This window comes from Acinonyx jubatus, chromosome A1, assembly GCF_027475565.1.
Source record: "Acinonyx jubatus isolate Ajub_Pintada_27869175 chromosome A1, VMU_Ajub_asm_v1.0, whole genome shotgun sequence".
Taxonomy (NCBI): Eukaryota; Metazoa; Chordata; class Mammalia; order Carnivora; family Felidae; genus Acinonyx; species Acinonyx jubatus.
Genome location: NC_069380.1, coordinates 54,336,012 through 54,408,100, shown reverse-complemented (window position 1 = coordinate 54,408,100; position 72,089 = coordinate 54,336,012). Strand labels below are relative to the sequence as shown.

General features: G+C 34.7%; 1 pseudogene; it reads right to left on the bottom strand.

Moving 5' to 3' along the window:
• Nucleotides 1-38,900: 38,900 nt before the first annotated feature.
• Nucleotides 38,901-71,521, bottom strand: LOC113600831 (E3 ubiquitin-protein ligase RNF167-like; annotated as a pseudogene).
• Between the last annotated feature and the right edge of the window lie 568 nt (nucleotides 71,522-72,089).

Sequence of the window (72,089 nt, the reverse complement as noted above, 5' to 3'; positions counted from 1 at the left end):
GAGAGAGAGAGAACACAAACAAGGGAGGGGCAGAGAGAGGAGAGAGAGAGAGAATACCAAGCAGGTTCAGTGCTGTCAGCACAGCGCCCGATGTGGAGCTCAATCCCATGAACCATGAGACCATGACCTGAGCCAAGATCAGAATCAGGGACTTAACCAACTGTGCCACCCAGGCACGGCTATAGTTTTACATTTTTCAAACTTTTTTGTTTTTAAGTTAATTTGATTTTATTTATTTATTTTTTTTAATTTTTTTTTTCAATGTTTATTTATTTTTGGGACAGAGAGAGACAGAGCATGAACGGGGGAGGGGCAGAGAGAGGGAGACACAGAATCAGAAACAGGCTCCAGGCTCTGAGCCATCAGCCCAGAGCCTGACGCGGGGCTCGAACTCACGGACCGCGAGATCGTGACCTGGCTGAAGTCGGACGCTTAACCGACTGCGCCACCCAGGCGCCCCAATTTGATTTTATTTTGATAACAGTGTGAAATAGGATCATTTCCCCCAAATAGGTCCTCTCATACAATTTTATGAATAAAAAATCATTTACCTACAGATTGATAACACTATTACACACAATTTCATTTGTCAAAGAAAAATTATACTGTATAATATAAGTTAAACAGGCAAGAGAGACTTAAAGAGGGAGACTTTATTTAGAAAAGAAGGCAAAGCAATAAAGGAGAGAAACTGAATCCAACCTCCACTGAAACAAAAGGCAGAAGTTTTTAAGCACCGAAGTGAGTTAGTGGAAAAGAACTGGAAGACATTAGGGGAGAAATTGGTCAATGTAATTAGGCCAATGTGTTTGCTAATTGGTGCTTACTGAAATAAGGCTCCTATCCACCCACAACGACTGAGAGACAGGGGCTCCATCTCTCTTGATGACCACATTTCATAGGGATACCTCCCAGGTCCTCAAGAAAGGCATTTCTGGGTTATAAGTTTAAAAAAAAAAAAAAAACACATCTCAAGGAGCAGAGAAAGAATTTAAAAATTTTCTGATGTAAATGTTCTGAGAAAAGGGAGATCAGGATCCTAGATTCAAGAAGAAACCTGTAGAAAGTATAGTCAAGCTGAGGAGAATGTTGCAGCTGTCTTGGTGACATTATAAATTAAATCTCTTTCTGGACTCTATTCTGTCACATTAATAAAAGTGTTTATTTCTGAATCACTTCTCATTAATTACTATTGCTGCTGATACTTTACCATCCAGACATCAAAAACTCCTTTTTGTTTCCTTCTTCTTATCAAACTCTTCTTTTTGACAATTTTCTTGTTGAAACGAGGTTAATTCCAGTTTGTAAAGTTCTTTGAAAGATTGTGTTGAGTGCTGCATTGAGTATAAAAGACACTGATGCTCCCTTTATACAAATTCCATTCTTCTCTTATTCCATGCTAACACCCACCATTTTTCCCAATACAATAATATACTCTGTTAAAGAGAAAAGGCAAAACATTTGTCAGTGTCAGATAAATGCTGGCCAGTGATTAGTAAGTGAAATTCCACTGAAGTATCTGGGATAATTTTGTTTTGTCAGTCTGGGTTCTACTGCTTCCTTATCATTACTTCATTTTTTTTTCCTTGCCAGGAAGGCAGGGGAGAAGTTGATGTTGGAATGAACATCAGCAGTCAGAGTGGAACCACCCAAAGATTCACACCACTACATCTACTCACATTTTGTTCCCAGCTGTTAACCTAAAAATTATTTATGCTCCACTCAAAACCAAACCCTTCCATATGTACCCTGGATTCTAACCTCTTTCATCTGCATAAGGACATCAATGAAAAAACACTCTTTTTCATACATAGGTTTATGAATTTATATATATATATTCATATATTCATATACCTATTATATATATATAATAGGTATATATATATGTAAATATATATATAAAATAGGTATATGTGTAAATATATATATAAAATAGGTATATATGTATATTCATATATTCATATGAATAATATATATATTCATATATTCATATACCTATTATATATGTGTATATATATATAATAGGTATATATATATGTAATATATATATATAAAATAGGTATATATGTATGTAAATAGGTATATATATGTATATATATAATAGGTATATATATATGTAAATATGTATATGTGTGTGTATATATATATATATATATATATAATAGGTATAAGTATAGGTATAGGTATAGGTATAGGTATAGGTATAGGTATAGGTATAGGTATATTTTCCCCAACTATGGCTATAAGTATTTGATTCCCCTTGAGCAAAACACATGTCAAAAAGAATAAAATAATTATGTAATTTTATTAGCATCAATACTTTCCCCATTCCTGCCTAACTCAACACCAATCTTTCAACTTCACCACATTATAAAGACTGTGTAACTTACCAAAATACCAATTAATCAATGCCACTAAAACTAAAGTCAATTCTCTTAATTTTTTGCATGATATCTCAAGAATACTTGATACAGTCCTTAAATCTATTCATTTCTTTTTCAGGTCATTTTATTCTCTTAGTTTTCCTTTTAATTCAGTAGATACTCCTTGAAAAAGATTTGTTTTGGTTTCTCCTCTTCTGTACAACCTTATATTGTTACACTGTTTCAGAGCTCCATTCTTTTTTTTATTTTTATTTTTTAAGATTTATTTATTTTTGAGACAGAGAGAGAGAGAGAGAGAGAGCATGAAAAGGGAGGGTCAGAGAAAGAGGGAGACACAGAATCTGAAACAGTCTCCAGGCTCTGAGCTGTCAGCACAGAGCCGACGCAGGGCTCGAACCCACGGACCCCGAGATCATGACCTGAGCCGAAGTCGGACACTTAACTGACTGAGCCACCCAGGCGCCCCTCAGAGCTCCATTCTTAATCCTTGCTTCTACCTGCATGTATTTCTTGTAGATAAGTTTCTGTACTAAGACTTTAAATGACATCTGAATAATCATGACCTCCACATTTTATCTCTACTATAGACAGTCCCAGACTTGTATATGTATCTCCTTGCTTGAGTTTTGTCTAACGAGTGTCAGAGTGAATTCCTGACCTACCCTGACACTACCCAGCATCCTATCCCAGTTGATGGCAACTCTGTCCTTCAAATTGATTACACAATAATTTGGAGTCATTGAGATTTCTAACTTACATTTACAGAGCTACAACCAGCCCTCAAAAGGATTCTGTTTATCTTCAAAATATGCTTCTGCTGAGATTAATGCCAGAGAAAGATAGAAGGAAACTGGGATACTGATCTTTTCATGGAACAGCTTCACAAATAATTATAGGCTCTGTCCAGAATTTTTGAATGAATAAACTCTGATTTTGTTATGTTACTGTGAACACATATATATCATAAGTCATCAAATTTAATCTTAAGTGAAATAGAGAATTGTTTTCTGTACAATATTTAGTGTATCCTTCCATGAACATCTTATATATCTCACTGTGTCCTTTAGTGATACATTCATACTTCTCTTTATTATATTCTAGTATAATTCCTATAAAATTATCCCTGGAAAATTCATAGGTGTTGCTGTAATTACTAATACATATACTTTTTCTTCTTTTATTTTTTGTTAGATTTTTAAAAAGTTGTTAATAGTATACTAGTAGTGTCTGAGTGGTTACGCATTAGCTTGACCTTTCAGCATAATATTTAATAGAAGTCATGATAGTAATGTTTATATCATGTAACTTAAAAAATATTAAGTCTGTTACAAATCATGATGTTTTCCATATTAAGACTTTATCAAATAAGGTCTCTTTTGCTAACTAGTTTTATGTTTTATTTTCTTTAATTATTTTTTTCTGTATTTTAAGATAATCTTAATTTATCTTCTTTAACCGATGATATGATAAATGTACATTCCTAGCATTCTGTGAGTGTCTTTTGTTCTCAATTAGACCTTAACATAGAAGACTCAGGGAGAACTTGTATATACTTATGTTATCTTGGGTTGAAGTTCTTTTTTACTCAACCATATTGTCTTGTAAGTCTAGTGTATAAACACTCTGCTGTCTGCCTACTCGTGTAATCTACCTTTCCCTTAAGAGTGGAACAGTGTAGGGTCACCTGGGTAGCTCGGTTGGTTAAGCATCCAACTCTTGATTTCAGTTGAGGTCGTGATCTCACAGTTGTGAGATTGAGCCCCACGTCAGGCTGAACTTGGAGGCAGCTTAAAATTTTCTCTCTCTCTGCTCCTCTCTCCTGCTCACTCTTTTTCTCTTTCTAAAAGAGAAAGAAGGAAAACAGGGGAAGGAAGGAAGGAAGGAAGGAAGGAAGGAAGGAAGGAAGGAAGGAAGGAAGGAAGGAAGGAAGGAAGGAAGCAGGGAAGGAAGGAATGGTGGAGGGTGACTTGGAGCTAGAACTTTATCCCATCCCAACTCACTAAGTGGAAACACTATCGTCTGTGAACACATCTCCTCATTGAAAACTGCTAAGAATTTAGAAAATTGTGAACAGATTAGGGATTTTGTCTGATTTCCTTGTTATAAAAATATCGATATGATTATAACCACATTTTGAAGATTGCTGATTCTAGACTGGTGTTAATGATAGACAAATTTAAATTGCAACTTTAGACTGTTCTTATTTTCTAAGCCACATTTATGGAATTAGCTTGCACAGTATTCCATTATCTGTCTCATCCTTACTATGTCATGCTGGATCCATCATTCCAACATGTTTCATGCCAGTTACCAAATATATCAGACCTCCTGTCTTACCTAAGTCTGAATATAAAAGTAACAGTGTGTGTTTGAATGTATGTTTGTCACATGACTAAAGAAATATGTTTTGTTTTCACTACAAGATCCCAGTAGAATTTTAACAAATTGAAAATTTAAGATTTTGCTCTCAAGCAATTTAATAAATTAGTCTTTAATATTTATATTGTGCATTATTTAAAAAGCCTTGCACTTTCCACTCTTTAGCTGTAATAAATTTGATTTTACTTCAATGAGAAATTCAAGGATTTCCTAACATAACCTTGCTAAATTGTTTTCTCATTGGTGCATGGTACCTCTTATAAGGCTAGTGGTTGTAAACATTTAAAAGGCATGGACATTTCAAATGTGAATAGGTCACTTAGTAATTTGCAATTCTTCACTTTCAGTATCTTTTCCTTAAACTAACACTTCCTATATTGAACACTACTGTAATACAACAGACCATTCATTTGTCAGGCATCCCAACCACTCTGATGAAAGACAGAATGTTAGGATATCTAAATTCCAATTAAATGCACTGCTGCACTCTAATCCTGCATTCAAGAAACTGGGAACAAGAGCCACATGCTGTGACCTAAATGATGCTTTGATTGATAATGCATGGCCTTTCCTCTAATTTTTAAACATGTAACTGAAAGGGAAAGATACTGTAATCATAATCAATTTGTGCTTGAGAAATGAACCATATTTAGAAGGCAAATATTACTTAAGCAGATTTTTTCAGGGAGGGAATTTGTGTATTCAGAATTTTTCATATTATATGAAGATAATGTAGCAATCAGTTTTTGCTTTAAGCTGTGTGTTTAAAGTCTTTTGTAAAAGTTCTGTTTCCATCAATGAAAAATGAGGTAGCTGAACCCAGTTTGCTTCTTTTGTTACTGGAGACTGCAAATGAATTACCACAGGAAAAACAATGCTAAATCATTGATTCAAAGTGAGAATAATTAAATGAGACTTAGTGAGTGAGAAGTGATATGAAAAAGAAAGAAACTTTTAAAGAATATTTTATTTAATGACAGATTATTAATTTGAAATATAATTAAAATATTAAAATGCAATTAGTTTTGAACATCAATTCCTAATATTTATATTACAAAGGAAAATAAAGAATAGAATACTTCCAATAGTTTTAGATAATAATTTGGCAAATTTCATCACAATAACTTTGGAAAGTTGTTTTGAGTTATTTTTAAAACTTTTTAAATAAACTATTTTGATTATCTCATTTGAAAACCACTAATGGACACAAATATTAAAATTTAGTCACGTGCAATTTGAGATGATCTCCACAAAAACATACAGCTCATGTTTCATGGTAACAGATGAAATTGTTTCATTAACTCTTCTTGATGAATGCTAGCTCAGAATTAGACTGTGTGCTCTGCCTAATCAGTCAACCCCCTACTTTCCCTCTCCATTGCTTCCTGTTCTAACCTTCCTTGTAGTTATGAAAATATCCACACCCAGGAATAATGAATCTGAAAATAGGGAGTGTTTCTATATTACATTTAGCAATAGAAAATATTTCAGTGAATTCTTCCCGAGTAATGTATCCAAGTGAATTTTGTATGTGTGTGGTTTAATTTTCTTTTTTTTTTTTTTTTTGCCTTATTCTAGCAACAATTCCAAATAGCAATTTGTTGTTTGAAGAAAATGAAAAGTAGGCTGGGGGTTCCATTACATACATTGTAGTAAACCCAATATATTATAACATATTATCAATGCAATACAGTTATAACAAGTTATCACTATTCAGTTGAACTCCACACATTTATTTACCAACAACATTTTGCTAGATGATCAGTTTCCAAATTGTTTTTCTTGGTGACTAGCTAAATTGACATGTTGTTAACACACTTGTTTCCTCACTCCCTTTTAACTATTTCATATATTGAGGGGAGTTTTTAAAAGTTTGACTAATTCTTTACAACAAGAAATTTGGAAATTGTTTTCATTCTATTGTAAAATAGTTTTATAAAATTTTCATATTATATAAAGAACTTATGGGAGCATTATGGACAGCAAAAAGTAAAGAAATGTTGACTACAACTGTCCAGATATTTAGTTCCAGCTGTGTAATAATTTTGGCCAAATGATCTTAATATTCTCAAAATTCTGTTGTTTTATGGGCTCTGCTTTTAAAGTTTTCATATTTACAGTGTGTGACTTTCAAAGTTTCATCCATGTTTTCCTTTTTTGAAGATACATTCAAATATTGTGATGGCTCAGTACATGCAAATCATTGTTTCTCTTTGTAAAGAAAGAGTGTGTAGAATGTGTACTTGCAAATATTTCAATTGAGAATTAATATGCTAAATTATATTGGAATATAATCACACTGTGAATTAATGAAATAGTAGAGAAATGTGAAAAATTACTTGCATTTTCCAAAATGGAATTCCCAAGACGTTTTTCAGAAATATTTGGATTAAAAATGAGAACTTGGCTCACCAAATGTGATTAGATAGAGATGTTTTCAAAATTTACAATAGTCACTTTCATTGGAGTTATAAATCTTAAAAGTGACTGATGTCAACTAAGTAGCTTTACCTCTTTAATTTAGCCATAGATTTTCAAGGAAACATTTTCATTTTTAGGTGTTTCTTTATTGATGGAATTTATATTTTGCCCATAATATAGGGAGTATGGCTTTCTTACATTATTCTAAATAAAAATTTTTTGATGAATTAAAAATAATTTTATTTTTTTATCTTTTTAAAAAAAATTTATTTAAACATCAGTTAATTAGTGTACAGTGTAATATAGAAATGTCTCTTATAAGCATCCTGTATTGGTGGGAAATACATCATGCTTAGAAATCTTAATAATTTATTAATGTGAAAACTTTGTTGTGACAAAACCCTAGTTTTGACCCCAACTTTGACTTTATTTAATGTACATGTAACATCATTAGGTCACATAAACCTATTGAGCCTTTTTTGGTGAGATAAAAAATTTTGTTGTTTTTATTTCACTTGATTTTTGTAAGAATCAAATAATGCCAATACAAATGATTTGTTTTTCCTTACTCAAAACTAAAACTCAATTTGATCAGTATAAATATCCTTAGTATGTTTGAGTATTTCAACTAGGAATTCAGACATTCACCCACACACACACATACACACATTTCTTTGAACTATGACTATTTTCAAACATTGTAGGTTTCATCCTAGTTACAAGCATCAAACAGAGAGATAATTGGAAACTAGCAGTTCCTGCTAAATATGATTCCCTTTGAAAAAGGGCAGTGACCTTTTTTTCTGTACTCATCGTGAAGATTCCCTGGTATTGGTCTGTGTGTTTGGGGGTCAGGGGTAGGGAACGTAGGGAAGACTTTCTTAAATATGCTTAACACATACCATTTTATATTTGATCTCTAAATTCTTTTGCTCATGTGTTTATTTATATTTTTTTATATTTACACCCAGTCTTCTATTAATGAATGTTTCTGGTTCGAGAATTGCTCATTCCAGAGAGAGCTTCCACTATGTGCTACACGATGTGAACCCAACACCACCATGGGAGAGGCCTGGGCACTGAACCTCCTCCTCCATCTCATAACCTCTCTCCACTTGAGTTAATTACCCCCAAGAATTCAGTCTTATTTTTCCTATACTCAAGTCTCTGCCAGGCTACCTCAAATATCAGAAACATTTTAATAGTTTCACACTTAGCAGTAATCTAAAATTCTTCTCTTTTAGGAATTTGCTTTCATAGGAGGCACATTTATCAGTACCTTCCCTGCAACTTTGAGATGGAAACAACCAGATAGTGAAGGGGTGGGGCAGAATTTACAATGCAAAAACACCCCTGCAGCATGTGTTTTTGAAGAGAATTTAAATAAATTGTCAGCTACCTATTTTTTTCTCCTTGGAATTATTTAGAACTTTTAAACAACAGAATTATGGAAGACTGTTGCCCGCTTTTTTTCCCCAAAAGGCATATAAATAAGTTAGAAAATAATCAGCAAGATTAAAAAATAGATGTATGGTGCATTAAAGAAAAATAAGAAAAGCCAGAGGTAGTGTTAATATGCAAATACAACAGTCATAAAACATTCTACACATTTGCTAAAATGAACCACAAATTTGGTTGTAAAATTCTTGACTGCCAAAGCCAAGATCTGTATAGAGATTTAGAATGTCCCTATGGGCTAACAACAAACAGTTCCTCAAGAGAAGCACAGCTCTCCTGATACTAAGACAGAAATAAATGTCTCCTGTGGGTCCCATAATGGAAGGATCTTAGAAGTGGTAGAGATATTAGTGTGCAGCAAGTCTAAGAGCCTATTCAGTTCCCGGATTCATTCTGCTTCGGTCTTTCTAAAACATCATATCTCTATTTGAATGAGTTCATTGGCAGAAAGCTCAGCACTAATAAGGTATTTCATTATTTAGCAGACAATTTCTACTTTTTAAAAATGTATTTCTTTTGTTTAGCCTCCTTCTATGTATAATGCTTTAGTCATAATTTTAATCTCTGGAGCAGAGTAGAACAAGAATACTCTATATTCTGTTTTTAAATAATTTAAGAATAGCTGCCACTGCTCCCTTATTCATGCATACATTCATTAAAAATATGGATTGTGTTTCTAAAATTTACTGGTGGATATAACTGTGAACACTGATAAACAAGGCTCTTACTTCCACTAGGTTTTACAAAAGAAAAAAAATATATATTTTACATACCTCTTCCTTGGGCTGAATATCATGAGTTTACCTTTTGAGAGGTACTCTTCATCCTTTGTTTCCATGCTCTGTGCCTTGGTAGCTGACTTGATTGGAATATCTAAATGGATCCTTTGCCTTTGGGATTCTGGATGGTTGGGGTTCAGACAGTGGCAAACAATAGGAAGAGAGGACTGAAGTCAGTTATTCATTTCTTCAGTGAACTCCCTATGAGAACACCATCGACTGGCTTCATCCATCAACCAAAGGTCATAGCTTCTGCAAGGCAGCTTTATTTCCAGTGTTTCATTACCTATCCTTGACTAGGATGCCCCACTCTTCCCGCCTCAATGGTACTCAATTTCCCTTGTAGTTTTCCCATAGGTAATAGTTTGAATAGTTTTTTAAAAGATCTGTGTAACTCTCCAAAAATTATTAATTTATTTGTTTGTTTCACCCTATGACTGTAACAAGGACAATTTATAATAACTGCAATAATGTCTAATATGTAGTAAAGGCATCTAGTAAGTTCTGAATAAAGAATTTAGGGGGAAAAAAGAAAAACCTGAAATTTAAGTGTACAGATTTCATCATATTCTAGGTCTCTCCCTGCTCCTTTTTCCCCTTCCCCTTCTCCTTTTCCTCCTTCTCCTCCTCCTCTTTTTCTTCCTCCCTTTCACTCGCTTTCTCTCCACACACACATAACCACATACATGTGTGTATTACATTGAGAATCTTTGTGATTTTTAGTTAGGATCCTGGTATTTGTGATTTATGTGAATTAATAAGCAATAAACTATGTGCTTCTTCATTCAACCAATTTTTCTTATCAATATTAATGCATTATAGAGAAAAATTTAACAGCTCAAAATTAAATTAACAGAAACAATTCATATAGTCATAAATACAATCATCATTAAATCCTGGTATCAGTTTTTCTGGGGATAATTTAATTTGTCAAGGACATGCTTAAAATGTGATGTCTAAAGTTGTGTAATATATATCTACTCAAAATGCAGTAGTTGTTTCATTGTCTTTAGATGGGTGTAGTAATTAATTGTCTAAAATACTTATTTTGGTGCACCTGGGTGGCTCAGTCAGCTGAGTGTCCACCCTCAGCCCAGGTTATGATCACTTGGTTCAAGAGTTCAAGCCCTGCATCAGGCTTTGCACTGATAGTGGGGAACCTACCTCAGATACTCTGTCTCTCTGTCTCTGTCTCTGTCTCTGTCTCTCTCCCTCTGCCCCCAAAGATAAATAAACATTGAAATTTTTTTAAATAAATAAAATAGGGGTGCCTGGGTGGCCCAGTTGGTTAAGCGTCCCACTTCATCTCAGGTCGTGATCTCATTGTTCATGGGTTCAGGCCCCACGTTGGGCTCTGTACTGACAGCTCAGACCCTGGAGCCTGCCTTAGATTCTATCTCTCTTCCTCTGCTCCTCCCCTGCTTGTGCTCTCTCTCTCAAAAGTAAATAAATAAACATTAAAAATTAATTAAATAAAATTAAAAAATAAATAAAATGCTTATTTTGATTTATTTACATATGGATGGCAAAACATAAGAATAGGAAAAGTTACTGATGGAGCTAATTCAGTTTTTCTCCTCAAATGTTCACATTACATTTTAGTTACCCAATCTTAATAGGTAAGTGATTGTAACAAATATCCAGCGAGTCAATTTCTTGATATGAATCCTTTCATAATAGAATATCCATATTTGATGAAAACACACTTGATGTCTTTTGATGAATGAAATTATATTATAAAATACATCTAATGGAAATACTTCTATGCCCTATAAGAGTGAATACCTGATTTATCATGATGCATACTATATGCATAATGCATACACGGAGTTTGGAACATACTAAGTGTTCAATAAATATTTTGTAACTTATTGATTAAAGAAGGATATGTTTGTTAAATGATTGCCATGTGTTATGGAGGTTATTAAAAACACGAACTGTTCCTTGAAATAAATGGAGATTTACTGGTGTACCATATTTTTACTTGCCACCTCATTAATTTGGAAACATACAACACATGGACAAAGGGATTAGTATTGTGTGTTCCTTTGAGTAAGTAGTTAAGAGTGCAAAACAAAAGAAAATTATACTCTCAAACTGATATTTTATTTGAAGAGAAAAATAAAAGAGAATATCAGTATTGTTTTCTTTAATGAAATCAGAGGTAAATTCAGAATTATGGATGTAAACTTATCAAAAACTTGGAAAGTTTTACCAAATTCAAAAACATTTAGTTGTGGTTATCCTCTGTTTACCCAGAGAAAATTTTTTTATCATCTAGTTCACAACAGAAGTGAATAACTGGACAACCAACAGCCCCCTCTGCAGTTTCCTAAGATGGTTGGTTTTATCACCAAATATGAAGGAGGGCATAGTCGTGTTCTTATAAAATAAAGCAGGCTACGTCTTTAAAGAATGGCAACTGGCATCATTGAGAGATGGAACCATAGTCTAGTGGTCTGCCAAATCTTCATGAAACATGCTCAAGGGCCACAACTGCTTGCACTTAATGTGATTTTGTTTTTCAAAATCTGGCCCACTTGTGTTCTTCCTTGTTTTTAATCCAGTTGGGTGTGGATTTTCTCTTATTTGTAATTGGAAACATTGTAATTTATATGTGTGATACTTTATTATAAATTTTAATTTAAAAAAGTTAAAGCATTTTTTAAACTATTATCTTCACATGATCACTTCTAAGTGAGGTTAATTCTACCCAAAATCATAGCTTCTAAAAAAGGGGAATGACTTGTGTTAAGGATAAGTAGGGTCTGTATAACTCTATCAGCCAAACCCATGTTGATAATAAATCATATGTCTTAGTAAATACTGCTTTCTTAAATGTTAGGCATTTACTAGTATGGCTGCAGTTTGACAATGGTCTTCAGTTTAGAAGCAGGCATAGATTTTGTCCCTTTGCATTTGGTACTTTAGGCATGTCCCTGTCACTCAGATAAATAGCTTCATATTTTGTTCAAATTTAACTTGTCTTGAAGTGTAGGGACAAAGTAATATAATTAACTATTTCTCTGAAGAAATGTAAGCATGAGTTTTAGGTAGAGAATTTTTAATATGAGTTGCTTATGAGAGACTTGGCGTGTCAGGATTCTCTTGAGTCTAATCTGCTAAAATTCTCACCTTCATGTCTCAACTGGCACCAACTTCACATTTCATGATGCTTTTCTTCATCTGGATGAGCCCAATATGGCCTAGCTCCATATACCAGTTGAAAAAGTGTGTTAAGTACTAATAATACATGAGTGCTTGACTCTATTTAGTAGTTCTTGAAAACTGTTCATGCTCTAAAACCCATCCACATAAATCAATATGTAATATGTGTTCCAAGAACTGTGTGGAAGAAGGAGGAGTTATTTTGGGAGCAGGAGGGCCAAGTTTAAAAAATCTATTATGACAGTTCATAAGCTCAACCCTGTTACACAGGAAACTACTTCTGAAGTGGGTGAAAGTATATTTTACAACTTTGGATAGAACTAAAAATTTAAGAATCTAAAGACAGTTACTTTATGAACACCTGTTTTATGACATAGATTTGGCTTTGGATGAGAGGTGCATGAATGTAGGGGATATAAGTTCACTCGTGAAGAGTAGTTTATGTAGGTATTTGGAAAGAGTTGAGCTCCTTCTTCATTGTAGTGACCACTTCACTAAAAGGTCAAAAGCCAGAGGAGATACTGACTCTCTTTCTATGAGGTAAGCCAGTGTTTTGAGACCAATATCACCCTATAGTATCCTTGTCATAAAGCTAACTATATAATTTAACTTGCTGAAATATTAAATAAATTAAAAAGTCATAATCATAGCAGACACTTATTTCCAGTTTTAATATAGGATTTACCTATGGTTTTCTCTCTCACGTTTGGTCTTACTATGAGAGTGTAGAGCAAGTCTATTTGACAGACACTCTCAAACTTCCTTCTTAAAGGCAATCTTATTACAGAGAGCTTTAATAAGCAACACAGCCTATTCATAGAAAAATATTTAATTTCCTTAACAAATATAACTTACTCTCCAGAATCAGAGCCCTAATTTTTTTTTCTGGAGGTCACTAAGTAAATTATGATTTTTCTTTGTTTCCTTTTTCCGTTTTTCCCTTTGGGACACCAGATTCTTATGGTAATATTTGAGAAGAAAAATTTGAGAACTTTTGTAGGAAATATATTCTTACAAATAGAAAAATAATAGCATATAGTACAATTAGCTGATAGAGTCCTTAAGATTACTGAACAAACGGGGGCACCTGGGTGGCTCAGTTGGTTAAGCATCTGACTTCAGCTCAGGTCATGATCTCACGGTTTGTGAGTTCGAGCCTCACGTTGGGCTCTGTGTTGACAGTTCAGAGCCTGGAGCCTGCTTTGGATTCTGTGTTTCCCTCTCTCTCTGCTCCTCCCCCACTCACACTCTGTCTCTCTCTCTCTCTTAAGAATAAATAAAGATTAAAAACTTTAAATTAAAAAATAAAAAGAAGACTGAACAAACCTATTTCAAGTTGTTTTCAGGAATTATTCCAAGAGCCGTGTGACAGAGTTTTGTCACAAAGGTATTATAATCAGAAAGCCTCTAGATGATACTAATCACACCAAGTGCCACACTAAGAAGCTAAGATATATAAGGTGGCCAGTTCCTAGTTAAGAACTTAAGTGCTTTTTTCAGGCCTGACCATAGGCAATTACGAAGGATTCACCTGAGAGTCCTATGAAAAAGCTGCATGCTCCACACCAGGCCTTGTGCACAGCCCCAGCCCTGAGGCCTATCAAACTGCCAATCTTTTGTCTGCCCTCCCTCAACAGATAGAGTACCCACATGACTGCGCTGATCCACCTGACCCTCAACCCCTGACTACTCCTTAGGGGAAAATGGAAAAGAGGGTGTCATTGTTTTCTCCAGTTTTAGACTGTTGTTTATATCATCTCAGTAAGTGGTTAGCTCAACTGCCATTTTTAGTTTATGGATTCAGTTGGCTACTCTGACACCTGAGAGCTCAGCTTACTCTCTCCCTGCAGAGCTGACCTCCTGACAATGTGGAAATCACCAGAAAAAGGAGGCTATTAGTGCAGAATGTGCATTACTAGTTATGCTCTGTTATCAGCACATTGACTGGCCCAGATCTAGCCTCTCAGCACTCATGAAACAGATGTCTGCCCGTTGAGACATCACTAATGCTGACACTGAAGCTCCCAAAACATGAACGCTGCCAGGGAGTTGAAAGAAAAGCAGTAGCAGACGCCTGGCTTCTACATAATGTTCACTTTCCAAGTCTTATGACTACATCTGATTGGCCAAGCCTCAGATGCCCCAGAATCCTAACTCCAAAAGAGACTTGGAAATGTAGCTTTTACCTGTCCGGCCTTTAAATTACGGAGAGAAACACTAGTAAAGGAATCGAATAGATATGACAAAAACTATACAACACAGTCCAAATGGCAACAGCATCCTCACAAAAACATTTTTTCACAATGAAATTTCAAAATAATATCACCTGACTAAAAAAAATGAAATGATTTCTAAAGTAATGAAATAGCACTCAGCATTTCAACTCTGAGTAATTATTCCTCACATAATTCAGTCAAAATCCCTTCTACACATACAGTGTACTATACTTAAAAAGTAGAAAGTAAAAACCCACAGTACGACATACACTGCACAGCATACTAACACAATTAGAGGATAGCACTTGCTATGACAGTCTTTCAACTTTTACTTCATTTTTGAGAATACTTTCATTCAAGTTAAAAATCCAAGCTGAAAAAAAAGTTATTACTTATTTCTTTATTTTTGAGAGAGAGAGAGAAAGAGAAAGAGAAAGGAGAGACAGAGAGAGAACAAGCCAGGGAGAGGCAGAGAGAGAGAGAGAAAGAGAATTCCAAGCAGGCTTCGTGCTGCCCGTGCAGAGCCTGATGCAGGGCTCAATCTCACAGACTGTGAGATCATGACCTGAGCCAAAATCAAGAGTGGGACTCTTAACCAACTGAGCCACCCAGGCACCCCAAAACTGTTGCTTTAAAAATGTTCTACTCTAATTTAGTCTATGTTCCTTTGTTCCTTTGGGTGAGAATTCAATCGTAGTTTGTATCATTTTCCTTCATGTGGTGTATTTTCCTTGCTGTGCTCACAATTGCTTTGAAAAAGTTTTCTTTATATTTCCTTTATAACTGTGATGTGTTCAAATGTGTGTTTTCTATAGATTTATCATACTTGAGGTTCACTACAATTCTTGGACCTGAGGACTGATTTTGCAAAAAGTTTCCAAAACACACATATGCCCCCACAAAACACATTAGCTAATACAATGTTTCTTTCCTTTCCTTCTAGAATTTTAATTACATTTAGGCTTAATATAATTCCACATAGAAGTTCTGCTTATTTTTATACAATTCTTTTTTCTGGCTCTGTGGGATTCTATTAATGTACCTATCTTCAGGTTGGCTAATACATATGTACCTGTCTTCAAGGTCAAGGATCTTTTTATTGCCAGAGAGTAGATAATAAATTTTTAATCTCAATTTATATATATATATATATTTCAATTTAAGTTTTTCCATTTAGTTCTTTTGTAGAATTTACATATTTCCCTTGAAATTCTCCACTTTTCACTTGTTATATCTATCTTCAATTGAAGCATTTAAAAATATTTTTAACAATTATTAAAGTATTTTTATTTCTAATTCCAATATAAATATTGTTATTTGGTCCACTTCCATTGACCATCTTTCTCTTTTTATCATGGGTCATATTTCCTATTTTTTTTAAATTGTATTTTTTTAATCTTGCATTTTTAAATGTTTTTATTTATTTTTGAGAGAGATAGAGAGACAGAGCATGAGTGGGGAGGGGCAGAGAGAGAGGGAGACACAGAATCTAAAGCAGGCTCTTGGCTCTGAGCTGTAGGCACAGAGCCTGATGTGGGGCTCGAACCCAGGAACTGCAAGATCATGACCTGAGCCGAAGTCGGACACTTAACCCAACTGAGCCATCCAAGAGCCCCACAATCTTGCACATTTTTATGATGTGTAGGTAAAAATTCTGAATTCTGTTATTTTTGTTGAAAAGTGTTACTTTTGGGGGGTCAGTTGCTAAATTTTTGGTACATCCCCTTGATGCTGTGAGGTCTTTCTTTTGGGTGTTGTCCAATAGTATAACCATTTTGATTTTGCCCTTGGGCTTAGGATGTGTCATTGACTCTGGGTCTGGAGTTCTCTCTTATTGAGCAAGAGAGCAGATGCAGGATTCAGAGAGGCTACTGTCTGGGAGGAGACAAGAGCCCCGAGTAAGGGTCCTTGCTGTTTTTATTAGGATCCGAAGGCTTACAAGCATGATGGATGTGTACAAAGAGACAATGAAATTGTAAACAATAACTCACAGGTGTGAGGAAAAGGGGGTTTTGAAGATATGCAGTTTTAGGGGTTTGGGTCAATACAAAACAAAATCCTGGAGCCGGTGGGAAAGTTGTTTACAGCAGACATAAGGTACCACCTCTGTTTACCTAAACTGGCCTAGAGGACAAGAAAGACAGAGCATGCTACCTCAGGGTCAACAAGGCACCTTCTTTTGCTAGTTAGCTCCCCTCTGGGCATCTTCACCCTACTTCCATCTAAAGTCCTGTTTTCCTACTTTTGCCCTTCCTTCCCATGAAAGCAGCTTTCTGCTATTATACTAAGTTGGGGAGTGTTTCCACCCTGAATACCTAATCTTGTTTACCTCATTTTGGATGCTTCCATCCTGAGACTTCCTATTCCTATACCTTTGTCCTATACTGGGGACCTTTGCCCTGTTTACCTAATCTTGTTTACCAAATCTTTTTACCATACTTGGGTATGTTCATCCTGTGGCTTTCTAATTCTTTATACCTTGTTAACCCACCAGTGAAAGCTCAGGGAATTCCTAAGCATATCCCCCACAAAGATGCACCTCTGAGCTCTGTGATGTGTTTCTCTTAAATTTAGATTATCTAGAGTTTCAATAGTAAGTCCAAAGTGTTCATCAAAACCCGCTAAATTGGCAGTAATTGATATCCAAACTCTCTTTCACAAGCTTTGGGCAGCTATTAAATTTATACATATCACTTTTAGGCTTCAAGTGTTGATTTCTGCTATATTTCTTAGAGTCTCACTTTGTGAATGCATAACTTAAAAATTAGCAAATCTTTTGAATTGAGTTTGACACATGCGCAGCTCTGAGTGGCTCCCTCTTTTCTAGAATCTCCCCTGTGATTCTTAGCAGTTCCAGCTCTGATTCCAACCTCTGAATCTTCAGTGTAATGAAGCTGCTGCTTTTCTCTTGTACTCTTTGTCGTGGGCTCTATGTTATTCGAGGAGTACACTGAAGTAATATGCCAGTTAAACCTGAAGTCCCCCTTGTTTTCTCTCCTCGTTTTAAATGATATAACCTCTCTAATTTTCTGCCTTTTTGTTTGCTTCCTTATGCCCTCAAACATTTGTTTAATTTTATTTAACCCAGAGTTTATAAGTGTTGTCAAAGGGAGAGATAGTTTGGTGTAATCTTGTTTTTTTCTTCATTTCCAAAAAGAGAACAATTTTTTATTATTTTCTAATAACACTGGAAATATTTCATTGATGATATTTGTCAATGTTTCATCTACTATATATATTATGTAATATCTTATTATATTATCATGAAAAAAGATAAAGATGATAGAATGTGGATATGGATGAATATATGAAAGTCCAGGGCATCCCTTTCAAGGATGAATCTTCAGATTTCTGTACTCTACACATGAATATAATTTTCTTTGACCATTAAGAGATATTAATTATGCTCTGATTTGTACAAACATAACTATTCATATTGCTCACCTAAAAATATATAGGCAAATGATTTTTGTTTACAATGATATGTTTTCTTTCCAAAAGGAAGCATTCTAGTATGAACAAAACGTTAATGTATCAAATATAACATGATAAAAATGAATTTAAATTATTTTGGAGGCAGCAAAACAGAGAGGCAAATAGATTTGTAATCAGCCCTCATTAGATGTTAAAACATTGGCTAATTATTATATCTCACTGACTTTTGTTTTTGTCTATAAAATGGAAATTTTCTTATGATTATTGTGAGTCGGCACTAGGTAATTAAGTGCTTTTCATATTGCCTCTCACAAAGTACATACTACATAATATATTTTTAACCCTTTCCCAACTAAGTCAGAATAATTTATAAGAATATAGAAAATCAGAGTTGCTTCGGGGGCTCAGTTGGTTAAGCATTTGACTCTTGGTTTTGTCTCAGGGCATGATCTCACAGTTCCTGAGTTTGAGCCCCACATTGGCCTCTACACTGACAGTGTGGAGCCTGCCTGGGATTCTCTCTCTCCCTCTCTCTGCCCCTCCCCCACTCACTCTGTCTCTCTCAAAATAAATAAATAAATTTTAAAAAATTAAAAAAATAATATACAAAATCATATGCATGACTAAAAATGCATATGTTTATGTGTGTTTAGAAATAATCATTCTGTAATTCTTGCTAATTTTTTAAACCATATTGTCCATTAATTAACATGACATTGTTCAACCCTCAGTGATTCTTCAAATTATTACTTTGTGTTCAGAATAAGAAAGTTGTATGTGACTAATGCAGTAAACAAACTGATATCAGCCAGATTTTTAAAAATTTCTCACTTAAGAGTCTTTTGTTTATCATCATAACATTCCTTATGGGAAGTACATTAGTCATGAAAATAATTGACAATTAAGAAATAAATGTGCTCTCTATTGCTTTAATTCATCACAAAGTTTTTGATCTATTTCACTATCTATAAATATTTAAATTTCTAGTGACCTCTTTCTTCAATGATTTATTGTTTATACATCATAAATTGTCCTATTATCTATCATTATGAAACAGATATGCATACGTTTCAAGAGTTAACTGAAAGTCAGCTTGTACTCATCAATAATCATCATATTAATCATTGTCAAAAAAGAACAATATTAAATTCAAGAGCAGTGTAATTTATTTGAAAGAGACTAGAAATATGAATTAACTAGCACTGCTTCTGCTTCTGATTTTTCTGCCAATTCAATAGAATAATATTAAATTTATCAAAATCTCTTTTTAAGATGTAAAGAAACTTATGCTTGGTGACATTAAGGGATTTGTTTAATTACCTAATGGAAGTTGTGGAACCAGGATTTAAATCCAAACCTCTCTGACTACAAAATGTTTTTAAAGATATATTTTAAAAGGTATATAATAAAGCCAAAAAATAAAAATAACTTCCTTCAAATTCATGTATCCATCTAGCCTGCCCAACTTCCTGAGCAAAGGCTATTGAAAAGGTCTAACCCTCATTCTCTCTTGTTCTGCCTCCCACTTCATTTTCCAATTTACCACAAAATAGTTTGCAGTCACACACCTCCAGGATTACTGATCTCTTCAATTCTAATTGTTAATCCATATGTAACAAGTAAGATGTCTTAATCTGTTAAAACAACATCGGCAATCAACCAAACAAGCAAAAAAAAAAAAAACACATTACTCACTGCAGTTTATGCTAACCATTTTATTGTTGTTTTTTTTTAAATTTTTATTTTCTATTCCCTCTCCACACTCCCCACCCCTACTTAACAAGGAATCTGGAGGCAGGTAGCTGCTATTATAAGTAAAATAGCACAATGATATCAGAGCTGGACCTTGTCAATATCTTGGCTTGTTCTTCCACATCAAATGCTGGCTGCAACAGTTTCAGATAGTATATCAATATTCAACTCCAGAAAGGATCACATGAAGTTTGTCTGTTACCCCTTGATTCAAGTGTGCAAAACCTCTCTCAGGAAAGCTCTCCAAAGGAGTTTTCTCTTGTATCTCATTGACCCAAACTGGGATATATGGTCATTCATTGCTTCAGTGGAGAACAGGATTCTAATTTTTTCCTATATCTTCAGACTAAGATTCACTTAGCAAAGAAAAAGGTGGGAAGATGCTATTAGGTAGACAATTAACAGAATCTTCACAATAAAATTATTTCTAGACTTTCTCTTAGTAACATTTGTTTGTTTACCTCATTGTCATTCTCTCGTTTTATGTTCTATGATCCCAGGTGCTCCTTCCTCCCACTTTTCTGGTTGTTCTTTAGAATTTGCATTGTATTCTTATTTCCTACCCAAATCTATTTCCCCCTCAGAAATTCAATCCTAGATTATCTTCTCACTCTTCATGTAGAATCATAGGAGTTCCAATGATTCCATTTGCATACGCTCAATTTCCAGTTCACTCTCTCCCATTCATTACTTCCCTAGACTCTGGAACAATAATCTGCTGACATGGGCCCCAAGCTAAAGAGGGCCCACTTCTCTCTCTGTCTGTCTCTTACACACACACACACACACACACACACACACAGACACACACACACACCACTACACCACACAGAATCAAGAGTAAAGAGAAGAATATATTTCTTTACTTTGGTTGCTCTAAGTCATTGAAACAGATGTTGACTGCTTAAAAATGCTTTGAAGAGAACAAGGGTACACCACTAGCAATATTGGAGAGAGATACTGATTCAGAGTTCAGGGAGGATTTAACTGGCAAAAATGAAAAGATATTTCATTTACCTTTTCAAATCTTTCCACTTAGACTGCATGAACTCAGTGATTCTAGTATAATGAAGTGTTTTTTTCCAATAGTGCCAAGTGTCAATTTTCTTGCTTCTCTTTCTGTTCTGCATCTTGGTTCCAGCGGCACTCTGTTAACACGGCATTCACAACCATTGAACGTGATGGCTCAGAAAGATTTTAGAATATTAAATAATTAATCTCAGTATAGTTAGATAGCCAGATAGATACAGCATACGTGAAGAATGATACCAATGCTTTTTTGATAATTGGATAATGTTGAATACTATAATTATGAATTTAAATTAGATAAATATATAATATAATACATTCACATTTTTCAAATAAACAACTAAAATTTTAGTGGTATTTAGTGAACTTAAAATGATTGTCTTTGGCATTATCTTCATGGCTTTAAGAGAGAGGATAATGAGAAATGAGTTTTTCAGCAGCAACCAAATTTTGACTAAAGTCCAGAATCTTTTTTTTCAATTGGCAGTACATAGTTTATATTTGTCACTGTGAGACACAGGATCAACAGATAGCTATTAGAGTTTTTATATCAATCAAAGATTACATAGAATATTTTCTGTACTTGTCTACATTTTGAATATTTTTGTGGCCACATTATATCTTAACCTGTAGTTATTCCCAAAACACTCAGTGAGGATGATGATTAATTACTGTTGATGTAATAACATTTACTTTAAACAAGATGCTACTAAATTATTCAGAGAAATAATGGTGCCCTTCATATAAAATATATATATGTGTGTTTATACATATACATATATTTTCAGATATAGGTGGGTGGAATAAATAGGATAGGTGAAGGTGGTCAAAGGATATAAACTTCTAATTATGAGATAAGTAATTTGAGAACTAACGTACAGTATGGTGATTATAGTTAGCAACACTGTCTTGTATATGGGAAAGTTGCTAAGAGAGTAGATCTTAAGTGGTCTCACCACACACACATAAATGCTAACTATGTGTTTTGATGGATGTGTTAATCTTATTGTGCTCATCATTTTGTAGTATATACACATACATCATCACACTATACACCTTAAGCTTATACAATGCTGTATGTCAATTATGTCCCAATAAAGTAGGAAAAAATCATTTTGTCTTTGCAAGTTTGTCAGCTTTTGGTTACATAACCAAAGATTACAACCTATTCCTTCTATTTTTCCATTGTTAAGAGATGGTTGTCAAAGTAGGAAGATATAATATATATTATTTATTTGTTGGTTTTATTTGTAAACTTTAGTTAGCATGTTATATTTAGACCTCTATTTAGATCCTTGCCCCAGATAAAAGTACAGAGAAGCACATTTCCTAAAGAATGTCCCTCTTATAACACTTGGAAAAGTGAGTTTATGTTCTTCCTTTCCCAACTTGCTTTTCCTCTTATGTATCTTTCCTCAGTGAGTGGAACCATGCTTCACCTAGTTGATTGAGTCTGAAACCCTGGATTCATTTGAGTGATGCACTATATATCACGCTCTCTCGCTGATTCAGACATTGCTCCAACAGTTTTCCCTTCTCACTCTCCTACATCTTAATTTTTTTATTAGCCACTTTATCACTCTCACGGGTACAAAAGCATGGTGTTCTTTCGCATACTTTACTGGAAAGAAGCCTTTCTCTTGACTGCACTTCCTTATTTTAGGTATCACTCCATTACTTTGCTCCCTATTGCAATAAACCTTCTTGAAAGAGTCGTTTATCTTTCCTGACACAAATTCTTCTCCTCCCAACACCTCTTAACCTTATCAGCATTTACTTGTTCTTGATATTTGCTTTTTTTACTATTACTTTCAAATATACTATTGGCTTCTATACATTATGCTGATTGTGTTTATCTTCATTTCTTTGATAAAATATAATTCCTATGCTGACAGGGATATTTTCTCTCTCTTGTTCACTGATGGTCACCATGGGTCTATAAAGTTGACCAGCATAAAGTAGGAGCTCAGTAGATATTTGTAGAAGGAACTGATAAAGGAATTCCTGACTATTACCTTTCCCTCAGCATCCTCATGTACCCAATAGCCAATATACACTTCATACTTCTTGCTTCCGTCCACTATATTATCTTTGCAACTTTATGTCAATCTACTATTACTTCAAAATAAAAAGTTCATTTAAAAATACTTCTTCTTGGGCGCCTGGGTGGCTCAGTCGGTTAAGTGTCTGACTTCGGCTCAGCTCATGATCTCATGGTTCGTGGTTTCAGGCCCGCATCAGGCTCTGTGCTGACAGCTCAGAGCCTGGAGCCTGCTTCAGATTCTGTGTGTGTGTCTTTCTCTGCCCCTTCCCCTGTTCACACTCTGCCTGTCTCTCTCTCTCTCAAAAATAAATACACATTAAAAAAATTAAAAAATATATTTCTTCTTTACAGCTAAGCTTAAATACCCGTTTTCCAAGATCCTTTTCCATTTCATAATCATAAGTAAAAATTCTTTTTTCTGTCTTCTAGGACATCTTGTTTATATTCCTGATCTCTGTAAGTGCTAATTATTGTTGGTATTTTTTCATTTCCTCACTTTGGTATTCCCACCACATTTTACTATTTGGCAAATGAAGAAAAACTGGACCATACTTAATACTGAAGGTAGGACTTGATTTTTATATTACTGATAGAAATGGTATAAATATTCCCTTTTTGGTAATATATTAGCTTTGCTAAGTTAGTAAAATTTTCTCAGCCTGAGTAAACATTCATGAAACCAGCCTCGGGGCGCCTGGGTGGCTCAGTCGGTTAAGTGTCTGACTTCGGCTTAGGTCATGATCTCGCAGTCCGTGAGTTCGAGCCCTGCATCGGGCTCTGTGCTGACAGCTCAGAGCCTGGAGCCTGCTTCGGATTCTGTGTCTCCCTCTCTCTGACCCTCCCCCGTTCATGCTCTGTCTCTGTCTCAAAAATAAATAAACATTAAAAAAAAAATTTAAAAAAAAAGAAACCAGCCTTGGTCATTTTTAAGAGTACAAAAGTCAAAACATGAAAGGTTTTCAGATGTAAATTTTAATTTACTTTAAAAAATTTGGGGGGGTGCCTGGGTGGCTCAGACGGTTGAGCGTCTGACTTCAGCTCAGGTCATGATCTCATGGTCTGTGGGTTCAAGCCCTGCGTCAGGCTCTGTGCTGACAGCTCAGAGTCTGGAGCCTGCTTCCAATCCTGTGTCTCCCTCTCTCTGCCCCTCCCTCACTCTTACTTTGTCTCACTCTGTCTCTCAAAAATAAATAAATGTAAAAAAGATTTTAAAAAAATTCGGAGAGGCAAGCTCACTTTGGAAAGCAGTAGGAATCAGACAAGAGTATCTTTTGGAGATAATCAACATGGGATTTTCCTCAGTAGCTTTGAACCTCACTCCCCTGGTTGTTTTAACCAAGCTTGGGCTGTTTTAACTTATCAATATGTAGATAGATAGATAGGTGGATAGATAGATAGATAGATAGATAGATAGATAGATAGATAGAAAAACTAGTAACAATTAATATGTTATTAAAAATTATGATCAGTCTAGAACACTTGAAATCTCAAATCTTCATGCCCAAATCAGAAAGTCCCCTACCCTCATCAAGGCAGACTTGTAACTTGGAAACTTGGACTTGGGAGAGGTACAAAATGATCTTGTATTTTCTGTGTCCTCACAAAAGTTGTTTTGAGATTAGTTGTTTCAGGGTTGAAAAAAGGGATGACAGAGAGGGAAGGCAGAGTTGTCTTATATTACAGACATTATGTCTGCCTTGGAGAGATTTCTCTGGTGTGCCCTGATTTGGTCTGGTAATATCAGCCCCTTAGCCAAACCAACTTAACATTGTAAATTCCTCTCAAGTAGTGTCTGGCTTAGTAGTTTTTCAGTAATTCCATAGTTCTCTGTATAAAGGAAAAAGAGATGAGGTACTCTTTTATTCCACCTAACGAGGCAGAGTACGAGGGCAGGGTGGAAGTAGCATCAGTCTCTTCTCCAAGTAAACTGCACTAAATTTCCTTCCAAGCCTACTATCATAAATTCTTCTCTTGGGCTAATCATGTGTTTTGTGTGAAACATATCAATCTGTCCAGAGGAATTTCCACCATTCCCATGGAAGGGTTTGAATAGGCTGACAGAAATGGCTGTGAATATATACACAACATTCCCATTATGTTACAAATCCAAAACACCATCTCCCTCTCTCTCTCCAGTGGCCTTCTAGTATAGAAAGGAGGTGGAAGTGACATCACGCTCTATGCAATAAGGCTGCCTGCCATATAAGTCAGAAGAAACTATTTTGTCTTGTTTAGGAGTGGCTTTCTTTAAAATTTGGGTTACTTAATCTATGTCATCAGTACTTGGACTTATCCAACAGTTCTAAGGAAATCTGAATGGCTTTTTAAATATTTTATTACACTTACATTTCCATGGGGCAAAACTTTGAACCAAAATCATATAACTAAGTCTTAGATAGGGGACATGGGTAACGAGGAGTAGGGAAGCAGAGAAGAATCAATAGGAAAAAGGAAATAAAAAGTATCTCTGGAAATTCTTTTCATACTTGTATGACATGCTTAGAGAAATGAAAATGAACTAAATTATTCAAGAATGAATAGTGTAAAATATTACAGGATGATTAAACAGAAAATAATTTTTTAGAAAAAATGTAATTTGAAATTATAAACCACTTGAACAATGTTTACAGGATATTAAACAAAAATTAAGGAGAATTAAACTGAAAAATAGATATAAAAATTTACACAAAATTCAATATAAATTTTCAAGGAGAGCAAAAACTTGAAACAGACACGAAGGAGCATTGAAGATAGAATGAGATAGGTTATAGTATTTTTTAAAACAATTTTAATGTTTATTTATTTTTAACAGACAGAGAGTGTGAGCAGGGGAGGGGCAGAGAGAGAGAGGGAGACACAGAATCCAAAGCAGGCTCTAGTCTCTGAACTGTCAGCACAGAGCCTGATGTGGGGCTCAAACTCACGAACTATGAGATCATGACTGGAGCCAAAGTCAGACGCTTAACCAACTGAGCCACCCAGGCGCCCCTAGGTTATAGTATTTTTATTCAGATTTCTAGGAAATGGGAAGAGAAGATATAGAGGAACAGGATATCTGTATCAATAAATATATAAAAGTACAAGTATAAATAAGCATTTACTGATAAAGAGATACCAACCACCATCATTTAAATGTTTTCTGATAACAAAAAAATTGTTTCAAACAAACATAACTGACAAAAAGGAAACAGGAATAGTTACTATTCATTATTGATTAGGCATAAACTCCTATAGACAACACCAAAACAAGAAGATGTTTTACACCACTCTATAATCCTGTTGTTACATAAAGAAAACAGAAGTACACTGAAGGATAAAAACACATGCTGAGTTCTTCCAATTTTCATATGGTGATGGAGCCCTATATAGAGGGATTAGTTATTGTCTTTCCAGGCAAGAGAAAAATGTTAAAATATAGAAAAATACATATGTGTCTATATCTAACATACATCTATTATACAATATATACATTTTGCAACTATAAATATCTAAAAGCATAAAGCTCTACAAAACCAAACAAATTATTCCAAAGTACTTAGATGGTTTGAAGTTTCAGAAACATTCACTGTCACTCTCTTTGAAATTATGACCATTTGCAGTAGTCACACAGTCTTTTCCTATTTTCTTTTCATAAATTACTAAAGTACTATTGTAAAACTGAACTTGACCATAAAGGCAAATTGTCTCATTTGCTCTTTCCCTTTAACCAAGTTTACATCATGGAAATGGCTCTCAGTTGGGATTTTGTACTGAAGAGCAAATACATATATATGTATGACTAATTTGATGAAGAAGCAAAATTATCACAAAAGCTATTGTTGCTAGATTGGAGAAAATAAAGTGTAAAGCAGAATTTCTTCACATGTGTCTTTTAAAAATGCATTTTTAGGGGCGCCTGGGTGGCGCAGTCGGTTAAGCGTCCGACTTCAGCCAGGTCACGATCTTGCGGTCCGTGAGTTCGAGCCCCGCGTCAGGCTCTGGGCTGATGGCTCAGAGCCTGGAGCCTGTTTCCGATTCTGTGTCTCCCTCTCTCTGCCCCTCCCCCGTTCATGCTCTGTCTCTCTCTGTCCCAAAAATAAATAAACGTTGAAAAAAAAATTAAAAAAAAATTTAAAAAATGCATTTTTAAAGTTATTGTTTAACCATTTTTGTTTTATTACATAGGAAGATGGAACTAGAAAAATAAAGAGCGAGACCTGATTTGATTTTGCTATATTTGATGATAAAATAATCTTCCAAGTTATTAAAGATGTGAAAAAAAGGTACTTTCTTATGAAAAGATATATATTTACAAAAAAAGACATGGTGTTTGAAAAATTCTATCCAATTCCTAAGACTGTGCAGAGCAGAAGGATTTCCCATTAGTTACAAGTTTCCTGAAGGGCATATTTCCCTTCCATTCTATGACCAAAATGTGTTTCTAAGTAATGAAAGACACTGTATCCTTAGGAAAAGTTAAACTCAACCTCCCAAGCTAATTATCATCTTTCATGTGAACTTTTTTTTTTTTTTTTTTGCTAACCCCAGCATCTCAATGACTTAGGTTAATGGGAACTTTTGAAATGAAAAAAAAACAAAAAAAGGAAAGAGGGAAAAAAGTATTATCTCACAGCATTCAAGGTCATAATGCTGTACATAATACCAGGGGTTAGAAAGTCCAGACTATCAGTTTTTCCATTAGGAAAGTATTATGCTTCCCAATTTAGTTTTTTTTTTCTCCTTGTTTGGCACAGGGTTTACAGGTGTGAATTTATAACCTTCATTTTTTAAGAAAGATTTTTCCTCTTCTTTCTTCAAGGCATGGGCAAGAAAAGCATCACCTCTTAATGTAATTAACAGTGAAAATTTTAGTGAGTTTTGTTTTCACTTTCACTAACTTTCAAAAAAAGGTTTTCTGAAAGCCAATGAAACTCAAGGCAAATTTTGTTTTTTTAATTGTGTAATAAATAAAATAGTAATAGTACTAAATGCCACAGAGTTCTTGTTATCTTTAGGCAACGAGGCATTTTTAAGTACAATTTTTTTTCTGTACACTGAAATTTTATTTCTATTATTTTCAAATAACCTGAAAAGCATAAGATTTTTAAGATGAACAATAAATTTTCTAACACATATTAATTACTATACACATTAATACAGTCCTCACTGTATTTTTAGCTGCTATATAACTTAGGTGATGGAGATATTTCTGTACCATATTAAGGATCATACTTTCTAAGTAAGTGCTGCAATTCATTAGAAAATCAATTTTACCAATTTCATTAAAAGCATTTTAGATTTTATTTCTAAAACATGCATAATTTATGTAAAAGCAACAAAGTGATTATCCTTTTGTTTTTATCATTTGGCAATCATAGCAATTTTTTTTTATTTTTTTTTAATTTATTTTTCAACGTTTATTTATTTTTGGGACAGAGAAGACAGAGCATGAACGGGGGAGGGGCAGAGAGAGAGGGAGACACAGAATCGGAAACAGGCTCCAGGCTCTGAGCCATCAGCCCAGAGCCTGACGCGGGGCTCGAACTCACAGACCGCGAGATCGTGACCTGGCTGAAGTCCGACACTTAACCGACTGCGCCACCCAGGCGCCTTGGCAATCATAGCAATTTTTATCTTTTTTCTTTTCTTTTCCTTTTCCACTCCCAGTCTATTCCTCATCATTTATCATGCCAATTCAAAATAATTGAATCAACAAGGAAGACCCTCCATCTATTTACAGGCATATATGTGCATATATTTATTTGCATGCTCAGATTATTTTTACTGTAATGTAATTATTACACATGCATTTCCTTCCTCACTCAACAATAACTTCTGCGAATTCTCCTAATACATTTCAAATATTATTTTTGATTGGGTAATGTTTCCCAATCAGTATGTAAAATAATTTCATACATTTTTCCATTGATAGGTATTTACTTTGCTTGGAACTTGTTGCTACTATATATAATGTGGCAATAATCATACTTACATAGATTATTTTTTATGTTCCTGTGATATAAGAAATAAATTTCCAGGAATGGGTGTTGGATTAGAGGGTATCTAAATTTATCCTAAAAATATTGCTGTTTTTATTTTATGATTCAGATGTACACATACTTAGATTTATACATAAACTGTTTTTATTAGCTTACAAATAAAAAATTCATTATTTATTTGCCATAGCTTGGAGATCAGAGTTATTTTTGAAATACACCAGTTAATTCCATGATAACCTCAGTGTTAAATTAACACAACCACTTTCTAAACTGTATGTTTTTAATTTCCCTTAAAATTCCATATAATTTCTGTAAAAGACTTGCATATCACCTATTCCAAATCAGCATTATACTAGATCTTCAAAGAAAAAAAATTTCAATGACTCATTTTCAATGGTAATTATTCCAAATGCTAAAGTGGTTTAATTCAGTGAAACCCACATCTATCTTGCCATAATTAAATACAGCTGCCTTGGCTCACTTCAATAAGGATTCCTTTTTTAAACTATAATGACCCTTCTTATACAGAATACAAGTTATTAGGTCACCTGCCAGCAGTCTTCTCTCGAGCTACCTAATTATCATTCCTTTAAGCTTTATTCATACCTTATATTTCCAAGATTTGGATCATTAATTTTTCTCCCGAATGCATACATTGCATATTTTTCTACATCCTTTTTGGCCTTCAGACTTTCTGCAAAAGTTAGAATCTAGCCAAGTATTTGATAAGGTATTTTTATGTTTCCGAATTTTCTAGTTCAAGTACTCAAAATTTCTCCATTAGCCTGGAGAAAATTAATCATTTTTAATAAGCATGTACCTTATTTCTATGAATTATTGCTATACTCAGTGGAATAAGTAGAAAACGTTTCTTCCAATAAACCAGTGCTATTAGGTCTGGAAATGTCTATGTAATTAAAGGAGGACACATTAAAAAGGTGTATCTTCACCTCTCAGCATTGTGGTGCCTCAGAGATAGCTCATGACTCTGTCCTTCTTCCATATACTCTCCTTAGATCTCCATATGTTTAATTGTTGTGGTTACCATGGTTATGTTCATGAGTTCTTTACAGTTATCATTGGATGATATACAAATATGTATTCACTCATTTGACTCCACAAAAAACCTGGATGGAAAGAATTACCTGTTACTGTAGAATACTTAAACACAGTAATCACTGGTAAATCTTCGATCATGTGTCCAATTATCCAAGTCTAATACATTGCAGTTAACACAATTGTTGATATTCACTCAACAACTCTTTACCATGAGAACTACTTCTGACCTTCTAAATAAGTTTTTGTTTATCTATTTTATGGTCTAGATCTTACTTGACTCTTATTTTCTGCCTTTGCATGCCCACTGTTAATATTCTTTCTCTACTAATTCATACATGTATTATCTATTACTGAAAATATTGAAATAATGCATTATTCTCTGAGATTAGTTTTACCCCTTTAAAATTCATCCACCTTTCACATTTCAGACAGATTTTGTAGCATTCAGAACATGACTTTTTCTTAGCCTCTATCATAAAAAGTTAGCCTCTATCATAAAAAAAAAAGTATTTTTTTTATTGATGTTCTTTCTTTAAGGTACTTAAAACTGAAATCTTGTTTAATTTTCTTCTTAACGCCAACAGTTGCAATATTAACTTAAATAGAATAAATCCTCAAAAAATGTTCATCAAAATGAAATACTTTAAAATAGTTACTGAACCTTCTTCCCATATGGCAGGGGTACAATTTGAGCCTATCCAGGTAAGCTCCTACCATAGACTTCCATAACAATGTCAGCTCATATAAATCTTGGACAATTACAAAATTAAAAGTACTTGAAGTTACTAGAGAGTGAACAAAATCAGGCAGATTCTAGAGTGGAGTCAATACTTGGAAGAAGAGTGAAGCATGAGGTGAGTGATCACATTTTTTGGATTTATACTGAGAGAAGGCTACAGTTGGAGGTATAAATGATGGTTAAAACTTTGATGCAGAACTCCACAGAGTTCCCAGCCTGAAAAACCAGAGGCAGACATTGGTGTAACCCAAGCTGTGGGAAGTTTGTAGGGAATATTCTCAGCTGTGGGAAGTTCGTAGGGAATATCCTCAGATGTCACTTCTGCTCCATTCTTTCCTCTGCTTCTGGAAAGCCAGTTACAAGTAAAGTACAACTTCTAACTAAATGCCTTACCCTCTTTTCTGGGTTTTCCCACATTTTTTCCCTTTTCCTTTTCAGTTTGTGTGCTTTTCAGTGTCCTTCAATTTTTTCATTTTCTAGTGAGTTTTTCAGTTGTGTCCAACCTACTGTTAAATTCATTCTTTTACTTTCAACTTTAATTTTATATATATGTGTGTATGTATGTATACACATATCTCACTCCAAGAAGCCTCATAATATTCTCTTATAGATCTTTTTTCCCTGACAAAATTTTATACCTCACCCTCTATTTTTCACAAATATATTAGTCACATTATACACCCTCTGTTTTCACAAATATATTAATCACATTATAATTTTAAAAATTTTTTAACATTTATTTATTTTTGAGAGACAGACACAGAGCATGAGCAGGGGAGGGACAGAGAGAGAGGGAGACAGAATCTGAAGCAGGCTCCAGGCTCCCAGCCATCAGCACAGAGCCTGGATGTGGGCTCGAACTCACATACCGCAAGATCTTGACCTGAGCCTAGGTCGGACGCTTAACTGACTGAACCATCCAGGCGCCCCTCACATTATAATTTTTAATCCATTTTGATAACTCAGGAATCTAGGCTTTTATGAATCAATTTCAAGTGTTACTGTTTTTCAATTGGTCTAGTTTATTGGTCTGCTCATTTTTTGAGAAATTATCTGAAATAGTGTATGAAAATTGTAGAGTCTACAAACTCTAGAGTCTCCTCCAACAGGTCATATTTAATTATCAGAAAGAGAATGAAATTAGATTCAGTACACGATCCAAACAATAGTTTTCAGAGCTTTTTGGGTCTCTTTCTTGTGTGTTCTTAACTGTGTAAATTAGCCAATTAGAGACTTAATTGAAAGAAGGAAATGTTATCTATATTCTTCCTTCTTCATAGTTCTGAAAGTCTAATTTTTATCTCCTTACAACCAAAATTTCTGATGGTTTCACTGAACTATTCAGCATTTTAACAGCAGCTGCTTTCTGTTTGTATAGCCTAGGCATCTGGAAACACATCAACAATTAAAGTGTTGCAAAATGTCAAACCCATTTCTCACTGGGAATTTAGCCCTTCAAGTCTGACTGCCTTGGCTGGCCTGAAATCCAATTCTCTTCTCTCCTGCCCTATTGCCTACTAAAATCTCATAGATTCCTTCGGTTTCTGCTGGGAAATGTAGTCTTTCTCCCCAGGCTGCATATTAGCAAATGTCTTGATGGAAAAGCAGAGGAAAGTGCCAGATTCACCATAATGATGTTTTCATCTCCCTTGGATCCTGGTATTTCCAATCCCAGCTAACTATTTATCCACTCATATGGTGATGGACACTTAGGTTGTTTCCATACTTTGGTTATTATGTATAATGCTTTAGGGAGTTCAGATATCTCTTCCATACTGTGTTTTCATTTCCTTTGGATATGTAATTAGAGTGGATTGCTGTATCATATGACAGTTCTATTTTTAATTCTTTGAAGAACCTCCATAGAGTTTTCCATACTGGCTACACTGACTTACATTCCACCAACAGTTCCCGTTTCTCCACAGCCTCACCAACACTTGTTATTTCTTGTCTTTTTGATACTAGTCATTCTGACTGGTGTCAGGTAATATCCTATTGTGGTTTTCATTTTTATTTCCCTGATGATTAGTGATGTTGAACATTTTTTCATGTGTCTATTAGCCATCTACATGTCTTCTTTGGAAAAGTGTCTATTCAAGTCTTCTGCCCATTTTTAAATAATTTATGTTGAGTTCTTCATACATTTTGGATATTAACCCCTTATTGTATATATTATTTGTAAATATCTTCTTCCATTAAGTTGCTTTAACTTTTATTGATAGTTTCCTTCAGTGTGCAAAAGCTTTTTAGTTTGATATAGTCCCAATTGTTTATTTTTGCTTTTGTTTCTCTTGCCTGATGAGTCAGATCCAGGAAATTATTGCAAAGGCCAATGTCTAAGAATTTAGTACCTAAGTTTTCTGTTGGAGTTTTAAAATTTCAGGTCTTACACTTAGGTCTTAAATCTATTTTGAGTTTATTTTTGCGTATGGCAAAAGAAAGTGGTCCAGTTTCATTATTTTGCATGAGGCTTTCCAGTTTTCCCAGACAATTTTTTGAAGACACTTTACTTCTTCGTTGCATATTTTTCCCTTTTGGGGCGGGTAGATTAACTGACCATATAAGCATGGGCTTATTTCTGGGCTCCCTATTTTGTTCCATTGATCTCTGTGTCTATTTTATGCAAGTACTATACTGTGATTATTAAAACTTTGTAGTATAGTTTGAAATCTGGGATTATTAAAGCTTAGCTTTGTTCTTCTTTGTCAAGATTGCTTTGGTATGCTCTTTCTATTTCTTGAAGTATAAACAGATTAAAAATGAATAGGCTATGAGAAAACAAGATAATCATCATTTTATTAAATCAAAATTCTGTCCATTTAATTTTATACAAACAGTAAAATCAAATTATCTCATGCCTCCGTGCACATGTTTTTCTATTAATATTTATATTTTGCTATGTTTTGTTTTTTGTAAATGCTACAGGGAGAGAATGTAGAGGGAGAGAATAGAAGATAGAGAACAAAATATTCTTTTTCTATTTACCAAAGACATTTAAGAGTTATATATGTATTATTTCATGTAAATGTTTGTAACACAATGTGTTAGTTACTATTAACACTCCCTTTTTATAAAGAAGAAAATGAAGACAGAAAGGTTAAATGTCAGTTCTCCAACATGACACAGAAGTGGCAAAAATTAAACTTTAATCCACTTCATGACCCTCTACATTTTTAAAAAAAATTATTTATTTAGAGAGAGAGAGTGCAATCAAAGGAGGGGCAGAGAGAGAGAATCTCAACCATGTTCTGCAATGTCAGCACAGAGCCTGACGCAAGGCTTGAACCCACAAATCGTGAAATTGTGACCTGAGACGAAATTAAGAGTAAGATGCTTAACTGACTGAACCACCCAGGCACCCCAAACCTCTACATTTTTATATCATTAGCTGTAATGTCATAATAATGCACAAACCTGTAACTGCATGCACATACATACAGAGGGTTGTGAAACAAGAAAGATATGCACTTAAGATATAACATATGCATAAAACCATTCTTGTTCAGTAAAAAATGTGAATTTTATCAAGGCACTATAAAAATTCTGCAATCACAGATATATTTTTTTTTTATTGAAAATCTTTGCACCATGAAAGGTGAGAAAAATGCCTTCATGGATTTAGCAATACTGAAAAATCTGTAATCATGCTTTTCAAATATTTTTCTGTTAATTTGAATATCTCTTTTAAAAAAATTTGAATGCACATGCATGCTTTCTCTCAAAATAAATAAATATTTTTTTTTAAAAATTATTCCTTACTCCTGAAAGATATTACATATTTAAACATATTTTTTTAAATCCATCAATATTCTAATTATCTTTTCCAGGAACAAAAATAAATTACTTACATACATACTTACTGCATAGTTTGGATATTTTGGGAAATAACAATTTTTAAATTTTTTAACATGAAACTTTACTGAAAATTTTAGAAATATCAATGTTTGTCTGTGTCCATACTGTTCTGGATTACCTATTATATGACAATGAGAAGAAAATATTTATAAAAGGATAATTCCATATTTCATCTTTAACATTGTCAGGAAATCAGCTGACCTGGGAGAGAGAGGTGAACTGCCAAGTTCAGAGTAGCCAATTAAAGAAAGAGTTAAAAAATAAAGAGTTAAGTCTTTAGTCAATTATTGAGATGGTATAACCAAGAGTTAAAATCAGAAAAAGCACTGACCTTTCTTGTTCTATTTTGGGCCAGCATGGGTGTGGGGATGGGGAGGGTTTTCTCACTGTTGAGAAAGATCCAGTAAAAGGTTCTGACAGGTTTTGGACCCAGCAGTGGGGGAAAGAGTGAGAAGGGAGAGCTAGGAATGGAAAAGTATTGGGTAGTTAGAGTACGGAGAAGTGTCTTCAAGGTTTCCCCCCAACGTCTCTCCCCTCCACCTCCTGGCACACACACATAAGGAGGCTTTAGCAGAGACAGCTGAAGACCTGGGCCCAACACTCGGATAAAGAGATCTAGGAATGAAGGCGCCAGAGCTAGGAGTGCAGATATGCAGAAAGCATGGTGGCCAGAGAATACAGTACACTGGCTGTGTGTGGAGCCAGGTGTGGGGTGGGCAGCTTCCCTGGAAGGACTGTCAGGTTAAGGACTGTCCTTTATAACTGCATAGGGTCAGACCTGAAAAACAGGCCTTAAACAGGCAGTTTTTCACCAGGAGCCAGACTCCTCAAATATATATTGACACATTGTATTTTTTTATTCACTGCATTTTTTATTCAGTGCCAAATATTTTAGTTATTTCAAGTCATAGAGATATAGTCCATACAGTCTGAAGTTGAACTGAATTTGTATTTCATTATTGCTGTCATTATTTTCAGTGTACCGCAGACTCTGGTTCTATTAACAATGGGCTAATTCTATTTTATGCTTGTTGTGGGGCCTAACATCCCAGAGGATTTTTCTGTTTTTCTATTCCACAGTCAGCACTCTGTAGGTCCTGTATACATGCATTGCAGCGTATTCCTCAGAAGTAAAGTGTTATTTATTGCTTTGTGGCTTGGTGCAAGACCCAAAGAAGAGGCAGGAGGTTCTCTGATATACTGGCGTTGCCTTAGTTTCAAGCATGGTCTATGTTCCTGGGACCCGCAAGTAGAGTTTTCTCAGTCCACCTACGCCTTCCTTCCCCTTTCCTCCCATGGCAGTAAGTCTCTGACTTGTAGCTCTGGGTGGTCTTGAGCAGGAGGATGTTGCTAACTCTCTCATCGTAGTAGCAGATCTCCACTTTGTATCAGTACAAGCTTCTAGACCTAGTGTGTCTTCTGTCTCTCCTCTAGAAGTATATGGCTTTTACTGCTTCTCCTTCCCAGGTGGCATTATAACTATATCTGGAATTAATAGCAGAGGAGTTCCCTCACCCCTCCCCCTGCCTCCATAAAAGACTGCTATTTTTTGTCTCTGGGTACTTTACTAAATACTATCAATGTAGTCCTTAATTTGGTTTTAAGTTAATTTTTGTATATAGTACTTTCTTCTTTGTTTTCATTATCTCTATGCCATTAGTTTTACAAAGACTATGGTACATGAGTACGATGATACTTGACCTTCTTTTTCTATAACCCTTTTTTGGGGCATTTGCTAATATGTCCTTGAATGATTTCCCCATCAGAGCAAATGGACAGACATGCACACTATTCCACTGTGGCGTTTCATTGTAGTTCATAGCACAATGTACCATAAATCATTTAACTATTCTCATATTGACAGAAATATAGTTTTCCATTTTTTATGCTATTATAATATTGAAAGAAGCATTTTTGCACATACATCTTTGTACATGTGAGACAATTTTACTACAGAATACATACTATCAAAAGATATGTGGGTACAATATGATAAATGATTTCACTTAAAGGATTACAACAGAATCTTTTTATAGTGAATGTATAATTATTTTCAAGTATTTACTTTCATAAGCTATATGGCATCTAAGGAAATCTACATTTATTCAAAAGAAGTTAACTTAGGTTGCTAATTTAAAAATGCTTAGATTTTTCATAGCTCTATAAGTTTGCTGAAAGTGACATAAAAAATGAAAGAAATCACTCATCAGTAACTTCAATACAATTCCAAACAGAAGTGCTTTGCATGATTTTATAGCCCAGAATTAATAATAATTTAATATTAAAAAGTGAAATTCTTCTATATGCATTTTAAATTTAAAATTATATTAAAGTTTATAAATATAAGCAACTCAACATGACCCTTTTTATTTCAAAGATTGGATAATGTTTTATCATTTTCAGCAATGATTGTCTTTTGCTTATTTACCTTGTGCTTTCCCATGCATAATAAATAAATGCATTTGGGCTAGAGGAGTGAATGTTAGTTAGTAAACCATTCTGTATTAGGGTTCTCCAGACAAATAGAGCCAATGGAATATATAGAAAGAACATATGTAGATATATATAAGAGGAAATTTACTGTAGAAGTTGGCTCACACAGTAATGGAAGCCCAGAAGTACCACAATTTTCTGTCTGCAAGCTAGAGAATCAGGAAAGACAGTGTATTTCTGTCCAGAGACCAAAGACCAGAGAATAAAGGGGCATATGTATTGTGGTCTGAGTCTAACCACCCAAGGAGTCTGATCACCTGAAAAACAGGAGCCCTGATATTCAAGGACAGGAGAAAATGGATGTCTCAATTCAACAAGAGAGAACAAATTTACCCTTCCTCAACCTTTTTATTCTATTTAGGTCCTCAACAGATCAGATAATGCCCATCTACATTGGTGAAGTTAAACTTCTTTATCCAGTCTGTTGATTCAATGTTAATCTCTTCCAGAGGCATCCTCACAGACACATCTAGAAATAATGTTGCACCTGCTATTTGGGTAACTCTTATCAAAACCAAGTTGACACATAAAATTAACCATTACACATTCTTTGTTATGAATGCCCAGAATAGAATTATCAAGAATAAGAATAAGAACATAATTATCCATCCATAATTAAACCACATGACACTTAGACAAATAAGTATAATTTTGGATCTCAGGAAAATTGGTAAACTTGGCATAGCCTTGGCAAAATTGGTAAACCTTGACATTCTGACAGGTGTGAGATGATATTTCATACAGACTTCATTTTAAAAACAATTTTAGACTTGCAGAAAAAATTGAGAAAATAGTTCCCACATACCTCATACCCAATTTGCCCTATAATTAATACCTTACATTAGTATACATTTGTTAAAATTCATGAACAAATGTTGATATATTGCTATTAAATAAACCCCATAAATGCTTAGATTTCCTTAGTTTTTATCTAATGTCCTTTTTCTGTTCTAGAATCTCATCCAGGATACCAAATTACATCTACATTTGTTTTCTTAAGCTCCTCTTGGATGTGATATTTTCACAGATGTAGCTTGTCTGTGAGTCATTGACAGTTTTAAAGGGGTACTGCTCAGGTACTTTGTAGAATTTACAATTCTAGAATTTGCTTGATATTTTTCCCATAATAAGATTGGGTTTATAGATCACCAAGAGGAAGATCACAGATGGAAAGTGCCATTTTCATTGTATCTTTCAAGTGTACATATTAGCAACATAATGACAGTTGATTTGGCAATGAATCACCGGGTTGAGGTAGTATTTACCAGGTTTCTTTACTGTAAAGGTCTCGTCCTCCTTACCCACTTCTATATTGTACACTTTTGAAGTAAGTCATTTGCGCAGTCCACATGTGTGGAACAGATAATTATGCTCCCTGTCTTTGAGAGGGCAGGATCTGCATAAACTATTTGAAATTATTCTGCATGGGGGCTTTGTGTTTGCCCTCCCTCATTTTAACTTACTGAATTAGCTATTTATATCTGTATGGACTTCGTGTTTGTTTTATACTCTGGTTTCTAATTCAATAGTATTATTTTTGATGTTCACAAAAACGATTTTATTAACCTAGTAAAATGAAGACCCAGTCCCTTTGCAACCCCAACCCTATCAAAAGAATGGGGTCAGGAAGGGAGAAACCTGATACAGAAATGTCCCTTGTCCCTCAACATAGAAGGCTGGAGGGAGGAAAATGTGCAGTGCAAACAGTTCACTAGAGGTAGGAGAAGGGATATGTTAGGCTGGAGTGGTAGCTGAAAAAGAAGAGCAAGAAGGAGAGTGTGGGGCCTTGCTGAAGACCCTGGAAAGACAAGGGGTAGGGGGATGGGAGCCAAAGGAGATGGAAAAAGTAGGTCTCATGGATAGGAATCTGTTTCACTTGATCTTTGGTCAGTCAATTTAGCTGGGGCAGCACACAGTGCTAGATACAACAAACTACCATCACTGTTCCCAAGGCTAAAACCAGCAACCCCACAGTCCCTGTGAGAGGAATGAGGTAATAGGCCAAGGGAGAGCTATTTTCTGGAACCAGAAGCATCTTAAACACCTTTTGGTGGACCAAGAGTGCACACCCATCCCGTAGCTCCTCTCTCCAATAATCACAAATGAATACACATATGCTGTGGGATTGCATCTTCCAAAGTCCATTGGAATTCACTTTGTGTACCACAGGTACACCATACCCAGCCTTCTGAGCATGTAGGACTTGGAAGCCAAAGTTGTAGTTAAATCTTCAAAACAGTGGAATAAAGACTAACTAGTTGCCTGGGGCTGGAGATATTGGGGAAAAGGGGCTGCAAACATTGGCTTGGTGAACCTCCACAAGGAACCCTTGAAGTCATTCTTGACTCAAAGTAGCCCCTAAGAGCTTTCTCTTGATTCTTTACCGTGGAAACTTTGTAGAATGTTGGGAGATAAAACCCATAAAATTGTGGAGGCCTTCTAAGACTATGGCCTCAGGAATTTTCTCTTTCACACTTGTCTATATACTGCCTCCAACAATTTGCCAAAGTTATATTTAAGTGTCCTATCAGATCCGGTAGCTTCTGCTTTCATATGATGACTTTGGCTGTGATTCTCTGTGTCAGCCTCTCTCTCTCTCTCTCTCTCTTGATTTTCAGGTAGCGGTTTTCCCTCTGACTTCAGTTGTTTGATGAGTCTGTAAAAAGTCTTTGATTTTCACAGTATTCTTATTCTTGTTGTAAGGATAAGAGTGATGACTTACAAGATCTTACATGTCAGAGTTGATACAGTAGTATCCCAAAGTCACTTTTCTCATTTCAGTTTGAGGCTCTAGTGTTTGTTCACAACTGTATATATATCATCAGTCTTCCTCGCAAACTTATAATAATACTCTGTTCCAGAATAAAATAGAACAATGCATATAAAATAGTATTATCTTCTGAATCTATATTTTCCGTAATGTTACCGTGATCTTATAAAACCAGAGACAATGAGCTACTAGACATGTACATAGCAAGAAATACAGTGACATCAAACTGAAGTCAGTTCTTGATATAAAAAAACAAAACAAAAAACCCTTAACATAGTAATGTGCTACAGTAAAATGAAAAAAGACCAACCTCAAAAAAAACTGGGTGCATTTATCTGATATATTTTGAAATATATATCTGATAAAGAAATATAAGATGAATTTAGAATTTCTGTCATTTTGTCAAATTCTCAAGATAACAAAATATGATGACAAATAATAAAGTGTTAAAATGAACAGTGCCAATGCTATATTTTCTACTTCAAGTAGTTTCATCTTTTTAATTTGATGGCTTATCATTGATTTAAAATTTTAAAAAACAAATTAAAATGCAAACAATAATGTTTCTCTTAAATTCAGTACATATTTATGTTATCTTTTTATCATGTTTCCAACATTATTTGTCAAGCTAACAATTAAGCACATGATGTTTTCCTTTCCCTATACTCATAATTTAATACTTAATTGAAGAATGATCACAGTTAATTTTAAAGCAAAAAAAAAATCTCTGAATTGTCACAGGATTAATATATATAGTTGAATGTATATAGGAATACTAGGGGACAATAAGCTCAAAAGCTACCAGGATTTAATAGGCAGTATGTAAAAAATAGAAAATGGTGGAAAATTAGGTAAAATAAAGCATTCTTAAACCATCCAAAAAATGGCATCTGCAACTCAGCTTTAGGTAATTGCTAGCATAATTGCTTTTAAAGTGATGCCAAAAAAATCTAGATTTTTGGTTTTAAATGCTGGATCAATATTTTCACACAATATGAGCAAAATCAATTATATCTACTGGCTGAATTTGGATCCAAGCAAAAATTGTTTAACTCCAGAGCACAAAGTGCTAGCAATTCATGATAAATAATAAATTCTTAAGTTAAAAAAAATTATTCATGTACATGAATGAAATATATAACTTTTTGAAAGACATGTTTTGGGGTCAGAAATAATTTGCAAGCCAAGAATCTGAAAACGCTGTCACTCCCAACCATGGTAGACATTAAGGATGTTCTCTGATACCTCCTTTTCTTTGTGAGTATACTCTCCCAGACCTTTATACAGAAAAGGAGCCATACGAGTAGTTCCTGTCAGTGAAACACCACTGGCAAATAGATATGTATATCATATGTAGTCTGAAAGCACGGAAGTTACAAAGTAAATCACCAGTCTCTGCCCCCTCCCATGCATAATTTAGAGGTAATATTCAGGTAATGGAGGAGCAAGACTGAAATAGTGTGGTTTGAGGCCCTGGAGATTTGCCAAAATCTGTAGAAGACTTAGGATGAGCAAGAAATTAACATATGTCCGTAAAGCCACTGATATTTTAAACTTATGTATTATTACAGCATAAACTACCCCTGTCTGAAAAATACAGCAACAAAGAAAACTATGATATTTGAAAGACAACTACCTAAATTCACCCACTCAACATTCTCTAACACACTAGTATTAAGAATGAAAGTGAAGATATTCATTAATACAGATTTATCAGATATCAAAAGATGAAAGAATTTTATGAAAACAAATTTGGATGACACACAAGTCTGAAGCAAGAAATGAAGACAAATTTTGAAAATAATTTTTTAAAAGTCTTAAGTCTAAAAGACTTTACTGGTGAAGTATTTTTGAAATTGAAGGTGTCACTGATTTTTTTTCAAAACTGATTGCCCATCACTCACGAACTCTTCCAGATAATAGAAATAAGACAAATATTTCTTAATTCTTATCATAAGCCATAATTAACTCAGAACAAAACTCAACAGGGCATTACAAGGAAGACAGATTTAAGACCAACATTTTTTTGGCATGTAGATGCAAAAATTCTTATGAGGGATTATTAAATCAAATCCAATGATATATTACAGAGGATAATGCATTATAACCCAGTAAAATTTAATCTAGAAAGGCAAAAAGTATCTAAGATTTGAAAATCACTCAAATAAAATAATTCAGTTGATTAATGGAGAAGGTGTAAACTAGGTATGATCGTGCATACCTGCAGCATTGATAGATACAGAAAGAAATTACAACAGTAAACGCATTGACTTTAGATAAGTTTATATTAAAACACAGCAGACTTGAAATAAAAGGGAAATTTCTTAAAAAGATAAAGAATTCTATAAGAAAATGTATCAGATCCAGTAGTGAAACACTTAACTTACGGTCCCTTCCTCAAGTCAAGAATCAGATTTGAATGTCACATTCTGGCACTCTTCTTCAACATTCCAATGTAGTTGAGTCCATGTAATAGAGCATGTATAAATAAACACAAAACATGAGACTTGGGAAGAAAGAAATAAACTTGCTTATTTACATAGGACGGTATTGTGTGCCTTCACTGTTCAAAAGAATATACATATAACACAATATAAATTAATAAGGGAATATAGCAGTCACTCCATAAAATATTAATACACTAAAATTAATTTTGTGTTTTTATGCTGTGCAAAGACAAATGAAAATTAAATTTAAATTACCACTCACACCAGCAAGAAAAACATCAAATTTATTGTAATAAATCTAATTAAAAATAATGAAAGTCTTCTTCAACTGAAAATTATAAAATATTATTGAGAAAAATAAAACAAGAGCTAAATAAATGGAGCAATATTCTAGAATCATGAATTGGCAAGCTCAATACTCTTAAAGTTGTCAATTTTCCCAAATAACTCTCAATATATCAGACTTTTTAAACGTACATTAAGAAATTAAAAGCTTATTCTACAATTCATATATAAATGCAAAGTTTGGACTAAGAACAGATAAAGTAATCTTAAAGGGAAAACAGCCTGGCTAAAGAAGTAATAATACAAAATATTAAGGCCTGTTATAAGTTGAGATAATTAAGACAGAAAGGCAATGGTGAGAGAACAGAAAAAACTGAATAGTGGCACAGAATAGAAAGCCCAGACTTGCACATAAAGAGTCACTTGTTTATGACAAAGAGAACACCTCACACAGTGGGGAAAGGATAGCCTTCAATAAATGATGCTGTCTCACCTGGAAAAAATATTTTATGACGCTTATATAGCTAGATGAATGGTTAATATAATCGTAAATGTTAAAACAAAAGCTTATTAAAAAATCATAGGTGAACAAAGATTGAAGAAGACATACAGTGCCTATGTGCAGAGGGAGGGGGGATGGGTGCGTTTGTGTGTGTGTTTATGTGTAACACTATGTTAAAATTATGAACTTCTAGTCATCAAAAAACAACATTAAGAGAATAAATAGACAACTATCAGAATGGAACATGTATGTAAAATATATTCACATGTAATAAAGTACTTGATTCAGAAATATTCACAAAATTTTTATGAAAATCAGTTGAAAAAGGCAAAAAATAGCAATAGAAATATAATTTAAAACTTGACCAATTATATCATATAAAGGAATATATAAATAGCCAATAAAATACTCAACACCATTAGTCATCAAGGGTATGCAAGTAAAAAGCAACAATATAACATCACACACCCACCAAAATGGCTAAAATGACAAAAATAAAAAATGCCACGGTTGAGCAACAGTTATTCTCATACAGCACTATTTGTAGAGAATTTAAATTAGTAAAATCATTTTTGAATTTTGTCAAGCAGAGTGCATGTTCTAAGACACAATGATTTTACTACTTAGTGTATACTCAAAAAGAATGTATAAATATGTTCATCAAAAGCCATGCACTAGAATGATCATGTCAGTACTACTCATAACAGCCTCCAGCTGAAAACAATCTAAATGTACAACAGATGGATGGATGGATATCATCACTATAAAATTCCAGCAAATGAAGTCAAAAACACATGAGAATATGCTAGTCAATTCTTTTTATCTGAATGCACAAATATAATTAACCTTTTTGAAGTCAGGATATTGGAAACTTTTAGGATATAAGTACTAACTGGAAGGAAGCAGCACAAGGACAGTTTCTGGGGTGCTGAAGAAGTTTTGTTGCTTAATTTGGGTACTTTGGGTACTAGTTATACGGTGTTTGGAGGCGGTCCTCTATAGGCCTCTTTTATTTGTATACATCTTGCAGAGTATTTGAAGATTACATGGCCTGGATCTCCCCTCACTCAAGACCATTTTTTTAGGATTGTTTATGCAACTGGCATTTCTGAGAGGTCATATTATGCCTGTCTCCACACAAAGAATACTCTTGCTCAATACTTGCCAAAAAAAACAACAGCAGTTAAGCTCATGGTACTATTGTGCTGCAACACACTGCTCAAGCAGACTATATCTCTGGCTTTCCAGGTTAATGTGAAACTATGCTGGTACTCAGGCTGTTACTTTTTCAGGAGTAATGAAGTTATTTGTCTCTGACCCAGAGGGCTTGGATCTTCTGTCAGCATCCATGTGACCACAGCAGGCTGTCTTAACTTGTGAGTAGGGTAAAATCAATCCCCCACAGTTTTGGTGGAGAGGATGGGACACTTAATAGAGACATGGATTTCTGGGAAAATGTCAATTAAGGATTTGAGGAAATCCTTGAGAACCAGTGATAGATAATCTTGACAAAATGATATGATTATTTGGCCAAGACATAGTTCTCCAATTTGTTGCCTGTTTTAAGGAGGAAAAATACCAGGGGATAGGCTCAAAAGCAGCTCTCCTATAGCATGAGCACTAACTGGTCTACCAACCATATTGAAAAAACTAGCAATGAGACCCTTTCGGAGTTGAAGGAGGGCTCTACAACCTGCAACTGTATTTACAGAGATACACATTTACAAGCTACATGACCAGTACATTGACTAGTTCACCTGGAACATGCAAATATAAGGCATATAATGCTCAGTAAGAAGGAATGACAAGCAGGTAGTCTGCCTTTCTGGTCAGCCTCTCTTGTAGTTTCTCATGCCAACCTTAGATCCATGCTGCAATGAGAGTAAAACCTCTCAAAGTTGTCAACATGAGTCCTGACTGCTATCAGGGAGCTTTGGCTGGTTCAGAAGATTTTACTGAGAAAAGCAAACTACTATAGAAAACAAAATATTAAGCATTGACTAGTATTAGCCTCTTACTGTCTCATTTTTTTTTCCTAATGCTGATGAGAATGACCTCTGTGTGTGAATTTTTGTCTGTGTGTATAATATATTTGTGTCTCCCAATCCTGGTGCCTCTCTTTACCTCTGAACTCTTCTCTAAGGAAAAATATGTATGCACTCTCCCTGTTTCCAATGGGGAGAGTGAAAGCTATGCATCACCACCATCAAGCATTCAGGGACTCCCAGGAAATGGATAAGGGACATAAATTTTTATGACCCTGGTGGCACCAAGTGCCCAAATTACTATCTTACCAGGTTTTTTAGGAGGAAAGGGCACCCAAATTCAACAGATGTAGCTCAGAAGGAACCCATAGTGAGGAAGGAGGGTTAAATTGTTGCTGTTTTGACCCTCTTAGCTAAGGGAATAAAACAGTTGATGTGCTACAGGCACATCCTTTATATTCTCATCCTATATATTCAAAGGAGATTCTCCCATTCTCTCAGGGATGACTTATGTAGTGATAATGAGACATAAATTACACTACAACCTTCCTTCCTATCCTCTCCCAGGTAGCCTGGGAGAAATGATAATCACAGGAGGAAAAAGACAATACTTTAGAAAATGAATTGCATCCTAAATACTCAAAAAAACCATTTCCCAAAACAAAGGTGTCACCTTTCTGATGTAACCACCAGGTATACTGTTTTTGAAATAGCTGAATGCATGCCACAGGCAGGTCTGTGAATCTCCAGCCTGATATCCACATTTGGCAGTGGTCACTTCAGACTCAACAAATAACAGTGCAAGAAGGGCCCTACAAGTCTTGATTGCCAAATGGAAATTGTGTTTTCAAGAGAGCAGCTGACTTGGTCTTGGCAGCATCTCAGATTTGCATTAAAAAGTGAATGCAACCCCTTTGGGGGGAATCCTTATCTTTCACTTCACTGCCTTAAGCAAAACTTCTGGCTCAATGAGGCTTTCCACTCACAGAGATTTCCTTAAATGCCTGGGCCTGGTTCACTGGTTGTTCATCTATGTTAAAATATGATGGTGTGCATTGTACTGCTGTGGAAAACCATCTGTGCACAATCAGTACCCGCTATGTATAACCAAGGGCCAATATGGTCTCTTTTCTGAGTTGGCAGAACTCAGAAAATTGTTCATAGCCAGGCTATTAGAAACCTTGATGAACTTTGAGACATTGTTATTATCTCCTAGGCAGTTGCCTATAGTCTAATTGTTTGGTCTGTCATTTGGGAGACTATAGACTGGCGTATTAAAGACATTTCTCTTTGAAGCCATGAACTGTAGGGAAAGAAACTTCCCTGCCACTAATAAGAAATTCTGGGTCACAAATGTAGATGCCCATGGTAAAGATATGTTCTCTGCTAGGACCATTTGGAATCAAGCCTCCCCCCATCTCCACCAAACTGATGAAATTCCTATTGGGAAAACCCCAGTAATCAAAATTACGTTTTCGTTTGGGGGCTACCATGTTTGCTACTAGAACTATACTTCTTGTGTAGAAGCCTGGCAAAAACTTTCCTGCTTCAAAGCCATAATAGATTACACACTATTGTGATCATAAGACACCTGCACGTATTTAAGGAATTCCCATCAGGATTCTTCAACAACTCCACACATCTCTCCAATATGAGGTGACCCAATATGAGGTGACCCCATATTGGGGAAGCTCCTCAGAGTGATAACCGACTCATTACTTATGCACACTCTCTGGGAGTTTATTGCTATGATAGGGATCTTCCAATTAGAAAATATAGTAAGAATTTGTTTCCCTGATGTTAGCTTACATCAGTGACACCACCTTGACCTTGGAAAGCCTTCAGCTCAGCCTAATTCATTGCCCAGAGTGGTTATGAATGATAGAATTACCCTAGACTTCACCCTTGCAGGCCAAGGCAGAGTCAGTGCAATCAATAATAAATCCTGATGCATCTGAATTATTGCCTTGGGACAAATAGAAAGTCAAAACAAATATAAGGAGAAAGCCTCCTACTTTTCTAAGGTAGACTCAATGACTTACTTGATATTTTCCCCTTCTGGTTGGGCATGGATCCCGGAGGGCTTGATTGAGGAAAATACTGTATGTTGTTGATATAGGCTGAACATTTGTGTCTTCCCCAAATCCGTACATGTTGAAATCCTGTGTTACATGTGATAGCATGTCGAAGGGGGCCTCATAAATGAGATCAATAACCTTATGAAAGAGGTCTCAGAGATTCCCCATGCCTCTTGCCCCATATGGGGACACAAAGAGAAGATTGCAACCCAGAAGAGGGCCTTTGCCTGACCATGCCGGCACCCTGCTCTTGGAATTCCAGCCTCCAGGACTGTGAGATACAAAGTCTATTGTTTCTGAGGTACAGAGACTATGGTATTTTGTTATAGCAGCCAGAATGGACTAAGACAGTTGCCCCATCTTAGTTATTAGAATCTTACTGATAGGAATCCTAGTTAAATGAGACAGATTGAAAGGATTTGATTTCAGCCTCAGTTTGTCACCTAAGATCGGTCAGATGTGAAAATGTTTTAGAGGTTAAGACAGTGCATGACCCAGGGTGAATTGTGGGAAGCCCATCATTAATTCATTGTGCTCATATAGATCTTTCTATATAGATTTTGGGATTATAAGGCCCTAAAAGCTATTTAACCTGGGCTATTTTTTAGGATTGTTCATAGAGCTCAGATTTTGGAAAGGGGTAATACTGTCTCTTTTTTACACAAAGGTCTGGCTTTCTTCCTGCTTGTCACAACATAAGTGGGTCTCTTATGTTCAGAGTTCCTTTCCTGTGGTGCAGTAGACGTATACCAGCTTCAGTTGACTCTCTATATTGCCCTATGGGACTTAGGGTTTAGGGATCCAGAACAACCATGATGGTATGATTACCTTGTTTTTGATCCAGGAATTTGATATTTTCTGTCAGTATCCATGTAACTATGGCTGACTCACTTATTAGCTATAAAATAGGGCCAATCAATTCCATTGTACCAGGTGTTTTCATAAATCATCAATCTCTATATTACAGTATCTACATATTTCTATGTATTCATATATAATAAATAATTTTAAAGATTTAAACCTATATCAATTATATAGATAGATGACGTAGGATAGGACGAGAGAAAATTAAATATATGATATAGATTACATTTATTATAGCTTAATTAAAAAAAAATGTTTAAGATTTTCATCCTCCCAGAAAGAAGAAAAGCATTGGTAGTTATGAGATTTTATGACAGATTCTATCTCAGAAGTTTATTTTCTATCTGAATTAAATTTTACATACAGAGATAATATTTTTTTCACAAAGTGAAGCTTTATATTTTCACTGCTGCTTTATTAAATATATTAATTTGCCAGAAGAAAAAATATGATGAGAACAAAATAGCCTCAAATACCATTACATAGGTAATACTTGTAGATAAAAACAGCAAACATACATAAACAAACACACGTGTGCAGACTATTCACATCAGCTATTTTCACTTAATAACTTGGAGATATTTTCATTTCAACAGATACGTTCATTATAATGGCCAGCAGGCAAATTATTGTATATATAATTAATAATGTGTTACCTACTGATGGGGATATACATTAGTTCTGGGATTTACTAATACACAATGAACAAAAACATATTAAAATTTTTAGGCCTAATACTTCAGCTAAAATACTTCCTTGATAATTGAATAAGAGGTTAAATTGAAATTAGGACTCCTAAATCTTGAGGGCTGAATATAATAATTCTTTAGTGCTCTAGAAACTGTTTGAAGGTCCTTTCTTCAAAGAAGAATAAAATTATTTCACTCCTTTCAAAAACACTTATTACACCTAAATCTTGCCTTTTATAACAATGACAGTTTGCTATCTGTTCACATTAAAATATATCCCTCATTTATATATTTTATTTATTGCCTTATTTATTCTATTTTCCTTTCTATTATTTATTTATTACTTTTAAGCTAAATCTTCTCAAGGTGCAAATTAAAAGTGAAAAAAATATTAAGATAGCAATGAAAAAAACAAAAATAAAATTAAGAAAACAGTTTTATCGAAAAGAATAAAATGTTTAGGAATGAATTTAAGAAAAAATGCACAAAACATACTCTGAAAACTAAAAACACAACTGAAAGAAATTTTTTAAAAAGCAAAATGAATGGAAAGACATCCATGTTCATACATCTGAAGACTTAATGTTGTTAAGACAGCAATACTCTCCAAATTAATCCATAGATTCAGTATGGTCCTATCAGAATCCTAGCTAGCTTTCTGGAAGAAATTAGCAAACTGATTCAGAAATTAACATTGAAACTTAAGGAACAAAAACAGCCAAAACAATCTTGATATAGAAGAATAAAGTTGGAGAAATCACTCTTACTGATTTTAAAACTTACTACAAAGCAACTGTAAGCAAGACAATTTGGTGCTGGAGTAAAATAGATAAATAAATAAACAGAAGAGAATTGAGAGTCCAGAAATAAACATAAGTACCTAAGTCATTTGATTCTCAGCAAGGGTGACAAGACATTTAATTAGGAAAGAACAGCTTTTTCACAAATGATACTGAGACAGCTGGGTATCTACATGCATAGGAATGAAGATGAACTCCTACCAAACTCCATACAAAGATTAATTAAAAAATAGGTTAAACATATAAATGTTAAGAGCAGTGGCTATAAAATTCATATAATAAAACATAGGCCCAAGTCTTTGCAACCTTCAATTTAGCAGTTTTTTCTAGATATGACCCCCAAAAAACAAACAACAAATGAAAAAAAATAGATATTTTGGAGTTAATCCAAAATAAAATGTGTTTCAAGAGACACTATCAAGAAACTTAAAAGAAAGCTCACAGGATAGGAAAAAATATTTGCAAATCATGTATCTGATGGGAATTGTAGCTAGATTATCAAAGAACTCAAATTTCAATAATAAAAAGACAACACAAAACATGGGAAAGAATGGCTAAAATTCAAAACACTGACAACACCAAATGCTCACAAGGATATGGAGCAATAGGAGCTCTCATTCACTGTTGATGAGAATGCACATTGAGACACCCACTTTGCAAGACCTCTTGGCATTTTCTTAAAGTTAAACATAGTCTTACCATACAATCTGAAATGCACTCCTAGGTATGTTTCCAATGAGTTGAAAACATGTTTGCATAAAAATATATGAACAAATACTCATAATTTCAAAAATTAGAAACAGCCAAAATGCCCTTCAATTGATGAATGGATAAATAAACTATAGTATGTCCATAAATTGGCATAAAATGACTTATCAAACCATGAATAGACATGGGGAAATACTAAATGTGTATTGGTAAGGGAAAGAAACCATTCTGAAAAGGCCACATACTGTATGATTCCAACTCTATGACACTTTGGAAAAGGCAAAACTATAGACAGTAAAAAGATAGATGGTTGCCAGAGGTCCAAAGGGAGAGAGTAAGGGATAAAGAAGTGGAGCACAGAGCATTTTTAGGGCAGTGAAACTATTCTGTAATGCTGGATACATGAAATTATGCTTTTGCCAAAATGCATAAAACTGTGTGAAGTCTAAGCTATTGACTTTTAGTTAATGACCAGGAATTTTGTTTCCTTAATTATAACAAATATATGACATTAATGTAAGATATTAATGGGGAAAATTATCTGCAGGGCTAGAGGATATGTATGTGAACTTTCTGTGCTTTTTGTTCCATTTTTCTGTAAACCTAAACTGCTCTAAAAATAGTCTATTAACTTTTTTTTTAATGGGCAAAAGATATAAATAGACTTTTCTCAGAAGAAGATGTACAAATAGTCAATAAGCATTATAAAGATGCTTGGCATCATTAGTCAATGGAGAAATAGAAATCAAAAGTACAGTGAGATTCCACTAGGTGTCCATTAGGATGGGAGAATAAAAAAGTCAAATATCAAGTGTTACAGAGGTGTGGAGAAGTCAGTACACTTATCCACTGCTGGTGGATACGTAAAATACTGCAGCCACTTTGTAAACACTCTAGCAGTTTCTCCAACAGTCAAACACCAAAGGGTGCCTGGGTGGCTCAGTCAGTTGAGTGTTCGACTCTTGATTTTGGTTCAGGTCCTAGTCCCAGGGTTGTGGGATTGAGCCCCGCGTTGGGCTCTCCACTGAGCACGGAGCCTGCTTGAGATTCTCTTTCTTTCCCTCTGCCCCTCTCCCCTGCTTTCTCTCTCATATAAAAAATTTTCAAAAAATTAAAAAAATCCTGAGTTACCATATTTCCCAACAATTCCACTTCTAGATATAAACCCAAGGCTCATTTAACATATCTGCATATAAAAACTTGTATATGAATGTAGCAACATTTTTCATAATAGTCAAAAGGTGAAAACAACCCAAATGTCAATCAACTGACAAACAAAATGTGATATACCCATATAGTGGGATATCATGTAGTCATAAAAAAAAGAGTGAAGTATTGATATATAACATCATACACATTAACCTTAAAAACATCATTACGTGAAAGATGCCAGTCGTAAAAGACCATGTGTGATATGATTCCATTTACAGGAAACCCACAAAAGGGAACTCTGTAGAGACAAAAGCAGATTAGCAGTTGCCTAAGGGCATTGCCTTAGGCAAATGCCTAAGGGGTATTTAGAGGGAGGTAATAAAAGTGGGAAAGGTATCTTTCTGGGATGATAAAAATGTTCTAAATTTGGTTGTGATGATGGTTGCACAACTCTGTGAATATAATTTAAAAAACTGGATTGTACACTTTAAATGAGTGAATTGTATAGTGTCTCAATTATAGCTCAGGAAAGCTGTTGCAAAAAATATCTCCATACAAGATAACAAAAGATTATATTAACAATGATTAATAGCATAGGTTATAGAGCATGATGGTGTATGTTCATAAACCAACTCTGCCACTTACTAACTCTAATCTTAAAGTATCTTAATTTTATTTGGAAAATCAAGGTAGTACCAATGATTTTCTCAAGGGATTTATTTGTGCGTGGGGGGGGGGGATGGGGAGACACACATGTATAAAATAATCCATTCAAAATACATAAGACAATGTCTATACATAGTTAAGTTGCATATATTTGCTTTAATGATGATACTAATCATTCAGCAAAGGAGTTTCTGAGTTTTAGAAACTAAATAACTTTTATGGGGTCTCTTTTGAGAAGGTAGAAAGTGATATTAATAAATATCAAGCAAATTTTTATATTATTGTAAAAGAGGATGATGTATATTTAGCAAGAGTTTTGAAAAGCACTGGAGAAACTTGGAATTATTATTTTTTTAATTGTCTCAGTATCCTACCTTTGTTGTAAAGACATCCAAGTAAGGAAGGCATTTCTCCTGGTTTCTCTAATTATTGAAAATAATTTTAGTAATATAATGCCAGCTTGCACCAGTTTTAAATTCACCAGGAAACCTCCCCTTTTCATATATGTCTCCTTTAAATCTGTTCTCCTTTGTCAGGATATGTATGTAGCACACTTGTACAACCAATAAACAATTTCAAAAAGTGTAAAGATTGATCATAAGAAACCTAATAAAAGAGAATGAAAAAAATGACAGCAAGTTGAGCTGCTGTGTCTGGACCCAACAGGGTATCTCAGTAAGCCCCACCTTAATTCACCATGCTGTCACCAGATAACGATGAAACCCCAACCCCTTACTATATTCTCTTCAACCTTGGTATCTTTGAATGCATTTTATTGCTTAGAAAAAAAATATATCATGTCTGATATTATGTCTTTGAATTGCCAAATTACTTATGATTAAACCATGAAAGCTATAGTCAGTCAAAAAGGTCAGGCACAAACCTCAAAAGAAGGAAAATTAGAAGTGAAGTGGAGATTTAATTCTTCAATTACTCTTTTATGCCTCTCTATTGCATTACATGTTGAATAAATGGCAAATCAATATTTGAAGGCCCCTTCTTATAAACAATGGAGACCTCATTTAAAATTATACTAGCTAACTCTTCCTGCTCACAAAATACTGATTCAATTTTTAAAATATATTTCAAAAAAAGCAAAACTAAGGTTTTTGTGTTTGTTATTTTTTTACAAATATTTAGTGAATTAGAAATTATCCTGTGAATTACAGGTATGAAAGTTAAAACAAATTAACCAATTTAAAAATATTTTTATATCTCAATAAGCAATATATTTGGAGAGCTATGCAAATAAATAAAATAAAGATCATATGCATACCCCCCCAACTGTGATATGAAGAAATATGTGTCTGCTGTCTCTTCCTTTATTGCCTTACAGCTCCATGTGTCTCTCTAGCAAAGCTGCCTGCTGGGTGGTAAACAAAGTATTGCAGAGCAAGAAGATCTTCCTCAAGTAGTGGAGAGTTGTTGTTTGATAGAACTTTTTTAAAATAGAACCTGAGCCCTCCATATTTTAATAAAAAATAGCATTTGCTCTGTTATTACTACTAGCATGTTAAACTGTTAATATGTCATTCTCTATTTAAATGTTTTAATTTTATAGTGTGCATTAGTGCTGTGATGAGTTTGTGTTTTAAACAATCTGTGGATAAAAACTCATGATATATTAAAAACTATTTGCAACACACACATCGTCCATTGCTTAAGGCAATATTTTCAAGAGGTAGTGGTATATCAGGAAAACAGATAGGGAAAAATGTGAACTGGTTTGAATCATTTACCATTTATTACCCAACTAAACATAATAGGATCTTTTCTTTCAGATGCTAAGTCTTGTCTCTAGATGTCATTTGTTTTTATTGTTCTTATTTGAGAAGGTAGAGACAGACAGTCACCTCAGACATTAAATCAGGAATTTCTGAATCCTTTTCTCTGGCCAACATTTCTGTAGCCTCCTCTTAGAAAATCCACAAGGTACACATATAGATAGAAGGGCCTTTACTACTACTGAACTTTTATTTTACTTCTTTCCCCTCTTTCTGTAACCCAATTTCAATGGACTATTCCAATGACAGAGAAAAACTTGAATAAGAAAATTCTTTCCAGGGCTTAGGCATTGGATGGAGAAACTTCTGGGTGAAATCACCCCAGGCTCCTCTGATGCAAGCAACATGAACAAATAAAAGAGAAAAAAATCTCAAAGAGACCAAACGTCAAGTTTGAATAAAAAAGAGAAGCTGTGCCTATATTACAGTCTAATAAATATCCTTAATATTTGGTAGTTTTATTTGTCCATGTATTTGGAGATGAAATCAAAGGACGTGAGTCACTGAGATCAACCTAGAGTTCCCCCTAGAGGTCAAGTAAGTATACTTTATCTCCTAAAAGCTATTAATAGTTAGCTGGAGAGTGTTAACTTGAATTATTATACCCTTCAGGAATAAAGAACTACAGAGTTTCAGACACCTGTATCCAGGCCTTTGTATTAACTTGACAAGAATGATATCAACACATTGGTCAATGAAGGCTCATATGATATCTCTTCTCTGTTATAACCAGAAGTTTCTTAAATGGAACATGACAAGACATTAATTAATCTGATCTCAAGAGATCATATTTCAGTAGAGAAGTCAGTTGATAAGTTTTTTTCTGATCTGAATTTTATACTGCTATATTGTCCAATAAAATTCAAATGAAAGTTATATAATACCACAACTTGGATCCAATGAAAGTAATATAAACCCTCACCATCAAATCAATTATTTTTTACAGAAAAAATAATATCCCCAGAAAATAGTTTTCCAGACAATTCCTTGGCTCCTCCTAAACTCTTTTACTATCCAGTAGCCTCAACAAATACAGGTTTTCATGTGTCCCCTTTGGATGGCTGAATCACAATTCCTCAATCCCATTGTCAAACAGTAAGCTACTGAGACTGCATCTAACTGCTGGCCTAGATTCTAAAGGAAAATATATGCAGAGGACGTAAGCACAGACAATAAAAGTCATTACTTGTAAGGATGCTGGTAATGGTTGATGATTCCCAACCCAAGCCACTATATATTTCCCAGATTAGTTTAAATTGTGCAGAATCTTTTTCTTTATGTTAGTGGTAAGCCTAAGTGAGAGTTTTCTTTAACCTTTTCCTCCAAACTCACACTTTTACAGTTCTAATACACTCTCTCCCAAACAGATAAATACAAAGAAGAAAACTAGATAAAAGTTCTACATAAGTCTTAGGGCAAAGCTATTTTTGTTGTTATTGGCTCTTGGTGGTGATTGTTATCTTTCCCTCTGGCAAACAATTTTATTGTAAGGAAGGTTAGCTATGAAGGAACTGAGCTCTCTGACCATATAGTACTAACTTAGCAAGGAGATGTTGAAAGAGAGAGAGAGAGAGAAAGACAGAGAGATTAGAAACCATATGCCAAGAAAAGGAAAATGCTTCCAGCATCAGAACCTAATAAATGCCCATTCGTTGACTGATTTACATCAGCCTTTCTCATCTGTGGTTAAGAGATGAACAGCGACTTGCATGGAGCTTGCTTGCAGTTAACTGGTCTTTCTCTAGTAGAGACCTAACAGTGTCATTATCAAGTGAGCATTTGGTTGTGGATGTCTGAGGCCTTTGTAAAGGTTACTGAAAAATTATTTTTCCACTTCAAAAGTCTATTCCTTAATTGTTAACGAATATTACTTCATACCCACTGGGTAATGAGATGGACAGTGCATCCCTCCCATGCCTGTTTAAAATTATGTTGCCCTAGAAATTTCTGAAATAAGCTTCAGTTAAACCGTAGCTGAAATTAATTCCAAATCTATAAATGCCTTTTAAAAGTACTATGTATCTGTGATTATCAGGCTAATTTCTTTAATTGAAGAAATATATAGTACAAGACAATTTATTCACTCTGCCTATTTATTCCTATGAGAAAATTAAAATTTTAAAATCTGTTTAAAATATATCTACCTTCAATTTTTTTTTCTCATTCTGCTTGTTTTAAGCAAGATAATTACATTGGATTACATTATGGGGGCCCTCTTCAGCAGCTTGAAACATTTTCTAATATAATCGATTTTGGTGTAGCTACCTAGGGTTTTAACATTAAAAAAAAAATGTTGCTTGATGGACTTTTTGAATTTATTTGTATTTTTCTTGTAGAGAAATTCTGACTTTCAAAGTTTTTCTTTTAAAATGGACACTTCATGGGGTACCTGGGTGGCTCACTCGATTAAGTGTCCAACTTCAGCTCAGGTCATGATCTCACACTTCATGAGTTTGAGCCCCACGTCAGGCTCTGTGCTAACAGCTCAGAGCCTGGAGCCTGCTTTGGGTTCTGTGTCTCCCTCTCTCTCACTCACACTCTGTCATTCTCTCTAAAAAAATAAACACAAGAAAAATTTTTTTAGTGGACACTTCATGATGTCACCACAGAGGCAATAATGCTAACATAACAGAGCTAGATTCTTCTTTCACTTTCGGTAGAAGGGAGAACAGAGTCATCCATACCCAAATTTCTTTTTTTTCTAGAACATCACAAGATAACGAAACAAACTAAACACTGAAATTACTTGTATACAGTTCTTACTTATGCCTTATTTATTGTGATTTGAATCTTAGCAATATGACTTCTTTTATGAACACATTAAAATAAATGACTCCTCTAATTAAAACAAAAATACGGTTCCTATAGCCAATGTACAAAGCATGCTCTTAATTTCATTTATAGCCACACTAATGTTATTACTTACCTTGCTTTTTTGAGGATTTAATCTACAAAGCAGTGATCTTAATGCTTTTCTAATGCTCACTTTCTATAGGTACACTAGCTCCATTAGGAGGCCATTTGAACACTGTATGTGTATATATGTATATTATATACGTATGTATATTGTATATGTATATGTATGTATATGTGTATGTATGTGTATGTGTATGTATATTGTATATGTATATATGTATATGAATATATGTATATCTAGATTTACTTTTTTTCAATCATCCTCTATTAACACAGCTAAGAATCAGTGTTAATCAACTCTCTAACATAACTGCATAGAACGTCTATATACTATGTACTTAGAGTGCTTAGAGACTCAAAATCTCTATCATACTTTATTTGAAAAGCACTTAAATCTCATTTTCTTTGTTTTGGGAAAAACACAGAAAATCACATGCAATTTGCTCCCTAGTTAATGTTTTTTTCCAACTTCCTCTAGAACAAACTGCTTCCTCTCTTTATATTGCTTTTCCCAATATAGCTTGGCTTATCTCAAGACTCCTACACTTCATTGTGTCTTTCTTCAAGGCTTTCAGTGCACTTAGAATCACCTTCATAAAATTGCTTTGGTACGTGTTCCTTATATTTCTATTGAACTACCTCATCTGTTTACTTTACCTCTTTACTAACTTATAATCTCTGTGAAAAGAGAATTTATTCTTCTTATTATTCCCCAATATGTCCCCATGAAGGGCATCAGAATGATGGAGTTACATGAGGGATTGCTTTTAATATTCCCTTAAAATTATGTATACCTTCACCCTAAGTTATGCTGCTGTAAAGTTACTCATTTCTCAAAACTTTAATATGCAACTTTCATTTAGATAATACTGTTGGGATTGATCTGGTCTCTCCTTATCAAAATTTCAAGTAAAAAAAAAAGTTTAAAGCAATTATGGATATTTCTCTAATAAGTGATAGAGTAGATGAGATTTTTAGGATAACTTATCACATGAATTCTAATTTATAAGTATTAAGAAATAATGAACTAGTATCTATAATTTTGCTAAATGAATCTATATAAATTATGACATAATAATACTGTTCATTAATATTTATTAATGGTACTCAAGGAATTCTTTTAACATTTTGAAATTTTGTTTCAATAATCAAATATGTCAGCTTTCCAGCTTATATTTTAAAAAACAATCAAAGCAATTAAAATATAAAGAAAACATTAAATATAGACATTTCAGATATTTGAATACTTATTTAAGTTCACATTTTTCATAAGGATAAATTATAATCCCAAGTTTACAAGAATTATCTTTCTGTTAAACATCTCCCAGAACATACATAACAAACACTACTAGGTATCCTACAAAATATGTTGCTACCAATTTAATAATGTGGAATTTTATTTTAGTAGAAAATTCACGAAAGAGAGATTCCATTTTCAACTTTGGTGTGTTTTGTTCACAAAATTTCTTCCTGTGCAAAGACATCCATCATTATCAGTAATATATTTGCCTTAATTTTTAGCATCCTCCTTAATAAACCCATCTGGATGAGGAAGTACTGAGGAAGGCACCGCTTTGCCTGCATTACTTGATAAATTGTCTCTAAAATGTCATTGATATGTTTTCCTGTACTACTTTTAAAATGTCGATTGTCTTCTGCCTGATGTGTGTTGAATTTCATTTCAAATTAAAATGAGTTGCTTTTTAATCAGGTCCTTGAATCTATCATAGTAAACTAATGCAGAACTGTTTTCCTTACTCATATTCTCATGTTCCTTCCTGCAATTAGATAATAAATATGACCTATTCTCATGCAGTACTTTCCTGTGCTTTTAATCAAACTATTAGTTGATAATTTATAAACTCTTTTTTAAAGAATTTTTTGTTTCTGATTTTTAGATGCTAGACAGGGAATCAAACGATAAATTTAAAGTTAAGATGGAGAGTTTAATATAACAAGTAAAAAATAGCTCGCAAAGTAAAGTTAGGAAGAAATCTCTAAGAATAAACCTCTCCTAATTAAGGGTAAAACTTCACAGTAACAAAATGTGTTCTCCTATGATAGCAACAGTTGCTGTGTGCTTTAATCAAGGTGAAATTGGAAGGGGATTCAGAAATGTGGAAATGGTTGAGGAGTTTTCTCTATCTTCTATACAGACCTTACTTTTCAATTCTTTGGCTTTTGAAGAAAGTGTCTCTTTTTTACCATCTGGCACTAAAAGCATTAACACAATAACAGGTATCTACATCTCTACCTTATTTTGTGCTACTTTAGGAAGCTAAAAAACCTTGGCTACTTAAAGGATGATCATGGAAAAAACAGATGTATGCCTCTCTGTTTCACAAAACAGGAATAAAAAGTAAGTTGACAGATAACGGTTAGCCCAAATGACTCAAAACTAGTAGTAAGGTTTGGGGAAAAATGTTATAGGCACCCCTTTAAAATCTGCAGATGTTGTAGAAAAGTCTAAAGTTCATACTTATTTATAGACTGAATATTTGTTGTTGTTGTGGGGTGCCTGGGTGACTCAGTCAGTTAAGTGCCTGCCTTCGGCTCAGGTCATGATCTCGAAGTTCATGGGTTTGGTTTAGAGCTCAGAGCCTAGAGACTGCTTTGGATCCTGTGTCTCCCTCTTCTCTGCCCCTCCCCACTCATGCTCTGTCTCTCTGTTTCTTTGTCAAAAATGAATAAACATTAAAAAATTAAAAATAGATTTTTTGTTGTTGTTATCAAAGTTCTTGATTGCAAGACATAAAAGGTCACTATGGCTATCTTGAGACAAAGAATTTATTAGAACACTCAAAATAAGTTAGAGAATCAGGCTAGTGAATTGGGCAGAAGCCACAGAAACAAGGTAGGATAAAGAAACAGGCAGCAGACACAACCTGGCCAACACAATACCACCCTAACTTCAGGACATCATTACTACCCGTTTGCACAAATGAAAACCTAAGCCTTCCCTTTGACTTCACTTGCTCTGGGAAAATATTGCCTGGCCCTGTCTAGGTCACTTTTCTACCCTCTAGGTAAGACAGTAAAATTATTTACAAATTCCCTTGGCCTCTGTGGTGGGAAGTATAAAGCATGCACTGTGAAATAGCACAGATCAATGATGGAGTATTAGAGTAAAATGAAAATTAGAGTAAAATGTATATTTAGAAAATGTCTAGAAATTATTTTCTTACTGATGATTATATTTTAGGATGTTTACATAAAAATAAAGTTTTTGAAAATTCCTTTGACTAATCACTCTTTTAAAATCACTCCTGGAGACAGACTATGGAGGTGAGTGTCATTTATCCCAAGTGAATATACTTGGGATAACAAAGTGGATTTAGAAAACACACTTGAAGGATGAATGTAGTCAGTACTTATCATAGTGACTACAACACAATCTATCCTCGTTTTGTTCTCACTTCCAGGCCAGCAAATGGTCTCTTCTCTGTGATTCTGAAAATCCATTCATCTCAGCTCATTTCCAGAAACCAGATTTTTATTTTATTTTTAAAATTTTTTAACGTTTTATTTATTTTTGAGACAGGGAGAGACAGAGCATGAACAGGGGAGGGTCAGAGAGAGGGAGACACAGAATCTGAAACAGGCTCCAGGCTCTAAGCTGTCAGCACAGAGCCCGACGCGGGGCTCGAACTCACTGACCGAGAGATCATGACCTGAGCCGAAGTCAGCCGCTTAACCGACTGAACCACCCAGGCGCCCCCCAGATTTTTAATTTAATTTTACCTTGTTAGAATGAATGAATGAATGAACGAACAAATAAATAAAAAGACTCTAAGAATAATGTGCTAGCTGTTCTTAACTGTCTCTAGTGCTAGAGAATATTGAGCTTGGCTTCTTGACCAAATTTTCAGACTCTTTCAACTCGGGGCTTAATCTGCTGTGGTTCTCAAATAATTGTTTCTCAGACATCCACCTGGATAAACACTTACTGTCCAGAATCCATTTTATTTGATTACTGCAAAAGAACTGTATCATTTTGGAAGATTGAAATAAGACAGCAGAATTGAATTGATGCAAATTTTAATTTGAGCCACTCCCTTGCTTATTTTCCCTGTACTTTTAAAGCAAAATCTCTGATTTAGAAACTAACATTGAAGAATAGATTAAAATAATCTTCTTATGTTAGCCAGATACTGCTCTTAGTACCGTCATTTATCTTTCCTGTGACCAAGGTCAAATCACTTAACCTTGCAGTACTCCAAGGTTGCTGTAATCTGTTTTCCTAACCAATCTCTTGAGCACACTGCTTAGTACCAGTAAAAGCTATTGAGCTAGAAATGCAGTAACATTATTGCAAAGAACATGGAAGGAAAATAAGAAGCCTTAACTCCACACAGATGTTTATGTTTATGAGAGAAGAAAGAAAAGGACTGAATAACTAAAATATGGCCTTTACAACTGCAAAGACATTTGTAAAATAAAATAGTAATGATCCCCACAATAAAATGTATACAACTCTTAGATGTAAAACTTGAGTAAATGGAAAATGATAAATGGTCAAACAAACATTGCCAGTATATTCATCAGTGTTTCTGTAAAATGAAGCTTTGTTATATAATTACTATGTAAGTGTCAATCATTAGGTGGTTAATTAACAAATAAGAATTCTAAAATATGTCAAAGTGTATTACTATATTGTTTTCCAAGTGATCTGAATAACTTTAAAATTCCATTTTATCTATTGGCTTTTATGTTACAGCTATTTGGGTTGTGTGTGTGTGTGTGTGTGTGTGTGTGTGTGTGTGTGTGTCTGTGCATGTGTGTGTAGTTGATCTAGAGATGACAAAAATTATCTTTAATTGTTCATAGACTACTTAGAGTTAATATTGTCCACAGTACATAAAATATATAAACCATGTAACTCTCTGGGTCCATTAACTAAGCCCCCTGCTATAATTCATGCTGTAGTTATCTTATGTAATATATCTACATACATGAGAAACCCCACAAGAAACTATTATACTTTTTATTTTAAATAATCCGTTTTATTCTAAATAAATAAAATAAAATTGTTGTATTTTATATTTTTCCAGATACTTCTCATTTCTGATGAACTCAGTTTCTTTCCACAGACCTAATACCTTGCTAGAAACCTGTTAACCACTCTCAACTTTAGTTTATCTAGAAATGTATGTATTTCACTTTATGCTTAAAAAATGTTTTTGCTGGATATAGACTTATATAGGTTGACAGCTTTTTCTCTCAGCACTTTAAGGAGTTCAGTTCAATATCTTCTTGCCTCCATAGTTTTAGATGAAAATGCATTGATGATATGAATTTGTGTTCCCCTCTATGATCTATGGTATTTTCTCCTTGCATTTTCAACATTTTCTTTCTTTGTTTTCAATTAAAAATTGGTTTAATTTTTGTGCCAAGTCATAGTTGATATTTTATTCATACTGCTTTGGGTTTGCTGAACTTGTTGATTCTGAAAGTTTATATCCTTCATCAAATTTTGGATGTTTTGGTCATCATTTCTTTAGATATTTTTCCTCTCCCTTTATTACTCCCCTCTTGTCTGGGACTTGGAATACACGTATATATGCTTTCCCAAAGATTAGCTTCATTTCAATCATTGTTTTCTCTTTCTCTTCTTCAGCTTAGATGATTTTAGTTCATTTATTTTCAATTTCACTGGATTTATTACGTTCACTAGATCACTACTCTGAATAAATTTATTTAAGTGAGTGTTTTTTTTATTATTATTCTATGTGTATTCTTTAAGTTTTGGTATTTGTTTTATCATTTACCTTTCTATCTTTTCTATCACTGGAAGTATGTTTTTCTTATGTTATTGACCATAGCAGTGGTATCTATATTAAAATTCATATTTGCTAATTTTAACATCTGGTCATCTTGGAGTTATTCTCTGTTAATTATTTTTCTTTTGAGGAACTGTAATACTTTTCTTTCTTTTGCTAATTTTAACGTCTGGTTATCTTGGCTATTCTCTGTTAATTATTTTTATTTTGAGAAACTATAATATTTTTCTTTCTTTTTGTTATATTGAATAATTTTTATTTTATCCTGGATATTGTAAATGTTATACTGTGAAACTCCAGTTCAGCATTACTCTTCTGAAAATTATTGATTCCATTATTAAGCAATCAACCCAGTTGAAATCAACTGCCAACCTGGTCTCTTGTGTGGCAGCTCAACCTTTATTCAGCTCCTATATGTTTAGCTACACTGATGAAAGTATGTATGATTCAGGGCATAGCCCAAAGATTTGGGCAGATTTTGCACACAGATTTTAGGATTCCCACTGACTTGGAAGATTTTCCACTAATGCTCCAATGACTGTGATTGCTCTGAATTTTGATTTTTAGTTCTTCATCAGAGGAAGATAGATTTCTCTCCGTCTGTCAGTGTCTATGTCTGTCTCTCTCCCCTCTCCCACCTATGTGTCCGTGTGTGTGTGTGTGTGTGTGTGTGTGTGTGTGTATGTATGTGTTTCAAAGTTTAAGCCATCCCTCATGTTGGTATCTTGGGCCTAACTTCAGGGTAAAATCTAAGAAAATAGAGATATCCAAACCTTGACAAATTTGTATCAAATGTTGTCACCAGAGTCTGCCCATTTCTGTTTACTTTTTAGTGCCTTCAGAACATCATTTATTTGTATTTTGTCCAGAGTTTATAGTTCCAATCTGGAGTAGGGTTGGGTTTGGCAGAATCTGATGAGCCTGTCTGTTTCAATTTTTCAATTAATCTGTATTAATGTTCACTGTTAAAACACACTTTGAAACCATTGACAGCATTTTGAATCATTTTTTTGAAACTTCATGATTTTAATTGGTGTAAATGCTGTTTAATGTGTACTTTCTACTTTTTAAGTTACAAATGTTTCAATGTATTCATTTGCTGCCTAAATGTACTCTTCTGAACACCGTTAGCTCTCTTTACTATTGATTTCAGTTCACTAATAATATTCTATTTAAAAGTTTTCTTCAATAGCTCTTTAATGATTTTATTATAATTATTAAATTATAAGATGTATATATACATATGCATGTAACTACTTTTTTTTAAGTTTATTTATTTTGAGGGGGAGAGGGCAAAGAGTGAGGAGGAGAGACTCCCAAGCAGGCTCCAGGCTCAACATTGAGTCAAATGTGGGCTCAATCCCACGACCACGAGATCATGACCTGAGTTGAAATCAAGAGTCAGACACAACCAACTAAGCTGCCCAAACACCCCAATACTTTTTATTTGAGAGTCACTTGTTTGATTTAATTTACTTATACATAAATGCATAATTTGTATTTTAAATATTAGTCTTAAATACAGTTTATTACTTAAACCCAAAATGTCCTCTTTCATTATGTTTCCAAAAAATTTAAACTTTATTTTAAATTACTTACTCTTCTAGATAAAACTCACAATTAGTTTTTTTTCAGTTCTCAAAACAAATTCCATCATAATAATGATTGAAAAATACTATATGTATAAAAATAACTTGAAAGAATAGGCAACCTTACTGCCCACTACTTCTGATTAGAACAATTTATAGCTCCTCAGTTATTTTACTCTTGCTTGCTTTAAATCATTAAATTTTCTAAAAAACCAAATACCATTTTTTCTTGTTTTGCATAAAAACAAGAATTGTGTTTTTCTTTAATTATAGTGAATAATATTTATTTTTAAATATTATTTTGAAAGCACTTATTGACATTTTGCAAGAAGTTTAATATATTTTATGTTAAAAGATTTTAATTTATTATTATAAAATGTTTGATACCCACTTTATATGTGGTATAGCAAATAATTATGAAATATTTTATTTCTAGTCTCTCTCAGTTAACTATATTAACTAATAGTGGTATCCTATTCATATACCTTTTTTTTAAAATAATAAATTGTGGGTAACAGAAATAACTGTTCAGGAGGGATATATGATCTGTTCCTAGTCAGGCAGATAGTCTTAAGGGAATATAAAGCTCTGATCAGTTGCTTGTGATGAGTCTTAAAGCAGAAAGGACATGAAGCATCACATATGGCATGGTTTTTGAAAAGCAGAATGACCTAGGCAGAAAAAAAACAGAATATATCTACATGGTTTTTATCACTATTGTTCTATTAATTGTTGATTTTTGGTGAATACTTCAATGAGAAGTTGGGGTTAAGAAAAATCTAATAGGGATGCCTGTGTGGCTCAGTCAGTTGAGCATCAGACTCTTAATTTCAGCTCAGTTCATGATCCCATTGAGCTCTGCGTTGGGTTTTATGCTGAGTTTAGAGCCTGCTCACAATTATCTCTCTCCTTCTGCCCCTCTCCCTGCTTGTGTGCGCACACAAGCTCTCTCTCTCTCTCTCTCTAAAATAAAAAATAATAAGTTTAAAAATCCAATATAAATGACTTCTTATTCATGTAATTTTACCTACTTCAATTGACTTAACAGTGAAAATTACAAACATATATTTGCATTGGAAATATCAGTAACATATAAAAGCTTACTTATATACAGAATAAGGAAATTCATGTGGGATTTTTTTTTGACAAATATAAAAAATCAAGAGCCAAAATCTGATTCTGTCCCCAAGGCTTAGCCATGAAATGTGGTGTATCTTACCATGTTACCATCAACAGTGACATCCACCTCAAAAACTCAAAAGCATCATCTTTACTGAAGGAGTCTGAGCTCTCTATAATGGACACTAGTATCCTGTTGTGGCAAGTAGAATTGTAGCAATTTCCCCTAGACTTTTGTGTAATGTGTCCTAGAACAAATTGCAGACCTTGTGAACATAAGGGAGGCACCCCTACTAGGCCCCTGTGAACCATCTAGCATCAGAAATATCCTGCTTTTGGGGCGCCTGGGTGCCTCAGTCTGTTGGGTATCCGACTTCAGCTCAGGTCATGATCTCACGGTTTGTAGGTCAGGTCATGATCTCACAGTTTGTGGGTTCGAACCCTGCGTCGGGCTCTGTGCTGACAGCTCAGAGCTTGGAGCCTGCTTCAGATTTTTGTCTCCTTCTCTCTCTGCCCCTCCCCCACTTGTGCTCTGTCTCTTTCTGTCTCTCAAAAATAAATAAATGTAAAAAAAAATTTAAAAAACAATTTTAGAAATATCCTGCTCTTTTGCTCTGAAGCTCCAGGAGAAGTATGATCAGCTTCTGAATTGTTAGGACTAAACTCAAAAAATGTCATTGCCAGAATATATTTCATGGAAGTTGCATATAGTTTTTAAACATTGAAAAGGAGAGCAGTGCTTGCTTTTTCTCCAGCTGTGCTAGTGAGTGATTCCTTCATTCTAATTTTCATAACCACATTTGCAGACACTTAAATTTCACTGCTGAAAAAATTCTCTCGAGTATTTTCAGGGCTTTTAAATCTAAGTATTGTTACGTCTTGAGCAAACGGTCTTCAGGTGGAATAATATTCACTTTTCAAATTGTTGGTCTTTTCTTCCCCTCTAGTTTTTCCTCCCCAGAATAAAGGAATTTTATCTGATTCCAGAATCTTCCCCAATGTTGAAGTGATGGTGTGCTTCCATAGAGAGTTGTGGGGTGAATGTGTCACCAGTGTTTGACCTTCCACCATTGCTGGCACAGTCTTTGAAGTTAAAAACCATTATTGAAAATCAGAAATTTTCCGGGCACCTGGGTGGCTCAGATGGTTAAGCATCCCACTTTGGCTCTGGTCATGATCTCATGGTTCATGGGTTTGAGCCCTGCATTGGGCTCTCTGCTGTCAGCACACAGCCTGCTTCAGATCTTCTGTCCCTGCCCCTCTCTGCTCCTTCCCACTCATGTTCTCTCTCTCTCTCTCTCTCTCTCAAAAATAAATAAACATAAAAAAGTCAGAAATTGTCATCAGCCCTGTGACCAGTTATCAGCTTTGACTCTCCCCCCCTACAGTTTATGTGATGCTCTGAGATTCATCACAATTTCCTTTTCCTAGTTCATGCAACATCTCACAATGTTCATGCCATCTGTAGGGTGGGAGTTAATACCTAGGCATTCCCCTCAATTTGCAATCAGTGGTCATGTATCTGAAAAATTTACATATATGAATTTTGAACAATTTGCTTTATCTTAATTCTTTTTTACAGACTTAAAAATTATTTCGTTTCTTCTAATATAAAAATATATGCACACTTATAAAAGAAAACAAAAGAATGAAGAAGGAAAGAAAGGTTTTCTGGATTCAGGCAAGGGCCAAGTGTGCCTATGGAGTTTACAACTTCTTCCTAAGAGTCAGTTTATGAAACATTGAGATGCTGCAGGAACAGTCCTCTTGAATCGCTTTCTAGCTGGGGGTGGGAGGGTGTGTGTGAGGGAGTTATGGTCATCCAAGTTTCATATTTCCGAAGTCCTCCAAAGTTGTCGGTTTATGCTGTTATTATATTGCTCCAGGTTATCATCCTAGGGCTGAAAAGGCCTGTCCTGGTTGTCCACAAACTTCCTCCAGCTGGTTGTCCCCAAACTCCAGGCAGCTCATGACAGCAATTGGGATCCTAGATGTTTGCAGATGTCTCAGCCCCTGATGATACTTCCAGCGCAAGTGGAAGTACAGGTGGAAGGCGCCTGTGTGGCTCAGTTGGTTGAGTCCACTCCTGACCACTCAAAGATCTGAAGGCTGAGGTGTGATGGTCTTTGACAAATGCAGCCAGTTCCCAGGCACAGGTGGGGCAGGGGCTCTGTGATCTCTGGGATTGGTACAGTTGCAGTGTTTTGATCTTGTCAAAAACCAAATTTCTTCATGGTGCTTTTCCTTGTTTTGTAGGTAGTCTTTCATAATTATGGGGCCTTCGCGGGGCTTCACCGGTAACACAAGTAGATCTTCCTCCAGTTGTAGGGCATTTGTTACCCAGTTCAGGTTGCCAGACTGATGGCAGAATATTTCTTCTGTTAGTGGATTTATTGTGGTTCTGACCCTGGCAGTCCCTGTGTAGCTGCTTCACCTCAGCTGGCTAGTCCCAGTCCTGCACTCTGTCTGGGACACCAGGCTTGCTTTCTTCTTACTGGTCTTGACATAAGAAAGCCCCATCTGAGAGGCTGCCTCCACGGACAGCCCTAATTCTTTTGTTTTTGACACTGATTAAGACCCCTCTTCCATATTTTATTTTTATTTTTATTCTCCCTTGAACACTTCTGTCAGATTGTAAAGAGGAAAGAGGGGTGGGAATTAAAGCTTGTTGTTTCTTATGTTGACATCTTGCTTAAAATCCTTCAAATTCATACATTTAATAATAAATGCCCAAATAGAAAATACATATCACCTTTAACTTTAGACTATTAAAGATACACATTTGAGACTTAATTATTCTTTGAAATATGAAGCCTAAGATAATTTTCCTTCGAATACATAAAGTGAACCTTTTATTTGGAAGGGAATCATACTCAACTGAGTTGCTGAAATAAATATGACTCTTATGGTAATTAGGTTATACTTTCGTTGTTTGTATAAATACATAAATAGTATGATAATCACGTTGCTTGGCCTTCCTTATGAGTGTTTGAGTGAACAAAATGCTAAGTGGTTTCCCTGACGTCCTTTATCCCAGGAGAGTAGGAACTAAGTTTTTGATGGAGGAGCTGATGAAGATGTCAGCTAGTTATTATATGAATTTACAACGTGTGTAGGTAAAATTTTCAGTGCTTAATTGGAAGAAGAAAAATAAGACTTGTAGTTCTCTGCTTCTTGACATGAGCTGCCCTATCCACTTCTGTATCTCAAGAGACTCTCTGGAAGGAGGGATCTCATGGACCAGCCACTCTAATCACTTCTGTGAGATCTTCCAGGAGATTTGGGCATAGGGCTGTGGGGGTGGTGGGGTGGTGTAGCTGTTGGGGGAGAAGGGGTAGGAGGAAGTAGCATCTTGGCTAGGAGTAGAGGTGGGTTGCTCATGCCCTACCCTCCTTGAGGAAAATAGGAATATTGGGTGCCAGTATTAATTTCCAGTACTGGGAGAAGCCAGCAGACTGGGAGATGGATGAGCCAACCAAGTCAACTGAGGACCATAGTACCTTCCCAGGTATCTGGACATCAGGCAGAACACAGCATATGTGCTAATCTCCTCCACAAAATCAAGGAGGCCTGGATGGAATAAGGGAAGTAAACTTCTGCTCTGGGATGCTGTAGGGGGAGGGCCACAAAGGAAAAGTGATCCAGAGAATGGAAACTTCAAAAAGTATGGAGATGGGAAAGTCCAGGAAATGAGCCATACTCTTGAAGGTGCTGGAACAAACAGAGGGAGAGGATAAGAGGGAACCAGGGCCAGCTGACTGATGGTTGAAGCAAGAGTTTGGTCTTCTCAATCTCCAGGTGATGGGGAGTCATGGATGGGTTAAAAGCTGGAGAAGGAGGGATGGATGAGGTTAGACAAGGATCTGAAGATTGTTTAGGAATGCCAGGCAAGTTCAGATGAAACATGGAGGCTAACAAAAGGCAGAGTGGTGGTCTGAAAGGGTAGCTCTGCTGTCAGTTTACAAGGTACTCTGGGCAAAGTGAGAATGCACAGGCCAGAGTGTCTAGTGAGCCAACCAGCTGAGTCCAGAGAGAGGAATGGTGCAGGGGAACTCTAACACTCCCAGCCTAAGGATTTCAAATTTAACAGTCTTCTGGGTACACACCAAGGTTAACATTTTCATGTTTTTCTATCAGTTTGTTTAATAAAATATGAATGTGACTCAGTTGGTTAAGAGTCCACTCTTGATTTTGGATCAGGTCTTGATCAAGCATGGTTCATGAGATCAAGCCCTTCGTAGGGCTCTGCACTGACAGTGTAGAGCCTACTTGGGATTCTCTCCCTCCCCATCTCTCTCTGCCTCTCCCCCATGCACACACATGCTCTCTAGCTCTCTCTCAAAATAAATAAATAAACAAAAAATTTAAAAAATTAAAATAAAAAAATAAAATCAGAATGTATTGATTATCTAAAATATGCTATATTTTACATAATACCTTTAGTAATGATTGCGTGCTAATACTTGAATTTTCCTATACTTTACATTTATTTGATATTTCAATGATCTTATTGCTATTTTAGCATATAGGCCTTTGCTCTGCTGGTCTCTCACATGCCCGAATTTTAATTTTTATAGTTTACTTAAATAATGCCAGTTCCCTAAAAATGGGTGTAATTTAAAATTAATTGGGTATATCAACTGTGAGTAATTACATAAAGCAAAACATGCTGCTAGCTCCTCCATCCACAAATCATTACATAAATAATAGACGCACATCACGATCAGTGACCAATCACATGACTTGTTTAAGAGTCTGCCAGAAATTGGTCACTGCACATCTGTTATTCAATTCACATAAAAATAAAAAAGCATGTAGTTGTATTGCCACCTTGTCACCCAGGGATAAATTCAAGTGATATTCTAAAAAAATGGATAATCGAAAGAGAGAATAGGCTGAGAATGATAATGGTGCAGCAAAGAAACAGAAATTATACCCCTGGGAATAAATCTGTGGGTGATTGGAAGATAAGTGGGGTTTTGGGAGACTTGAGATATGGAGCCAGAGGAAATTAGTGAAGGTAAACTTTGCATAAATGAGGAAAAGTGGTTGTGATGAACACCACAGAGGAAGTAATACTAGAGAATAAATTTCATGTTAATGGAACTCTTGGAGGTGTTTTACAACATTGAAAGCACAAAAGATAAAACATGGAAAGCTGACCCAAACTTAGACGGAAGAATGGCAATTCAACATGGCATAAGAAGAAATGATTGTTTGCATCATAAAGACAATGTAATTGCATTTAATGTCCACCATGATAATAAAGCGGGATAATGTCTCCATTTTATGTTCCTTAATTTAATCACAAATGCATATGAATTCATCACATTTGCCATATAAGGTAACATTTATAGGTTCCAGGGACTAGGATGTGGCTATCTTTTGGAGGGGCCATTATTCAGCCTACCACAATACTAAACATAATTTTTTTCACACTAGTCAAAGAATTGTTCTACTACTGTGCCTTGAAACAATGTGAATCGATATGGAAAAAAATTGTTTTGATACTCTGTGAAGGAGCAGATGAATTCTTTTGAAGAATTATAAGTGATTATTCATTAATGTCTAGAGATAGCCTATGACTTTTTTATTCTGGTTAGAACACCAACTAAAAAATCTTTATCAAAGCCCTATTATCTATATAACCTCCATTGTCATTGAATGAAATGAATTGACTCAATCATCATTACAAAATACATTGCATCTAAAATATGAGTGAATATTGAAAGGCCAAGAGATTATTTTAAAATGTTAATAGTTACATTTTGAGGAGCATGAAACTAATATAGATGTATAGTATTAATTTTAGGTTCTTTGAAATAATATTAAATTTTCCTCCTCCTATAAGAAATGCAGCCACTTCTTCATTCTGTTTTTGTTTGTGACAGACTCAAATACCTTGGATGTTTCTTTCTTTCCTAGCACTTCTTTTGTTATTTTGCAATTGTCGTCTACAGTAACATGTCTCAGTTTTCTGAATTGGAAATCCATACACCTAACCAAAGAATTGTTTCATAAACACTGTTTATATTGACATTATTAGTTTTTGCTCATTTCTGAACTGATAGTGCTTGTTGTCTAAGTTCTTTTGGCAGCAACAACAAACCCAGATGCCCATGGTTCAGACAGTCATATAAACCTACTCTTACCTCTCCATGCTTCTTCTGCAAGAGTGCCAATCTCTGTTTGCATCATTGTCCCCAGGTGTGAAGCGTCTCAGGCAACATTATTCTGAGAATAACTTTTAGTCTCTTAGAAGAGTGGTGCCCTGACTCTGCAAGTTGAAGGAAAAGTATCCAAGGATACAAATACTCCATATACATACTTTCAATCCATCTTCACGAATTTTGTTCTAAATCTAATTATCACCTTTCTTGGTACTGGTGCTTCTAAATCTTGAGACTTTAAAAGACTCAAGGGAGAAGTCATTTCCCCCTAACATTATATCCCAATGTAAGCATTTAGTTTATAGTTTACTTCTAGTAAGCAAGTGACCCTCCCCTCCATCCATATTTTTCTTCAAATTTTATTGAATTCTTTGGGAAAATGTGGATCTGTTATCTTATTCTCTTTGTCTTGATGAGCTTAGACCAGTTTAATTTCTTTACTCTTTACCATCAACCAACTGGTGCTTTCAGGGGATAAGATTCCCACCACTATATTTAACCAGAAATTTAACTACTTTTTTTTCATATTGCAAATATTTTATTTGATTTTTAAGTGTGTCTCCATGTCTTATTCAGGTGTTTGGGGGAAAAGTTAT